This window comes from Pelobates fuscus, chromosome 11, assembly GCF_036172605.1.
Source record: "Pelobates fuscus isolate aPelFus1 chromosome 11, aPelFus1.pri, whole genome shotgun sequence".
NCBI classification, from domain to species: Eukaryota; Metazoa; Chordata; class Amphibia; order Anura; family Pelobatidae; genus Pelobates; species Pelobates fuscus.
Window position 1 is genome coordinate 82,794,563 of NC_086327.1, and position 67,364 is coordinate 82,861,926.

General features: G+C 42.1%; 1 protein-coding gene across 1 annotated transcript; it reads right to left on the reverse strand.

The window, feature by feature from the left end:
• Nucleotides 1-15,509: 15,509 nt before the first annotated feature.
• Nucleotides 15,510-43,600, reverse strand: LOC134577811 (sacsin-like). The gene is given in 7 exon segments (XM_063436710.1): nucleotides 15,510-26,457; nucleotides 32,002-32,090; nucleotides 35,956-37,360; nucleotides 39,831-39,977; nucleotides 41,625-41,736; nucleotides 42,663-42,745; nucleotides 43,555-43,600. Coding segments are annotated over 7 exon segments (12,714 nt in total). The 5' UTR covers nucleotides 43,583-43,600; the 3' UTR covers nucleotides 15,510-15,607.
• Nucleotides 43,601-67,364: the final 23,764 nt, after the last annotated feature.

Sequence of the window (67,364 nt, forward strand, 5' to 3'; positions counted from 1 at the left end):
TATAGTCACCTGAACAACTTTAGCTTAATGAAGCAGTTTTGGTGTATAGAACATGCCCCTGCAGCCTCACTGCTCAATCCTCTGCCATTTAGGAGTTAAATCTTTGAGTTAAACCTTTGTTTATGAACCCTAGTCACACCTCCCTGCATGTGACTTGCACAGCCTTCCATAAACACTTCCTGTAAAGAGCCCTATTTAGGCTTTCTTTATTGCAAGTTCTGTTTAATTAAGATTTTCTTATCCCCTGCTATGTTAATAGCTTGCTAGACCCTGCAAGAGCCTCCTGTATGTGATTAAAGTTCAATTTAGAGATTGAGATACAATTATTTAAGGTAAATTACATCTGTTTGAAAGTGAAACCAGTTTTTTTTTTTTTCATGCAGGCTCTGTCAATCATAGCCAGGGGAGGTGTGGCTAGGGCTGCATAAACAGAAACAAAGTGATTTAACTCCTAAATGAAAGTGAAATTGCAGGGGAATGACACTTGTGCTGCAATATTTTTCTATAAAACCTTATGGAAAATAATATATATATATATATATATATATATATATATATATATACCCAGACCACTTCAGCTCATTAGCGTGGTCGGAGTGCACTGTTCCATATCCCTTAACCTTGAAATATATATACTTTAAAAGGTCTTTTTAAATATGTATCAATACATTTTTTTTTTATTCTTAAAATCCGGTGAGCAGCCATCCTTTACTGCTATTTGTGTCTGCTGGAGCTTTGGCGTATGTACCCGGTATTGGAGTCATTTAAAGCGTGAGTGCAGTTTTTTTTTCTATTTTATATATATATATATATTATATATATATATATATATATATATTTAAAAAACACTAGTTTTTAAATATGTATATATAGTCACATAATTCTGTTCCCACCCTGGAGGAATCTGGAACTCTATGGAACTAAAAATGGAACTGGTCCCTTGTCTATCGAGGACAGCGCTCTTGGAGGAGAGGACAGGCAAAGCCAAGAGTACCCAGAACTTAGGGGCTACTCTCAGTAGGGCCCTGGGAGAACTTTAAAGAAGACAGGGACTAAGGAGCCAATCACCTGGAACTCCTCGCCAGATCGGAAAACGGCCACGGTGACGGAGCTCCCTGTACCCTGGCTGGGTACCTCCGCCATGTTCGCTTACTATCTGGCTTTTGCCCCAGTCGCCTTAGCTTGACTGGGGTCCTTCTGGAGCTTTTCCGCCCGACCAGGTTACAGATCTCCTTCCATGTAGGTATCGTCCTATTCCGCTGCAGCCCTTCTTACAGGCAGGCATATTTCTCTCTGTCTATTTCTCTGCAGCTTTCCTTCCAGGCAGGTATCGTCTGCAGCTCTGCTTACAGTGATTGCTATTGCCTTTTCAAAGGCACTTGCGGCTCTCAGGCCTAGCTCTCTTGATTTATCCCAGGGATAGAGGGATCGTGCAGCCAGCCACCAGGTCCGAAGACTCTGTCACTGGGATCCCTAAAAATCTACACAGGACACCCAGTTCCAAATGAAACTAACATACAAAACTTAATTTTTTTCTTGGGACTATACCCTAGGCTCATAACATGTAACTTATGCACAGGCTATGCCGAGAGGGGTGACGACAAAGGCCATGACCAATTACTCACCAAAACTGAGGGTAGGGCATCTCCCCTAGGTACACACAGTCACAGAACAGAAACTACTTCCCACTATTATAGCTTAGAGGGTGGTTATGCCCCGAATCATATATTAATGTGAACAGGTGACTACCTGAGGACTATGTAGCCGATTGCGAAACGCACCCCGAGTGACCCCAGCATCCATGGGCCCTAGAGTTTACCTGACGACACCACTACAGACCTGCGAGTCTGAACCCAACAGAGGCCTGCGAGTCACCTTTCCCGTTGCTGCTTTGACATCCCTAGTAGCGCATTATTGTTTAACTTACATCTTGCATCAAAGCTCGTTGAGAACGGCATGTTTCGATACAAGCTATACTTGTCCTTAGCACATAACCATATCACGTGATACCCTCTGGTCGCTTTCTACATATTATTCTGTGTGATATCACCGTTCCACACTGTTGTGCACCTACGCTACCTATAACGTACGAGCATTATACTTAACTTGCTAAGAGACCTGCGAGTCTCCCTATTGCTGATTCCGCAGAGATTTGCCTATCCCAATGTATAATATGTTCCGTCAAATTTTAGAAACCTGCGAGTTTCACACTGCTTACCAAATACGTGATCTTTATACTTTGAAAACACTTTAATAAAAAGATTTACAAAAAAAAACATGTAACTTATGGTGAATTAGCAATATGCAGAGATTTTTTTTTTTTTTTTAAAGCGTCTTTAAGGGACACTATAGTCACCAGAACAACTACAGCTTATTGAATTTGTTCTGGTGAGTAGAATCATTACCTTCAGGTTTTTTGCTGCAAACACTGTCTTTTCAGAGAAAATGCAGGGGTTACATTACAGCCTAGTGATAACTTCACTGGCCACTCCTCAGATGGCTGTTAGAGATCCTTCCTGGGTCATAGCTGCCTTAAATGCATCCAAACATTCAGTATCTCCTTCCTCTGCATGCAGACACTGAACTTTCCTCATAGAGATTCATTGATTCAATTCATATATATGAGGAGATGCTGATTGGTCAGGGCTGTGTTTGAATTGTGCTGGCTCTGCCCCTGATCTGCCTCCTTGTCAGTCTCAGCCAATCCTATGGGGAAGCATTGTGATTGGATCAGGCCATCACTTCTGATGATGTCAGCGGTCAGAGGAAGTTCACAGGCAGAGGCAGCAGCTTCAGACTTGAATACAAGTAAAATTATACTATCTTAAGGGGTGCAAGGGGGCTAGATAGTGGTTTTAGCACTATAGGGTCAGGAATACATGTTTGTGTTCCTGACCCTATAGTGCTCCTTTAATTATCTCCCCTTTCTGTGATTTTTTTTCTGTGTTTTTTTGGTGAAATTGTAGACCCATATTTGACAAGGGCCATTTCAGTTTTAAATTATTATGGAGGATTTAAAAATTCTTTAGGATCCAATATCTTTTAGTTATACTAGTACTACCTCTGGTGGAATAGTGAACCCTGGTGGTTGATTTTTACAACTGATTGCACCACATCAAAATATTCCATGTGGTGTCTGCAAGAACTAAATAGACTTCCGCTACCCCCTTGTGGTCATTATTCATATTACACTGATTAGTGGATCATTGGATGCTGCTGGGCTGCACCCTAGTGGCAAAATAAGGATGGTAATTAGGCTGGGTGGATTATATTTGAATAAATATCTGGTGTACATTATTACTGCACAAGTGGAACATTTCAAAACCCTTTTTTTATAGGCTGGGTTTACATATAACTAGTGACTTCAAAATAACCATTTGATTTATTATTTTGTCTTTAACTTAATTACTTGTAACCTCCTTTCTATAGGTTGGGTCTTATGAGTTTGGATATAACTAATTTCTATGTGTGTACATATGCTGCTTACTTGTAACCACCTGCAATAGGTTGAGTCTTTCTATTTATAATTACCTCTTAGTAGGTTGGGTCTCATTAGTCTAGTTAGATTTGACTTTTTGTACTTATACACGCAGAGGTTTTCCTTTTGAATTATATTAGGTGGACCTCATCTCTTGTTGTTTGGTTATTTAACCCCTTAAGGACCAAACTTCTGGAATAAAGGGGAATCATGACATGTCACACATGTCATGTGTTCTTAAGGGGTTAAAAACATTCTTTTAACTTATATGATGCCTATCAAATAGGTCAATACCTTTTTAAATATTTGATTGTTAAAGGTTATGTTTTAATATTTACCACATATTCTTTGTATCCTTAAAATAAAAAGTAGGGCTCAAACCCCTCGGTCTGGTGGTGGATCGCATACACTCTTCTTTTTTGACACTATAGGAATGTTAAAAAGTTTTTTAATGACGTCACACGTTTTGAATGCAGAACTAGTGAATCAAATGGAAGACTGAGAATTTAATTTACCACTAATCAGAAGAGGTATAAAACAGCGAATGCTCAGAGGAGTCAATATCTCTTGAGAAAGCTCCCTGTTCGGACAAACCTCAGAGTGAATTTCCAAGTGAATTCCAGGCGAACAAACTCTTTGTTCCGGGACGAAATTCTGGCAAATTACAGCTGATCTAAGCTATTCAGGACATTTTGAATTGCTTCAATAGAGGCCATCTCCTGTGTAAGCGAATTGGGAGGTACCCTGGACCTACAGCCTAGATTATCCCAGAGATAAGTAGCCCCTTTAGGGGCAATGCTCTTTTTGCACAATTTATCTTGTGCAGTGCACTTATGTGTGCCTGTATTATTTATTGGTTTTTTATTTCACATTGCAATAAATACTACACTATAAGTGCCTTTGTATTTGTTTTGTTTTTTCTCTCCATTTCCCTATAGATACGATCTAGGAATGTTTTATCCCTAAAGTTATGATATTTTAAAGGTAAACACATTTCTGTATGCACTTGTACTTTATTGTGTGAGCACCTGTTATATTTACACATATTCTTGCATCAAAGACATTTTTCTTTGTTAAATGTTTGGGACTCCCTGCCTTGACTGTAACCGTTGTAATGATATTATTAAGTGAGAGGTGTGTACCCACCCTAGGACAAGCAGACAATGTAAACTCTTTCCTTTCTTTACATCTTTGCTAGAATTTGAGGTATATCTCCTCAAGTGTCCTTGCAGCTGAGGCTAGTTGGGCAAAACTATCCATGCCTTTAAAGATTGGGTATCACAACATAAAACATCTGTTTGAAATGACACATCAGGTAACCCAAGTACATGACACTTTATGGAGATGCACGATAACACAACCCAATTAAGGTACAAAGTTTTGGAGCATGTCCCCCCCCTACCGAAGGAAGGCAAATGTGAAAAACTCCTTATGCAGAAAGAGACAGATTGCCCCTTTAAATGAGACATGGTAGCGCCATGCGGGTTGAAATAAAAGTTGGAGTGGCATCGGTTTCTTTAAAAAGTTACTTTGCATTATATTTTTTGCATACTTTTTCTTTCTCCCATTGTCACAGGCTGTGCACTCAGAGTCAGGTACTTTGAGTGTTTCATTTTCATTCATTTGCTGATCCTCATAGATTTGCAACATTCTGTCCTACGGTTTGGTCTGTGGCTACTGGTAGTCACAGACATGATATTATTTTAATTTTTGAACTTAATACGGTTGAAAATTAAATGAGCACAATTTGGTCCATATGATTTAGGGTCTGGTTTGAAACGAGATCAGTACTTTTCACATGCAAATACGATATTAAATAATTGGATTCTCATATTAACTAAACATCGAATGTATACCAACGGAATCTTAACGTCAAATCCAGTAAATATATATTCACTTGCATTTTGCACTCAAATCTACAGAAATCCACGCTATTTTCCCACTTGCAGCTCTACCCAGTGGACAAATAGTTAAAACCCCTTAATAGTTCAGGTGTGTGGTGACTGATTTGCAAGCCAGCTATCACAAAAAAAACACAAAAAAAAAACTACAGGAGTCGGTATAACAGTTCTATAACTATAGTAAGAATTTAATCCTTCCTTATGTCCGCACCCAACAAGATGCTGATGTGTGCATATCTATTAAATGTTGTCCAGCCAGGGCAGTGGGATTGGGTATTAATGTAATGGGTTTAAGTGGGGACCTGTCTTATTCCCCTCCACTGCCCTGAAGTTTGCTTTCATGTTGCTGCATGTATTACTTAATTGCTTGCTCTGTTATTAAGGATGACAGCCTTAAAAACAGAGCAAGTGTTCCATCTGGTAGCTTCAAAGAACTAGAACTAATTTGCCTCTCATGCATACTTTCTGAAAAAGCAGGTCAGCAACATACTTTCCTGGGGTGGGGAAGGTCGCTGTCCACCGCGGGTGATAGACGGCAGGAGGGTGTACAAGCAACCCCTCTTGCCAGAGCTGGCACCTGCCTACTGGCTGTAGAGTTGCAAGGCAAGTGCCTGTTCTACCTATTAAACTGAGCAGCGAGCTCAAATCACCCTAATCAAAGCCGACGGTATCCACAAGCATATGGGACGAAAGAACAAAAAAACCGAGGCTGGACCGGCCCGGGTTCTCAGCTGACATTAGCGAGCTCTTTAGAAGGCCGCATGGAGTGAGCGGGTCAGACATGGCGGACGTGCTGGATGACTTCTCCGACGTCTCGGATAAGGTCACCCTGCATAACACTGACCTAGGCTTCCACCTCCAAAGGCAGCAAACAGCTCAACCCCAATTTCCATGGCCATCCTCACCAACCTACTGGCCGAACTCCAAAAGAGCCTCTCTGCAGACATATCCCAAGTCCAGGAGGATGTCAGGGGGTTCACTGCCCGCTTAACCAAAGTGGTACAAATGGTGGAAGAGCATACCCCCCAAATCTCAGACCTGCAGAAGCAGGTGAGGGACCTCACCACAGCTCAGATGAACTTTGACAGCCAGCTAGCAGCTCTGGAGGATAAGAGGAGGTAGAAACACCTGAAGATCAGAGGTATATCTGACTCCAGCACCATGCCACCACCTCCACCACTGACTCCACCACACACTTCCTACGCAGGTTGTTTATGGCATTATTACCCCCTAAAATAGCAAAAGGTATACAGCTGGATGGCATGTTTCACCTACCCAAGCCTCAGTCCAATACTGCCCCAGCTACCAGTGACCTCTTGGTTAAATTTCAAAACGGGCAAGACAGAGCAGCCATGTTACAAGCCACTAGGGGGAAGACCTCATACCACTTCGAAGAAATGGATTTCACGTTCCATGCCGACCTTTCTCGCTCAACACTACAGTGAAGGAAGTCACTGAGACCCCTGACATCCACGCTCACATCCCAAGGCCTGAAGTATCGATGGGGCACACCACGTACACTGCTATTCCAACACAATGGTGCAGAACACAGAATCACAGAAGCATCTGAAATGGACGCTATCCTGTCCTCCTTGGGACCTGGTCGTATCGCTCGACCCACTACCACCACCTGGAATCCCGCTACCGCGGTCCCATTCATGCCTGCATCCCGAGGAGCAACTGGCTCCACCTGAAAACAGCAATATTGGTGCTGGGACTTGTCCTCTCTCTCCTCCTTTTAAGTTGTTTTTGATCATGCCTTAGTTCTGTTTAAAAGTTGTACTACACATAGGGCTCACTGTCCCTTTACTGCCCACGACAGAACGCCCACACTGGTTAAGACTGGGCAAGATAAGACCCAATTGCCTCCCTTGAATACGACCACCCCCCCAGATCCGATCTATTTGACCCACGTATATAACACATAACAGTGGATGGAGCTGCCCCATTTACCATCTTGAGACGCCATAACAAGTTATCCAATTTTGTTAATTGTCTCTCAAGGTTCATCTGTCCTATAACCATCCTGCACCACAGTTGTCACACTCATGAACCCTCGCCTTAAGTTACCCTGGGCTCACTACCTAGACACCACAGAGGTCCACAACTCGGTAGGGAGCAGGTATACTAATACGATTTTCACATGGTTTCTGTTATTAGTTTCACACCAACACCATCTACCTGCAGCTCACGCTCTTAAGTCACGCCTACAACTAATGCAAAGGACTTACATGCCATTAGACCACACAGAATTCATAATATAATCAGTAACATGTTAACTGTTTTCAAAAGAAGTGCCAATATCTAAACTGCCACACTATTGTTTATCAATGCAGTATCATGTTGATGCCTGTCGTTGCTGTCGTGGCAAGACAAGCTTGTGTTATTACCGGTGCACGACAAAAATAAAGAATTAAAAATAAATAAACTGAGCAGCATGCCGAAGAGGCAGACATCACTGGCGGCAGGGGAGTAGCTGACATCGCTCTGTATACTGACTGCACAACTGCCCTGTACTGATGCTAAGAGAAGGATGTAATACCATAGACTGATCCCAGTAGAAAACCACTAAACATGGATAAAAGATCAAAAATCAGATATCTGTCTGAGTCTCTGAATGTGAGTATATCAGTATGTGGGTGTGCGTGGTTGAAGGTCTGTGCATGCATATGAATGTGAGTGTGTGTCTTGGCATCACAAGTCAGCTGTGTGCTCTGTGCATGTACAACCCTCAGTGAAGCCAGCCAAGGTGATTGTCTGGCACCCTGCCTTGCATTCAGGTCATTCTACCATGCCCCTTTAAAAATAAATAAATAATAAGCCTGCTCCATTTTTGACATCACTAGGATGCTCCCTTACGCTTTCTTCCCTATTTCATTTCCAAACGTCCCAGAGTTGTGAGGTATGCACTTACTTGCACTAACTGACACATACTCTACAAACAAAAGCATTCATAAACCCTGACACTATATACAGTTGCAAGAACAAAGTATGTGAACCCTTTGGAATGATATGGATTTCTGCACAAATTGGTCATAAAATGTGATCTGATCATCATCTAAGCCACAACAATAGACAATCACAGTCTGCTTAAACTAATAACACACAAAGAATGAAATGTTGCCATGTTTTTATTGAACACACCATGTAAACATTCACAGTGCAGGTGGAAAAAGTATGTGAACCCCTAGACTAATGACATCTCCAAGAGCTAATTGGAGTGAGATGTCAGCCAACTGGAGTCCAATCAATGAGATGAGATTGGAGGTGTTGGTTACAGCTGCCCTGCCCTATAAAAAACACACACCAGTTCTGGGTTTGCTTTTCACAAGAAGCATTGCCTGATGTGAATGATGCCTCGCACAAAAGAACTCTCAGAAGACCTACGATTAAGAATTGTTGACTTGCGTAAAGCTGGAAAGGGTTATAAAAGTATCTCCAAAAGCCTTGCTGTTCATCAGTCCACGGTAAGACAAATTGTCTATAAATGGAGAAAGTTCAGCACTGCTGCTACTCTCCCTAGGAGTGGCCGTCCTGTAAAGATGACTGCAAGAGCACAGCACAGACTGCTCAATAAGGTGAAGAAGAATCCTAGAGTGTCAGCTAAAGACTTACAAAAGTCACTGGCAAATGCTAACATCCCTGTTAGCGAATCTACAATACGTAAAACACTAAACAAGAATGGATTTCATGGGAGGATACCACAGAGGAAGCCACTGCTGTCCAAACAAAATATTGCTGCACGTTTTCAGTTTGCACAAGAGCACCTGGATGTTCCACAGCAGTACTGGCAAAATATTCTGTGGACAGATGAAACCAAAGGTGAGTTGTTTGGAAGAAACTCACAACACTATGTGTGGTGAAAAAGAGGCACAGCACACCAACATCAAAACTCATCCCAACTGTGAAGTATGGTGGTGGGGGCATCATGGTTTGGGGCTGCTTTGCTGCATCAGGGCCTGGACGGATTGCTATCATCGAAGGAAAAATGAATTCCCAAGTTTATCAAGACATTTTGCAGGAGAACTTAAGGCCATCTGTCTACCAGCTGAAGCTCAACAGAAGATGGGTGTTGCAACAGAACAATGACCCAAAGCATAGAAGTAAATCAACAACAGAATGGCTTAAACAGAAGAAAATACGCCTTCTGAAGTGGCCCAGTCAGAGTCCAGACCTCAACCCGATTGAGATGCTGTGGCATGACCTCAAGAAAGTGATTCACACCAGACATCCCAAGAATATTGCTGAACTGAAACAGTTCTGTAAAGAGGAATGGTCAAGAATTACTCCTGACCGTTGTGCTGTCAGGATATTTATATCGGCAGACATTTTGTGCTATGACAGAAATTAAAAGTGTATATTGCCGGGGGGCGGGGCCTGACAGCCAAGATGGCCGGACGTGCTCTCTGAGAGCTCTGGCCACGGCGGGCAAACAACCGACAATCCTGACTGATCCACCCGTGCAAGCAACACACGGGGCCTAAAATCCGATGCAGGACCACACGGGGATTCGAACGATGCCCGCCGTGCACCACTATGCACTACGGGCACACAACCCGACCATGCGGCCTACATTGGCACGGAGCCTGGGGACTGGGGGAGACGGCCTACATCACAAGCGAGCGTTGAATACAGCCCTGCTACCCCCCCCCCCTGGACCGGCGGGGGTCATCCCGGTCCTCGCTGGGGACGATAACCCCCGTAAAGCGACCTATACAAGCGACTAATCCCACATCCCCACGGGTCAATGGGGACCCAATCAAGATGGCGGCACCACAGCGCCCTGCGCCAAGAAGCACCCTCGCTAAGCCGCCCAAGCACACCCTGGAGTTCTTCACCAAGCTACGCATCAGCGTGTGGACAAAACGCCATATTAAAGGCTGGTCCCTCCACCTAATTATGAGGTCAATGGCGGCATGGATCCAACCGGCAACCCGGCGCCACCTGGGCAGCTACTTACCACGAGCCCACAGGATGGCTTTCAGTCGGAGACTTAGTCGGAGAGCACACGGGCGGGAAACGGCGACATCCCACTCGGACACTGGCACTTGGCCTTACACCTCTCGGAGCGAGACCACTGAACACATGAGACCCACTAAGTGCTCAGCGACATGGAGAAACACCACGAAGTCTCCGCACGAGGCACAACCTCACGCCCTACCGAAAAGCACCACATCACAAGTCTGCGGCAAAGCGACTACACCCCTCTCCATAGACTGGGCATCGGATGAGCAGGTGAAAAGACCTGGACCGCCTGCCAGCCAGCTCCGGTAATGTCGCCGACATAGACGACCGTGCAGTACACACTTAACCTGGCGGACACGTAAAATGAGCTGACATCCCTAGACACAAATAGCATACTCTGCCCCTGCATTGAAATCAGCACCCAACCTCTGAACCCCAATGTTTTTACTGGATGCAATCCTAAAGACACCTAACACACGGGACTCACACCTCCCAGCCTTGGGAATAGGCTGAACCCAGACTTGCCAATCTGTCCAAAAAAGGACCCGAACCTGGGGGACCCCAGGGGACATTATAGTACTGCATAGGTTTCTCATTTTGCCTCCATGCCTGACACCTCACACTTATTGTTATAGGCGCTCAACTTGTTCCTGATCTTTTTTGTGTATGTTTTTTTCTGATGTTTTAGACTACCCCTACCACATAATATGGTACTGCAAGCTATGGATAGTGCACTGGGGCCCGTCATATACAGTTTAAAGCGAGAGTGCAATGTTGAATGCCGTATAAATAAAGCAGCCTGAAATATCTAGCACAACTAAGTAGGCATAGCCTATTACACATTGTGAGCCTAACCTGTTATTAGCCAATGACATACCAATGTTTAGTAAATTGCTAGTGTAGAGTGAACCGCCTGTTAACTCACTGCTTTGTCTTTCCTGCAGTCGTGTACGTAACACAACGTTAGTAACCCTATGCTATGATGTCCACAAATGCAGTGCTCCTACTCTGTGTCTCTCCTCTGTCTTTTCTTACCTGCCAGGCTCCTCTGGATCCATAACTATAGAGAGATTCTAAACAGTCGTAAATCTGGTATAAGAGTAAACGTTTAACCTCCTCAGAAATGCGATACCATAGACATGACATACCATTTAACATAATCCTGAACGTGACTAAACCATTTCTAAGTTTGTCTAGCCTAGCGTGTTTAACTCTCCCTATTATTGTTATAAAGCCAGTTATTCTCATGTTAAAACAAAACAAAAATGTGCAAACCTCTCATGCCACTGTTAATCCTATGCTTAACTATTCAAACACGCTGTTGTGGCGTATGTTTATGCTTTGTAATCACCTGCACGACAAAAATAAAGAATTAAAAAAAAAAAAAGTGTATATTGCCAGAGTCACTCAGAACAGAGCAGACTCCATTTTGCTATCTTCAAGCAAGCTAACAAAGACACGACATTTCTATCCTTTCTGTAACACTAACCACATAGCCTGAGCTAAGGAATGCTTTGTATAAACAAACCAAGTGATAAGAAATGAGACAGGGGGATGGATGCTCTGCCGAGATGTTAATGGAATAGAAATAATTCTAAACCCAGACATTAGTGACAGAAAAGATTAAATAATTTAATTTTACTTTCTAAATTTTACAAGGTCACATTGTAAGTTAGGGGTCAAATTTAGTTTCTGTCATTTTAGAAATTACAACAGAAATTGTCGACGCACTGTCTGGAAAAAACCCAAAGAAACGCTTTGAACTGACAAGTAAATTTAAGTTATGGTAGCCATATAGATAAGCCAAAGACGTCAAAATAGCCATCGGGGGGGGGGGGGGGGGGGCGGAGCTAGCGGCACAGCGGGAAGGGCGCCATTTCCAGCAGCTCTGACATCTAGGAGCGGAAAAACGGCTAAAAGGCTTAAAAATAAACCTCACCGGGAAAAGAGAGCGGTGGGCACATACTCCCGACAACCGGCTGATTCCACAGATGCTGTTTGTGCAGAAATTGGGCACGAAACGCCGAGCCAAAGGTACTGGGGCCTACTATACACGTGAGCAGACCCTTAACAGGGAATCAACATCGTGGCTCGTGGCGAGCTTATACTCTGCCGACGCAGACTTTTACTACCAGGAAGAAATGGGACGGAGGTCCCAAAAACCAGCCCAGAACAACTCCTTACCGCACAGGGACATAAGCAGCATGCTGCAGACTCCCACGCACCAGCGGACTCGAACCGCCACAGCAGTCTCACCCGAGCGGTCAGAGAATGGAGACTCTACACACAGTGCAGCCCAGGCCGCCAGTGACAGCCCGAACATGCAACCCGCCGAAGAGTTAACTCCGGCCACAAAACAAGACATTCAGATTATGCTGACTGGCCTCCAGCGAAATCTCCAGCTTATGTGGCAGGCTGACTTAAAAGGACTAGCAACTGAAGTACAAGCGGTATCGGCCCGCACCCACGCTGCAGAACAAGAGGTACGAGATTTGCGCCAAGACCTCACATCCCTAAAAGACACAGTCACTCAGCTGCAAAAGGCACAAGCAAATGTCAATAGACAAATAAATGTACTGGAGGACAGGGGCAGGAGAAAGAACATAAAAATACGAGGTGTACCAGAAGAGGTACCACTGGACAAATTGCCCCACTACATAAGGCGCTTGGTGGCCTCCCTCCTCCCAAATAAGCAAACAAAACACTTCACATTTGATGGCGTATATCGCATCGCCAAACCTCGACTAGCACCACAAGCAGCCTCACGAGACGTCATCCTGAGATGCCAGTCCCTCACGGACAAAATTGCTCTGATGACAGCAGTCAAAGGGAAATCACCGCATGACTTCAAGACACACCAGCTTACATTTTTCCAGGACTTAAGCAGAGATACCTTATTGTGGCGAAAGAGCCTGCAGCCAGTCACATCCATCCTACAAACAGCTGGCATTGCATACCGATGGGCGACTCCAAGAACGCTATGGGTGACCAAAGGCGACAACCACTATAAGATTTCCTCCTCGGGGGACGCTCCAGCCCTAATGGCCACACTGGGGCTACCCAATGTCGCCACGGACATTCCTGCTGAACACCCTGAGACTGTACCTTGAAACCGGTAGCGACTATAAGCCCAGATTTAAGTTAACGTGTTATTAGTTGAGATTGCACTCCTGTTGTTATACCAGTTATTTTATATTATTTTATAATATTTACAGCCTAGACCTCACCTTACCGGTCGGCCAAGGCCAACACGCCCCGAACAGACGAGGCGAATGCCCCGTACATAGATTATAGACCTCTCCCCCCCCCTGGGGTTAAAGGGCATAGTAACTAACGCAGCACATACTCTACTTACAAGGCGTAGTAACAACCCCTATCAGCAGACAATATAAGCTAAGACCTGGGGACACACAGACAACCAACCTCCGATATAAGACTCGATCACACAACGACGAACCACGGACACCCAGCCCATACACCGACGCCAAATCTAACATACCTAATACCACGTAAAGGGCCGGGAGCCCATAAGCTAATCTTCTATGCCTGTATTAACCTTCTGTTAAAAAGCGGGCTTGCAAGCCCTTTTAAAGGCAGAATTACATCATTATAAAAATCAAGATATGAGCAAGAAAACATTGTCAATTGGCTAAAGGTGTAAAGTGGTTAGTCAAATACCCTCCTTGTTGGGTGTTACGTCTTATGTCATAACTGACGTCATAAAGTTCTCCTCCAGATTTCAGCGCCATCTTGCTAGCACGAGGAGTTCACTCGATGGGAGGGGGGCTTTGGCAGCTATCCATAAGGAGTAGCTGGTACCTTAGTCTTTCAAGGTTAGCATCTCAAGGCCTCTTTAGCAATTATACATTCTATCAAGACTATCTGCTACAGTGTTTCATTTAATCAGAAGATTCTAGCATTTTCTGCTGACATGCTGTTTCTACGAACAAAGGAATCTTGTAAAGCTTAAACTATGAGGCCTGAGAGCTGAATATGAGAATATAGTATTAAAGGGGCCCAGTAAGGATTATATAGTTTATAAGGGGCCTAATAATGGTTATAGGTTATAAGGGGTCTAATAATTCTACAACACCGACACTACTCCATCCAGTGAGCACCCCTACATAAAGATGACCCGCCGAGGCAAGGCGTACCCACACAGCTGCCCACGATTAGGCACCAACAGACACAGGGATACAACTCTAGGCATTCGCATTTACGCAAATTTTGCGTTACCGTTGAACTTACGATTGTATGAGTTCATGACCTGACTTTATATTTTTGACTTTATGATTTTATGTTGATATGTTATATGTTAAACGAAAAATTGACATTGTTTGGCTAGACAAATGTAACATTGTAAGCAACAGCTCTGTATTATATCTGAAATGCGCACAATTAACGCAAGTACCAACCTAACCAACTTACATGCCACAGTAAACTGATACGCTGTAACATATGTCAAACCGAAAATAAAGAATTAAAAAAAAAAAGGGTTTTGTTTTGTTTTTATGAAACCAATAAGGTAAAATTTAGTCACGGAAACAAATTTTATTGGAATGTATTTTGTATACTGAAAACAGCATTTGAATAACAAAATAAAACAAAAATCAAACGGTTACATTTTTCAAAAACATAATTGAACTACAAACCTATAAAACGTTTGCATTCTAAAATACACACACACATATATATATATATATATATATATATATATATATATAAACTACATACACAGACGTTAAACTTAAAATTAGTTTGAATCAGAATATGAAATTATTTTAATAATTAATCTTCAGAAGTTAACACTAAGGTCTATGGGAATATTAGTAGATAAATAATTTAAAAAAATAAAATCTAACAAAATTGAGTCACTTCTGATTCTTATTCAAATTAATTAAATCTAGGCCATTTATTCATGCATATCACCAAGTCATTAAGTGAAGCAATAAAGAAAATGTAACCAACTATCAAAAAATATATATATATATTTTTTTTTTTAATAATAATTACAACGTCCAAAAATGTTTTTATTATATTAATTACACTTATTAATTGCTTAGTTTTGGTCTTCTGTAATGCAAAGTATTTTGCTTTAGGTTATTAATAATGAGAGATACACACAAACATACACAGCTACCATATATGCATATCTTCATCTGCAGGACATTTTAATGATTGTAAAATAGAAAAACCAAAGAGTTTAACTTTTTTTTAACCTATGTTAAAGTGAATAATGAAGAGAAAGCTGATGTGCTTCTTATCAATACACATATGTCTTTATTTTCTGGAGAACATTTTCAGCCAATTGAATGACTTCATGTTCTTTGTCTGATGGCATACTATTGTTTGGGATGTCAGGTGGATTACAGAAATTAGGATACTGTGTTTTTAATTTGTCCACTCCATATCTTTCCATCTGTAACACAGATTTGTTAATGTCATGCAGACTGCTACAGTATGTAGAGACATTTTTTGCCAAATTTACAATGTCAATGTTTTCATTGTTGTCAGTTTTCCCTTTATGGATGTACTGAGCTGCAAATAAAGCCTTTTTTACAGCTTGGTGTACTTTGAAAAACACCCATTCAGTATGGTGGAAACCAACTTCATGTTCTGCAGCTCTTAGATCGCACTCTGCTTGCCTAAACCACCTACTTGCTTCTGTAGGATTTGGTTTGGTAGCTTTGTTGTGGTAGCCCCAGAAATCATACTGACATTTTGTCCTCTTTGAAAAGGTTTCATGACTTCTTCTGTGATGTGAAGCTTCTCTATCCCATCTTTCCCAGCATTTGTAAAAAGGTTTAGAAGGATTAGAATAATACGTCGATGAAGCTGCGCCATTCGCTTTTGTACCTGATTCTAGCTCTCGGATTCTCTGATGGAGAGACTTGCAAATTTCTGTTGAAAGTTCTTCTTTCCCAATGTTCTTATCTGGATGGTACTTAAGGTAAAGACGTCTGATTGCTTTTTCTCTTTCATTCTTGGGCAAATTCCAGATTTGTTTTAGACATCCATCAAGCTCTTTTTTTATGTGTTCCATAGATGCTTCATGCCACTTATCGCGAATATGTTCTTGCTGACTTGTATTCTCAACCAATACCAATGCTTTACAGTCTTCAGTAATGATTCTTTTAAACTGATACAAATCAAGTGCACTAACTTCAGCAAATTCATCTTTACCAAGGCAGATTCGGTACATCTTTATTTCACCATTAGATAATATGGTATCCAGTTCCTCTACTATTGTTGCATAACGGTAGGAGCCTTCTTCTGAGGGATCCATGTATCCAACATAGTCATTTACTTTAAAACTATTCAAAATACTCATATCTAAAGCATCATGCCACTCAGCAGGAATGGGTTCTCCTGGATTTGGAAACCTGTAAATACTGTAGGCACTCTTATTTTTCATTAAGTTATTAGTCTTAAGCACATAAAGTATACCATCGGGATTTTCACAACTTAACATTTGTATAAGAATTGGCATGGATTGACTATTGAATTCATGTTCCATTAGACTGTTAATTTCTGTAGCAAGCACAGTAATTATGATAACATATGAACTAATGCAGACTGATTCAGTGTGCTTTAGGTAAATTGTACATTGATCTTCACGTTTTTTGTTCACAAAAACAGTTTGAGTCATATGTGTTCCTTCCAAAGGCTTGCCGTCATATATAAGAGATGTCTTTAAATTAGAGCAGCATATTACGTCTAGTTTTCCAGAAACAACTCTACACATTTTGGAAGCCTCTTCTTCACCAAGTTTTCCATTGTTCTGACTCCTTAAAAGACAAACAAGACCTTCGTGAAGGACTGGAGAGGCTAGAAGTTCCTGGAAGCGTTTTTTTAGTGGACATTGATCTCCATATTTACAAATCTTTAGTGATTCTTTGTCAACTGTTTGTTCGGTTATCTGTGTAAGCATTTTAGGACGCATTTGTTCAGGTAAGCATTTGACAAGCTGTTCCTGTTTGCATAGGTCATCACTTAAATAATCAATTGCTAGAAACATAAGTACATTACTTTGTCGAGATAATGCCATAGAAGTACACCTATTGTTGAGAACAAGGCTGCATGAATCATAGAGCTTTCCATTAGTGGCTGGAAGATAAAGTGTTTTAATATCTGGCAGTTCTGTTGGCTTTTCTTTTTCTAGAAGTTTAAAAAGCTGTTCAGTGACAGTCAGAACAGTCCTTTTTAGGTTTGGATGCATTTCTTCTTTATAAAGAGTTTCTTTATAAATCGTTGAAAGCACCTTTGCATAATGAAAGGTGGAAGGTTCCAGGGCCACCCCAATCTTTTGAAAGAATGGACTGTAGCATGCAAGAAGTGGAGGCAACTTGAATAGATAAGGTGAGAAATGGTCTTTATTGTAAAGATTAAAAACTACATTTCCTGGCTCAGTTACATTGTTATCTTCTAATAAAATTAATTGAATGTCTGCAAAGGTGTGAGGGCCAAAAGTGTTTTTGTTCTGAAGGAAATCATAAGATAATTTAAGAACTTGACTCCTAGTGGTCTTTAATGTTTTATTGTCACATGAAGCACTACAAATATTTTTTAGATTGTTCACCACATGACAAATTGGTGGCTCAAGCAGAACACCACACTTAGCTAAAATGCTCAGCTTTTTCTTGTCTATGTAGGTCAGATTTTTGATCAAGTCCATTGAAGTCCAAGTTAATGATTCATATTCCTCATATTTCTTTAGCAGGGACCCTTTAAGTGCGATTGTAGTGTTCTCTGAATGTGAAGGAAAGAGGGATTTTAAGTCTTTGTGTACATCTAAAGGAAAGAGGAACTTAATGTTTCCCAGTTTAGTTATAAAATCATTACTGAGTTTTTTTTCATCCATGGACAGTAAGTAGTTGAACAGTGCTTTAGCCTTTGGCTTAAGGGATTTTGATCTGTCATTATCTTTTGCATGCCTTTCAATATTGGTTGCAAACCTAATAAAGTCATTTTCTGAAAGTGCATTTTTCATACCAAGGTCCAGTAGTAGAGTATTGAAACGATTTCCATATTTTTTAAATGGTTTCATGAAGTCGTCCGGGATAAACATTGATTGTAACTCGAAAATTTTAAAAATGGGTATTTCATGATTGTAAAAGTATGATACCTGCTGAAGTGCTCCATTTTTGTCTCTGATTAACTTCATTGGTTTCAAGGTGGAGATAACAGTATCTTTGTTATTTTGGTATTCAGGCAGATCACTTATTTCCAAAATCAGTTTAAGAATATGTAAGAATTCCTCTTCATGTACAGATGCCAAGTTATGAAGGAGAAATTCTACTAGAAAATCTACTTCTTTGATTATTTGAATGCTTATATGTTTACATAAATTTCTATTAGTCGCATTATTTTTCAAGAAAATGGTTTGTGGGTCCAGCTCGTAAAGTTTTATAAACTCCAACTCGCGATTAGTGTCTAATATGTACATTTTTTTATAAATGTTCAAACACTTTCGCATTCCTTTGTGGTTCTCAAATAAGGGTAAAGATTGAAGTTGGTCTATTAAGGTTTTACTCTTGCTTTTATTTTGTAAACCATGTAAAAAGAAATTCAGAAGTAGGTCAATAGAGATCACCTCAAGTTCATTCCATTGAAGATGACTTTTAGAACATAATTGTTGCAGCACTATACTGGCATCTTTTGTATCCATAAGAGCAGGAGAAATGTATTCAACATATAGGTCTAAAGGCAGTAATGAAGACTTCACACGGGAGAATCCCAGCTCAAAAAGAATTTTGTTCACTTCACCATCAAGAGATTTTAGAGTGTTCTTGACCTTGGCAAGTGGAATTAGAACGTTTTTCTCAGAATGTTTTCCATAGCACACTGGTAGTATAGCCCACTCATTGAACAAGGATAAAATGTCCTTAAATAGTTGCATTCTCTCTTCCTTTCTCTTGCTATGTAGCTCACTTTGAAAGAAGCACCATAGATGTTTTAACCAAGGTTCATTGTTGATTTCACGTACAAACTGACCTGCACAATCCTCTCTGGGAGAAATATTGAATGACTCACCTAGATGTGCTTTTATAAAAAAAGCTGCATTTTGGATAGTTAAAGGTTTCAAGAAGCAATGCTTCACTAGTGTTTCAATGCATGCGCCCTCGCACTTTGTAAATAGGTGTTTGTAAGCTGGGAATAGGTTACCAAATTTTGAATAATATTTAGGATTTTCTCTGTCAAATGATTGAAGCATGTCATCTTCAGTCACCAAAAGAGGAACACCTTGCAGATCTACATTTTCACTTTGTTTACCATTTTGCCAAATGAAACAGTATTTTAAAAGTAACTTGCAATTTTCTTTTTTTTAAAGAAAAGTTTCAGAAACTTTCACGGGTTGGCTCTTCTCTTGTGAATGAAGTGAGACATTTCTTAGAAAGTTGCATAATGTTTTAGGACTTAATTCCAGGACTTCAACACCTGCTGCTTTGAACTCTTCACATATAGAATGCAGAGAGTTGTCATAAGCTAGTTTCATGTTGACTGCATGTAGAACAGGAACCAGAGGGTTGTCTCTTTGGAGAAAATATGGTGCTTCAATTAAGAGACTGTGATCAATTTTTGTCCACCTAATTTCCACAAATACTCTCTCAAGATATTTTTCTTGTTTTGATTGTGTTTTATAAACTGGGACCAATTTAACTTGTTTTTCAAATATAGTACGATAGACTTGGTTAACCATTGTCTTCCAAAGATGGGACAGGCCAGCAATGCTTTTAGGAAAATGGCTTAAAAAGTTATCAAGGGGGTCCCTACAGGAATTCCAACTTTGAAACCTAATTGTTTCTCTACCTGCCGTTATTTCTTTCTTAAGGCTCTTAAGAAGCTTGACATACAATGGTGCTATGACATTTGAAAGTATAAATGAATTCCATTCAGTTTTCAGACTTCTGCCATCTTCTTCGCAGATGTCCCTGCGTGCAGCATCCACTACAAATGTTCCACTGATATGTACAGGAAGTCCAGTCTCTGCAGGAAGTGGCAAAGTGCAGAAGGCCCGTCCTTTAACACGTTGATCAAGACATGTAGCTATAGCTCCATGGGGAGCAATAGTCTTCTGCAAACGCTTAGAAATCGTATGAAACTCAGCCAGTGCTCCATCACCTTCAATACCAACCTGTTTATCAATAAGCCAATATGTTGGTTTCTTGGAATTGCATTTTATTACCATTTTGTAAGATACACTTAATGGTTCAGTGCCAATTTCACATTTGTCATCCTTTGCAAGTTGGGATATTTTATGTTGAAAAGCAGACCTTCTGTTTTCATCTGATGGCTCCATTTCTGTTGTAATGGACAGCAACATTTTATTGTCACCGGTGCAAGAGATTTCAGAGAATGTTATCTTTTTAATGTGGTTTAAAAACAATATCATGCTGTCTGCATCCTCTTCCAATTCCTTGCACATTATTCGGATATCTTCCAAAGAGACAGTTTGGTTGCAAATCTTAGACTTTTGTACTGTGTTTGCCATCCTTAAAGGTAAACGGAAAAGTGTACCCTCTTGAAGGTTAAACAACTCAGGGAGGTAAGTATGATATACATCTTCAAAGGTGTTCTTGAATTCTTGATCTAGCTTGAACATTCCTCCTGGGCTGCTGGTTTCAGATGTTGGTAAAAAAGCTAGATTAGGATCAAAAACACAGAGAAAAAAATCTTCAGTAACAAATGAAGGGCAATCAGTTATATGGTAAACTGTATTAAACCCCAGTCCAAATTTCCCAGTTTTGTCAACACGGTCTCCTTTACCACCTATACCTAGCATTTGAATGCCTTCAATGTCTTTAGAGTCGAATGTCTTGTTGTTGTAGATACACAGAGATGGTCCCTGCAATGGTTCCCAACTTTCCCCAAAAATCCTCATAGTTTTGTGTGTTCTGTTGTCCAACACAAAGTGAATTTCTGTAGCCTCTGAGTCATCAGCATTCTGAATGAGTTCTTTCAAGATATCCTTCTTAGAGGAATATTCACTTATAATGTTTTTGATGCGTGTAGTTATATCTTCTTTGGCACCAAAATGTAAGACCCAATGAGAGAGGTTAGAAACTTTCATTTTTTGCAATGTATGGTGAATTTTTGTTTTAATCCCCAATTTCAGAGCCACAAAGCGTGGAATTAAATCGTGGCAGAAACGCAAGCTTTTGTCAGAAAGCAGCCATGGAGTATCATTGAAATAAATCTTATCTCTGTGACACATTATACATTGTTGGTCAGGTATAAAAATTTGCTGGGCACAAAGGTTAAGTGAATGAATGGAATCCTCCTCATAGATTGCACAATAATGTATTATCTGTATAGCCAATGAGGTTTCCTTTTGCGGGAGGGGGCTATCTTTATATTTCATGGCCATGTTTTCAAAGACAGTGGTATAATGTTTGATTGTGAATTTTTTACGTAGTCCAACACAATCCCACAGATTATGAAACACCTTGTACTCATTTGGCAATTTATACAGATAAGGTGAAGCATCAAAAGGCATTTCAAATGCAAGAGAGTCCAGTTGCACAAATTCTCTATTAACATAAACAAAAGGAATGCCTACAGTTCTTTCTTGAATGCTATTGGCTTGGCTTGGCTCTTTTTGTATTAACTTATTTAAAAAGCTATAGCAGCTCCTGACCATTTGAGACATTTCTTCTGTTTTTAACAAATTGGATATTTTGTGGATTTCTGTCAGTTGTGAAATCACCAGTTCCCAGTTAGGAGGCTGATCAAGGCCTAAAAAAGACAGAGTTGATTGAGAAAATGTAAATAATTCTCCCAGATCATCTTCCCAAAGAACTGGTTTGATCATGCAAACAAGGTCCTTGTATTTGGAATGAAAGATATCTGTGGATTTCATTAAAGCAGTTTTTATTGTCCCATCAAATATGCTTTTAGGTGATAATGCTGGAAGAAAGGCAATGCTCCTGAATTCTCTCTGGGATATGTTATCCTTTGACTGGTGACACAAATCATTTATCAGCTCCAACACGCAGGAAATCTTTTGTAATCCTGCGTTTCTATCCTGTTTCCAAACTTCATTTATTTTTGCTGCCCTTTCCATTAGTTCTTTCATTGGAATTTTATCTTTGACCATGCCAAGAAACTGTAAGCGTGCTAATCTGTCGGTTTTCAAGAAATCTGCACCTTGAGGAAAACACTCATCCTCCTGGTTATACAATGTTGACACTAAACCTTCAGGATGCACCAGCTTTGTAATAAATTGTAGCTTTCCGTAGGGAGATGTTGGGATGCAAGGTTTTGATAACAGCAGCTCATCTAGCTGTTTGTTTTGCATGTCAATGGCATTAAGTATGAGAGCATTTCTGTCTTCTGTATCTAGAGAGTCAAGATTTTCAAATACAATATCTCTGTAAAAACGTTCACAATTGAAATAATTGTTATGAAGCTCAGTGAAGCAGTTGCTGTTAATGAAGCTGGTTTTAACCCATTCTGGAATGGACACTGCAAGATAAGGTTCTGGTAGGAACTGTGAAAACACTTTTGTAGCAAGTTTTTGAAAAGTTTCTGAATTTGAACCATTTGAACTGGTATTCTCTAGCTGCAAAAAACAAGCATGTTTTATTGTACAGCTTTCTTGTCCATTGCTAAAGAGAGCTGGGAGGTAGTCTGCAAATCCAAATGCCATGGCTTGGTAAAAAGCTTTCACTGCCTCTGTGAACTGTGACTTAACTTTTGTAATATCAGGCCAGAATGTATGGTATTGATAGTTTTCTAATGCCCCATTCAGACTTTGTTCTTGTAACTGTAACAGGGCTGTTATCAGTGCAACCAAGACCGCATCGCAACATAAACGTTTGTTCCATTCACCTTTTTCTGTTGTATCCCACAAGCTTTTCCTATTGGACATAACCGAGAATGATCCATTTAAATGAAAAGGGAGCCCCGAGAAAATAGGGAGTGGTAAAAAACAGAAAGCCACCCCTTTAAAGTCCAACAAATCAGGGCTCCATCTACCCGTTTCGTGATTTTTGTTAAGTGGTAGAGCAACTCCAGCAATAGGAAGGGAAAACTTTGTTTTAGGATTCTCAGTGAACATTTGCAATGACCCTTTGATTCCGAGACTAGATTGCACCAAATAATGCTGTTCCTTAGTTGCCTCTAATTGTTGCACTGTAAGTTTGATTATGTTTGACCCAGTGACATCATATTCCTCTGTACTAACTCCAAGTATGTTAGAAGCAGTTATCTGTTTTTGCTGTGGAAATACACTTTCAGGCACCTCCAATCTTTTTATTCTGTCTCTGTGTAAATCCATTCGTGTAGTCTTCTTCTCAGGGTGAAGATCTTTGGGAAGAAAATTCAGTGTCACCCTTTCAACATTTTTTAGAAAAATTAGCAGAATGTCTGCACTGCTTTCAAAACTGTTTAAAAAGATATTAATGTTTTCTTCATTGTAAACATGTTCACATATTTGAGATATCTTAGCTTCTGTTTCTGTCCGAAAAGGCAAGCGAATTAAAGTCCCATCAAAATTAAATGGACTCTTAAGATCACAGCTAAATACTTTTGAAAATGGTTGGAATTGATCGGCAAATATCTTGAGAGTTTCAGGATGTTTCTGCAGGTTTAGTTTTATTCCTGGGTTGCTTCCATTAGGAATGTGTTTCTTCATGTGGTTGATGTTTGGATCAAATATTAAAAGCTTTGATCCACTCATAATTGAAGGTACATCTGTTATGTGATAGACCGTATTGAAACCCAAACCAAATTTCCCAATTTTATTCAACTGTGTTTCTTTAGTGGCTCCTCCAACACGGGTGATGTTGACAAAATCATTTTCGGTGAACTTACTATTGTTGTAGCACCATAGTGCAGGTCCATGACACATGGCCATATCAGCATCTATCAGACTTTGTCGCGATTCTGAGTTTTGCCTCATATCCACTAAAAATTCACATACTGTGGAGTTTGCATCATCTGCATTCTGTATAATCTCTTTAAAGAGTTCAACATGTTCACTGTACTCTCTCAGTATATTCTTAATTCTGAGAGTAATTGGTTCAGAGGGCCCAGCTAGTTCAAAATATTCTGGTTGTAATAGTTTGGTGCTCAAAAGGGGGATGTTTAAAAATCTGACTGTTGCTGGAGACACTTCTTCATGGACAATATAATAATTTGTGCCCTCAGGACAAAGGCCATTAATGCGGAGTTTATCTATATCGCAAAATAAAGTTGTAGATAAAGGTTTCAGGCAAAATCCACATTTGCCAGTTTGCACTGGGATAGGAAGATCATCCGATCCATGAACATCATTTGTTTTTATCCAGTCAAGAATGGAAACTGTCAATCTCAGTTCTTTATCATCACCAGATGGTGGAATTCTAGTCTCTATGCTGTGGTTTAGAACATGAAGTATATTAATCACCTTATCCTCTGGAAGAGAACTGTGCACACCACACTGAATAAAAAGAGATTTGTAAATTAGAAAATCAGATGGGACTTTTTTTACATAGGTGGACAGATCCAAACCGTCAGGATAGGACAACACAATATTTTGGGGGTAAGAAAAACCTTCCCCATTCCAAATCAGCACATGGTGAAGGTCATCATAAAACTGCTCAACATGGTCTTTTATGTATTTGTAAATGTCATGAAGTTTCCTATAAAAGGAGAATTGGTCTATTTGATGGATATTTTGGCTGAAAGACTTGAGATTTTCAAGTACTTTGCCAGGAGGTGGTAGGTCACTTAGGCCTAGAATGCTACTTGCCTGTTTGTTAAAATCATTTGTTAGAGGCATTGAGAATTCTACTACGTTGCTATACATCATATCTCTCAACTGTTTTGGCTCACTGAACACATCTGTGAACTTGTTCACATCAACTGGAACCCATGAGGTGCCGCAGAGGGTCTTTAAATCAGGTTTGTTAAGTTTAGATAAAATATTAGACGTGTTGCAAACTTTAATGAGAGCTTCTGCTTTCTTCTTAGCGGTCGTATGACATTTTAGTTGACTTATTGTTTTGGCAATCTGAAGGACATCATCTGGTTTAATGTTGTCTAATGAATCTTTCAAACCTAAAGTCCTCAGTGACTTTAAGATTGAATCTTCATTATATGTTGGTGGTGGAAAATTCTCTGGTTCAAATAGTTCTTGAAATATTTGCACCTTTGGGTCAAAAAGAAGAGATGCTTGTGTAACTTTACCATTCTGAGGGATAAAATTAAGACTTGCACACATGCGTCTGAGTACATCATTCTGAGTGAAAACTATGTGTCCATTCCTCAAAATCCATAGCATTGCATCCTGAGCCTTGTTCTGATAGTGAGCATAAGAACCACTCTGAATGGCTTGAACAAATACTAAAGCCACATCAGATGCATTTAGTAAACGAATTTTCATCAACTGTAAAAGCCTGTGATCTGCTCCACCTCTGCACCTTATGAAAACATCTGGGAATACAAGGTCTTCAGGTACAGTGGGGGTAGTGGTTTTGTCCACTGCTCTTAAATGACCAGCATTTACTAGTCTAGAGTCAGAGAAATGTATATTGTTGGTACTGCAAAAGATAGGCAGCTGGTACAAAATCTTCAGTTCAGAGGCAGTAAAAGAACGTGCTTGAGAAATATAGTCACAGAACATTTTAGCATCTTCTCTAGACGAATTCAAAAATAGTCGTACAAGATCTTTTAAATTCAGATGGGAAAATATCTCTAAAATGTTATTTGGAGAGGGTACCAGGATATATTTTTGGATATTTTTGTGCCATAACCAAGAGTTCTCTTGCTGTATCACACTGCAGCCTGCCCGCTCTAGCATTGCAGTAAGGCAGTCATTCAAGATGTAGCCATCTTTATTTTGAAAAACTAAAGTAGTATTTTTTTTCAATGGAGCAAGCTTAATGTCGTTGGTGTTTTGTGTAATAAAATTTAGTGGCACAAGTGGTTGATCTTCAAGCGATTCTAAAATGTAGTCATATCTTTGTAGGAAAGCCCAGAATGCAGGAAGCCAGTTCAATGGTGGATTGTTTGGTTCTCCTGGGCACCATGTGACAATGTCTTGACGTTTGAGCCATGTTTTTGGAAGTGCTTCACTCAAACTCTTGCATACAACAACTTCATCAAGACACAGAAGGTTTTTGTAAATTCCTGAAAAAAATATATATATATTTATTACCTATAAAGTGGCTATAGATTATGAATGTTCATTACATATTTAATGGTGTTATTATTTAGCTAGTTACAAAATCTTGGCCTGAGAAGGCATTGTCCCTAATTCAGGATTGCACAATTGCGGACTGTTATTTTGGGTATTTGTGCTGAGTGGATTGTTCATGGGGTTTGGCTGCATGTGAATGTAAAGTGATTGGCCCTGCTTGGGGTCACTTCTCTAGCATCAGCATGGGGATTGCAATGCTAACATACTGGCCTCAGTGCATCCCATACTCTCCAAGCAAGCACCTGCTAGGAGAGTAACAGTGATAGGTAAGCATGCTCTTTAGTAATGTCATACCCCTTCATCACTGCAGTGCATGCGAGGCTTAAGTGCTGGATGAGTACACAGATCAGAGCTCCCTCACGGACACAATATATTTCAGCAGAGTAGGCAACTGTCATTAGGGATGCACCAAAATGAAAATTCTGGGCCGAAACCGAAAATTCAGGATGCCCTTGGCCAAAAACCAAAACTTACTTTTTTCCCCAAAATGATTTTAAAATGATTTTTTCATTATTAGACTTTTTAATTGTCAGTAACTTACAGTGAATTTCATATTTTAGGCTATAATAACTAAACTAGGGGAAAAAAAAAAAAACACAATTGTTTTCATTTTGGCTAATTTGGCCTAAAATAAGCAATGGGCACATTTAGCCCATTTTCGGCCAAAATGGGATAGGCCCATTGTCGGCCAAAAATGTTGGCAGACAAAATTTCGGTGCTTCCCTAACTGACATCCTGGTAAGCAGGTGTCTACTCTGCATCACCACATAGCCGCCCACCTAATGTGTGCCCTAACAGGGCCAGTCGGCAAGCTCATGGACCCCCGTGTCAGGTGGAATACATAGGGCTCAGTCGAACTAGCGACCTTGGCAACCCTTAGTGTTCCGCCTATGTACTGAACCCTGATATAACCAGAAAGGACAAATTAGTGTTTGTTTGTTTTTTATGAAATAATGAATACAGCAAGTATCCCTATAATCCCCTAGTTATTCTACAGGGGCCAGAGAAGTTCACCCCAAAATATATTTAGGAGAGGCCATCAAAACCCGTAGAGGATGGTGGGATAAGGCAGTGTCAAAACTAGACATTCTTTCACCCGAGACAAAAGCTCAGTTGAGTGTTACTGCCTTTCAAGTGCAGGCAGCCAGGTTTTGATACCCTCGGATAAATATTAAAAAAAAATAAAAAAATTGGGGGGGAGGGGGTGGGAGATTTAGTTAATGATTTTATTATGCATCTAACCACTAGTTTTTCTAGGTGCCTCAGTGGCTTCTATGGCCATTATGTTTTGCGTAAGGAGGGCTGCATGCGGTCTTTGTGTGTTGTGTTTATGGTGAGGCTGTGTTTTATGTGTGGGAGGGGACTGTGTATGATGGTGACTATCGCCAGGGGGTGAATGTGATAAGGTGAGTAGGGTTGGGACTGTGGCAGGGTGAGGGGGGTAAATATGACAAGATGAGGGGTGTGAGTGTGACAGAAAATTGGGGTTAGGTGTGACAAGGTGAGGGTGGGTGAATGTGACAGAGTTAGAGGTTTGAGTGTGACAGGATTAGGTAGGAGAGTTAGGGTGTGGGTAAATGTTACAGGGTGAGAGAGGTGAGTGTGACAGGGTGGTGAGTGTCACAAGTGGGGGAGAGTGACAGTATGTAGGGAGTGTTAAGCACAGTCCCCGCACACAGATCTAGAATATAGTAATTATATATAACATTCCCCCCTTTTTGCTTACCTCCTTGGCACAAAAGGGGCAGTGATATTTCTACTGATGGTCCACTAGTCTGCAGGCTTTCTAGTCTGACACAGGGCCGGCGCCACCTGTAAGGCGACCTAGGCAGCCGCCTAGGGCGCAACTTAGCAGGGGGGCGCCGGATCCCTGTGCCCGGTGTGGCTCCTCATGCTGCGCCGCCTGAGCGCTTTTACAAGCCTCAGGCGGCGCAGCACTGCTGCATGGAGGGCGGCCGGGTTTGAGTGACCGGCAGGAGGGAAGCGCAGAGCGCTCCCTCCTGCCGGTCTCTCCATGTAGCGTGGCCGGGCGGCGCGGAACCTCTGTTACCTGTACCCGGCCGCCGGCGGAATGACAGGAATTGCTCACTCAGTGAGCGCTTCCGGTCATTCCGCCGGCGGCCGGGTACAGGAAACAGAGGTTCCTGTCCCGAGTTCCGCGCCGCCCGGCCACGCTACATGGGCAGGAAGGGAGGGTAAGGACCACTATGGGAGGGAGGGGGGGGGGATAAGGACCACTAGGGGAGGGAGGGGGGGATAAGGACCACTAGGGGAGGGAGGGGGGGGGAGGGATAAGGACCACTAGGGAAGGGAGGGGGGGATAAGGACCACTAGGGGAGGGAGGGGGGGGATAAGGACCACTAGGGGAGGGAGGGGGGGATAAGGACCACTAGGGGAGGGAGGGGGGGATAAGGACCACTAGGGGGGATAAGGACCACTAGGGGAGGGAGGGGGGGGATAAGGACCACTAGGGGAGGGATAAGGACCACTAGGGGAGGGATAAGGACCACTAGGGGAGGGATAAGGACCACTAGGGGAGGGATAAGGACCACTAGGGGAGGGATAAGGACCACTAGGGGAGGGGGATAAGGACCACTAGGGAGGGGGGATAAGGACCACTAGGGAGGGGGGATAAGGACCACTAGGGAGGGGGGATAAGGACCACTAGGGAGGGGGGATAAGGACCACTAGGGAGGGGGGATAAGGACCACTAGGGAGGGGGGATAAGGACCACTAGGGGTGGGTAAGGACCAGGGGGGTAAGGACCACTGGGGGGGGTAAGGACCACGAGGGGTGGTAAGGACCACGAGGGGAGGGGAGGGTAAGGACCACTAGGGGAGGGGAGGGTAAGGACCACTAGGGGCGGGAGGGGAGGGGGGATAAGGACCACTAGGGGAGGGAGGGGATAAGGACCACTAGGGGGGGATAAGAACCACTGGGGTGGGTAAGGACCACTGGGGGGGGGGGTAAGGACCACGAGGGGTGGTAAGGACCACTAGGGGAGGGGATGGGGGGGATAAGGACCACTAGGGGAGGGAGGGAGAGGGGGGGATAAGGACCACTAGGGGAGGGAGGGAGGGGGGGGATAAGGACCACTAGGGGAGGGAGGGAGAGGGGGGATAAGGACCACTAGGGGAGGGAGGGAGAGGGGGGATAAGGACCACTAGGGGAGGGAGAGGGGGGGATAAGGACCACTAGGGGAGGGAGAGGGGGGGATAAGGACCACTAGGGGAGGCAGAGGGGGGGGATAAAGACCACTGGGGGTGGGTAAGGACCAGGGGGGTGGGTAAGGACTCAGTGAGCGCTTCCTGTCATTCCGCCGGCGGCCGGGTACAGGAAACAGAGGTTCCTGTCCCGAGTTCCGCGCCACCCGGCCACGCTACATGGGCAGGAAGGGAGGGTAAGGACCACTATGGGAGGGAGGGGGGGAGGGATAAGGACCACTAGGGGAGGGAGGGGGGATAAGGACCACTAGGGGAGGGATAAGGACCACTAGGGAGGGGGGATAAGGACCACTAGGGGTGGGTAAGGACCAGGGGGGTAAAGACACTGTGAAGACTGACGTTGGCCCATATGGCAGAGCATATGGGCGGGGCATTGTGATGTCACATGGTGGGCAGGACATATGGGGGGGGCGGCAAATTTTTTTTTGCCTACGGCGGCAAAAATCCTTGCACCGGCCCTGGTCTGACAATATGTGAGGAAGTCAAAGCAGGATCGGAAACCAAGCATTTGCGCTCTGTCTGCCTCACAGAGCGCTGGGACCGAGGACCACCAAGGAACGATTTCTAAAGCACCATGCAGGGAAATAATTTGATCTCCCTGCCAGCTCAAGGGGGGGGAAGGCCAATCAGAGACGGAGTTTATCGTTATCTGGCGGTGGTCCCCTCTTCATCTGGCACCCAGTGCACTTGCAACCACAGCCGCGATCCACCCTCCCAGTTTCATTGCAGTGTGAGGGATTAATACCCAACTGTGAACCACCACAACATTCATTTTCCATGGTGTAATTGACAACATACAAACAATCCTGTTCCTAATTTGGACTACATATACAATTATTCAATGAATGGTTGTGTTTGATGGGAATTGAAATCCACCCTACACATTGATCATAATCACTGATGTTCCTCAACGGACTTCCTCTTTGGAATACTTTTATGTGAATTCAAAACTTCTAATTCATCTGTTTAAAAGTAAACATGTCACCTCTGGAGGCGTTATACTGGTAAATCAAGTGCAGCAAAATGGTAAGCCTTTTTTACTTCAATTATTTAAAGGGACACTATAGTCACTAAAACAACTTTAGCTTACTGAAGCAGTTTTGGTTTGTCTCACTCTCAATTCTCTGCCATTTAGGAGTTAAATCCCTTTGTTTATGAACCCTAGTCACACCTCCCTGCATGTGACTTGCACAGCCTTCATAAACACTTCCTGTAACGAGTCATCCAAGTTCTGTTTAAGTTAGATCTTCTTATCCCCTGGTATGTTAATTGCATGCTAGACCCTGCAAGAGCCTCCTGTTTGTGATTAAAGAGCCACTATAGTGCCAGGAAAAGAAATTTGTTTTCACTGTATAGTCCTATGGTCCCCCCCACAGTCAGGGCCCCCCTCCCACTGGCCTGAAATGGTTAAAACCCTTTCAGCCACTTATCTTAATGCAGCGCCGGGCTCACTCGGCGCTGGTGATCTCTCCTCCCCCTCCAATGTCAGCTCCCGAGTGGAGCCGAATGCGCATGCACGGCCAGAGCCGCGTGCACATTCAAACCACCCATAAGAAAGCATTACTCAACGCTTTCCTATGGACGTTCTACGTGCTCAATGCAATTTTCGCATTGAGCGTTGCGTAAGCGCCTCAGGAAGACAGCCACTAGAGGCTGGATTAACCCTGCAATTTGTCTGAAACTGCTATGTTTACAGCTGCAAGGTTAAAACCTAGGGGATCTGGAACCTAGACCACTTCATTGAGCTAAAGTGGTCTGGGTGACTATAGTGGTCCTTTAAAGTTCAATTTACAGAGAAAGAGATACATGTGTTTAAGATAAATTACATCTGATTGGAAGTGAAACCAGTTTTCTTTTCATGGAGGCTGTGTCAGAGTCAGGGGAGGTGTGACAAGAGCTGTATGAACAGAAAAAGTGATTTAACGCCTAAATGGCAGTGAATTGAGCAGTAAAACCTGAGAAGCAAGATCTATACACTAAAACTGCTTCATTAAGCTAAAGTTGTGTAGGTGACTATAGTGTTCCTTTAATAATAACTGTTAACCTAATTGTTAAGAAGTTCTTTATCTTAAATATAAATACTTTTTTTATGTCTCCTGACTGAAAGCCCTTTAACCCCTTAAGGACCAAACTTCTGGAATAAAAGGGAATCATGACATGTCACACACGTCATGTGTCCTTAAGGGGTTAAAGTAACAGATCCATCAACAAGATTATCCTTTGGAATAGAATGGAGTTAAAGCTACTTACTTTTTAAACCAATGTTCCTTAGATGAGAAAGAAGATCACTGGGTAGATCCTCTGGTATAAATCTTTTCACAAGTCCAGGCAATAAAGTCCTAGTTAATTAATACAAAAAGTTACCATCATAGAAATATTACTTACTTTTTATTAAACTGATCTGGAATAATTACTACAGCAACACAGCAATACTCTCCACACCAAGCATGTCAAACTCGCGGCCCATGGGCCGCATGCGGCCCACAAGGACCATGTTTGCGGCCCGGCGAGCCGCGAGTGCATGCTCAGTGTTATAACAGAGTAGGCACCTGCTTTCCCCATATTGCAGGTGCCTACTATGCTAACACTTATCCGGCCAGGGAGGAGGGCCAGCGACGTCATATTCCGGCACCAGGCATCACTAAACCGTGCGGGAGCAGTGAGGAGCAGGAAGGACCCCAGGGAGATGCCCCACATCGGCTCCATAAGATAGGGAGCAATAAAGAAAAGTAAGTGTGTGAGTGCAGGGCTGGCCTTAGGACTGTGAGAGCTGTGCGGCCACACAGGGCACCATGGAACAGGGGGCGCCCTGGGGCCCGACACAGCTCACACACCGGCTACCTGTGTGGAGGATTTAATTGTTCTCAACCCGGGATAAAAAAAAAAAACAAAAAAAAAAAATTGCGGCGGGGCTTAGCGTCAGCAGGGGCGGGGCTAAATAACAGTGGGGGCGGGACTAGAAGTGCCAGATAATTGCTGCATGGGAAGCAGGAAGGAGTCCCTGCTTCCACAACAACCAGAATCCAGGAGCTGCAGTGCCTCCACTCCACCTGTGTCTGTCTGTCTGTTTGTGTGTGTGTGTGACTGTCTGCCTGTGTCTGTGACTGTCTGCCTGTGTCTGTGTGTGTGTGACTGTCTGCCTGCCTGTGTGTGACTGTTTTCCTCGGTGTGTGTGACTGCTTGTGTGTGTGAGACTGTCTGCCTCTGTGTGCGTGTGTGTGTGTGTGTGTGTGTGTGTGTCTGTGTGTGAGTGTGTGTGGCTGTCTGCCTGTGTGTGTGCGTGTGTGTGGCTGTCTGCCTTTGTGTGTGTGTGTGTGTGGCTGTCTGCCTGTGTGTGTGTGTGAGTGTGTGTGGCTGTCTGCCTGTGTGTGTGTGAGTGTGTGTGGCTGTCTGCCTGTGTGTGTGTGTGAGTGTGTGTGGCTGTCTGCCTGTGTGTGTGTGTGTGTGGCTGTCTGTGGATGTCTGCATGTAACGTTGTGTGTGTGACACTGTATATGTGGCTGTATGTACGTGACTGTCCATCTGTACCTGTGTGTGTTTGTAATGGTCTGCCTGTAACTGTGTGTGTGTGTGTGTGTGTGTAATGAATATTTATTTTTAAATCAGTATTAATTTAATAAATCCCCTATACAATCACTACACTTCACATGGATGACAGGGGAGAGGGGGGCGCTGCAAAGATGTCTCGCACAGGGCACCTAAAGGCCTAAAGCCGGCCCTGTGTCAGTGTGTGTGCCTGTCTGTGTCAGTATGTGTGTGCGTGTCTGTCAGTGAGTATGTGTGTGTCTGTGTGCATCTGCCAGTGTGTGTCAGTGTGTCTGTATGTGTGTGTCTATCTGTGAGTATGTGTGTGTCTGTATGTATGTGTGTGTGTGTGTCTGTGAGTATGTGTGTGTCTTTCTGTGAGTATGTGTGTGTGTGTCTGTATGTGTGTGTGTGTGTCTGTCAGTGTGTGTGCCCCACATAAACATAAACCTTGTTTATGTGGCTCGTGCCACACTTTGAGTTTGACATGCTTGCTTTACACAATGTAGTGTAAAAATATCACAAAGTAGCTACAGTTTCAAAGTGGCATTCCCAAAATTGAAAGAAATCTATTGAAAACATTGTCTCTCTATAGGAGGGATTATATTGGCTTGGTTTTAAATATCACATAGACATTGTACAAAAAAAAATAAAAATGGGCAATTCTTACCATGTAAAAAAAAGTGAAAGAAACAGAGATTAAAAAGGTATCCGCTAATCAAATTACAATTATTTTCTAGGTGAAGAATTGCTAGAACTAGAAGTCTAAGGAACACTCTAAACACCAAAACATCTTTAGCTTAAAGGGACACTATAGTCACCTGAACAACTTTAGCTTAATGAAGCAGTTTTGGTGTATATAACATGCCCCTGCAGCCTCACTGCTCAATCCTCTGCCATTTAGGAGTTAAATCCCTTTGTTTATGAACCCTAGTCACACCTCCCTGCATGTGACTTGCACAGCCTTCCATAAACACTTCCTGTAAAGAGAGCCCTATTTAAGTTCTGTTTAATTAATATTTTCTTATCTCCTGCTATGTTCATAGCTTGCTAGACCCTGCAAGAGCCTTCTGTATGTGATTAAAGTTCAATTTAGAGATTGAGTTACAATTATTTAAGGTAAATTACATCTGTTTGAAAGTGAAACCATTTTTTTTTTCATGCAGGCTCTGTCAATCATAGCCAGGGGAGGTGTGGCTAGGGCTGCATAAACAGAAACAAAGTGATTTAACTCCTAAATGACAGTGAATTGAGCAGTAAAATTGCAAGGGAATGGTCTATACACTAAAACTGCTTTATTTAGCTAAATTAATTTAGGTGACTATAGTGTTCCTTTAATTGTCTTTGGTTGAGGATCATGTCCCTCCAGTCTCACTGCTCAGTTCTCTACCAAGTAGCAGTTAAATCAATATGTTTATGCATCCCTAGCAACACCTCCCTTGGTTTAGACTCAGAAAAGCCCCTCTACAACCTTACGGGGAAAAGAAAATATGTTTTTAGCTTTATTTATTGCACAGTTTGTTTAATTTAAAATGTCTTATCTCCTGCTCGGTTCAGAGCTCGCAACAGCCTCATGTGTGTTATTAAAGTTCAATTAACATAGCCAGAGATAAAAGCTTCCAAAGAAACATACTGTGCTGTAAGATCTGATTGAAATTTAAACAATTTTCTTTTCATGGCCACTGCTATGGGAGGTGTGGCTAGGACTACATAAACAGACACAAATATGATTCTACTACTAAATGGCAAAACATTGAGTAGTGAGACTGCAGGGGCATGATCTATACACCTACTACTTCATTAAACTAAAGTTGTTTTGGTGCTAAAGAGTATTTCTTTAAAGGGTAAGTGTTAGCATAGTAGGCACCTGCAATATGGGGAAAGCAGGTGCCTACTCTGCTATAACACTGAGCAGGCACCCAGACCACTTCTGCCCATTGGAGTCTGGGTGCCAACTCCCACTACTCTTAACCCTGCAACTGTAATTATTGCATTTTTTTATAAACTGCAATAATTACCTTTCAGGGTTAACTCCACCTCTAGTGGCTGTCTACACTAGAGTGACAGCCACTAGAGGGCACTTCCTGGATCATAGCACAGGAAACCTGTGCTAGAGCGTCGCTGGACGTCTTCACACTGTGTGAGGACCTCCAGTGTCGCTCATTTCCCCATAGGAAAGCATTGAAATGCATTTTCAATGCTTTCCTATGGGGAGCGCTAGTGCGCATGCACGGCATTGCCGCGCATGCGCATTAGGTCTCCCCGGCCGGTGGGCAGGATCAGTCTCGCCCACCGGCCGACGCAATCATGACGAGGAGTGGCGGCGGAGGAAGAAGAAGCGACGTGGGACATCGTCGCTGCCTCTGGTAAGTAACTGAAGGGGTTTTCACCCCTTCAGCAACCGGGGATTGGGGGGTGGGAGGGAGAGGGGACCTGCAGTGCCAGGAAAACGGATTGTTTTCCTGGCACTGGAGTTTCCCTTTAAATCCCGGTTTATACAGCCTTAGCCTCCTCTGGCTGTGACTCACACATGCAAAAATTTCTAATTTTTCATTTCTAACAGTGTCTTTCATTTACAATTATTTCTTGCCTTCTGCTCAGTTAATTGAGTATCCACTTGAAGTCCCTATATCTACCATATTCAATGATGCTGACGTTTTGTTTTGTTCTTTGTGTTACCTTGGAAAGTTTGGGCTATCAATGTATGCCATCCCAGTCGAAACATTGTTCTGAAAGCTTATGAATGTCCCATCAGACAGCGGAAGGAGTTGAAGATTTAACAAATCATTAAACTGCCCATCACTGATAACATAAGTCAGAAGTAGCATTTTCTTTTCATTTGGAAAGGCACTCCAGTTACTGTTGTGCATGACAGTCCGAATAAACAAGGGAGATACAATATTCAGCTTTGCATGACTGTTCTCAGATAATGTAAGCGTTCGGTAAACATGTCCTGGAATTTTAACAAGAGGTTTTTTCAGTAACAAAAGAAGATCCTCTAGACATTTTCGCATGCCGTCATTATCACTGAACATAAATATGGCTTCATTTGTGGCTACCCAACATGATTTGTCAGCAGTTTGTAGAAGTCTCTCATTAATCAATAATTTGGCCAGTTCTTTAGTAAGATTATGCCATTTTCCTTTATGTTGTATCTTAACTGGGTCTGGCCAAATACCGTAAGCCTCCTCAACTGTAATCTTTGAGGTCTTCGCTAAAGAAACCGCGTGCATTATTGCACATTTGTAGACAAGAGGCAGGAGCCTTTCTACCAGAATATGGTTCCATTTAGCAGCATCATCATGCTGTTGGTCAACTTCAATCCACTTTATGCTTCTTCGATCATCAGTTAGATCAAAACAACCATTGATGATCAGTGGGAGTCCTGTTCTATTTTCCTCCTTGTCAGGAAGTGGCAGTACACAGCTTAGACGGCCACCAAACAAGTCAATGCCTCCTTTGGTTAAAGGGAAAGCCAGATCAAGGGCAATATTGTTGTACAACTTCTTACTGAGCTCCTCAAGGTCTGCAAACAGATACCCATGAACCAAACAAGTTGTCATCAGCCATTTAAACTCTTCCTTTTCTATGTCAAATTGCTTTACAGTGGTGATTTTTACATGTGTTCCAGTCCTGAGTTCAGGAGTCTCCGTTTCATCCGAAGTCTCAGAAGATGCATTGACGGTAAGAAGGTTTGTCAACACTCCATCACTCCCAATTCTCTTCAGAGATACACTTGTCACATGGCGCAGGAAAAGAAGGCTGATGCAAGCATCCCTAATGAAAGATTCAAAGAGCTCTTGAACTCTCTCTGAGCTGTAAACATTTTCAGAAATTTCAGAAGGAGCGAGTCTAAAAGGAAACCGAAAAAGTGTCCCCTTGAAACAGCCAGATTTAAGAATTTCACTCCAGGAACCTCGATCGATGGCTTCCAAGACTGTCTGAAAAGGGTGAAATTGGTCAGCTAACTCCTCAATAGACTCCTTATTTTGCCCCAGGTTCCAGGAGCAGCCTCCTCTGTGGAACACAGTTTCACAAGGGTCCAGAATTCCAATATTTTTTCCACTAAATATGGCAGGATAGTCTGTAAATTAGAGAGAAACAAAGTAAAAAAGACAAACTTACCACTGTATGGATTGGTTTTCTAAGCACATATTCATAATAACTGTACATATGTTTACCCTTTTTTACGGATGTGCATGGGAAAAAAAATTTGGTTCGGATATTCGGTTAAAGGAGCACTATAGGGTCAGGAACACAAACATGTATTCCTGACCCTATAGTGTTAAAACCACTATCTAGCCCCCTTTGCCACCCTAAAGATAGTAAAATCTTACTTGTATTCAAGTCTGAAGCTGCTGCCTCTGCATGTGAACTTCCTCTGACATCAGCAGAAGTGGTAGCCTGATCCAATCACAATGCTTCCCCGTAGGATTAGCTGAGACTGACAAAGAGGCAGATCATTGGCAGAGCCAGCATGATTCAAACACAGCCCTGGCCAATCAGCATCTCCTCATAGAGATGAATTGAATCAATGAATCAATATGAGGAAAGTTCAGTGTCTGCATGCAAAGGGAAGAGATACTGAATGTTTGGATGCATTTTAGGCAGCAATGACCCAGTCAGGATCTCAAACAGCCATCTGAGGAGTGGCCAGTGAAGTTATCACTAGGCTGTAATGTAAACACTGCATTTTCTCTGAAAAGACAGTGTTTACAGCAAAAAGCCTGAAGGTAATGATTCTACTTACCAGAACAAATTCAATAAGCTGTAGTTGTACTGGTGACTATAGTGTCCCTTTAAGTAAAATAAATTTGGCACTTCGGGACTTCGGCAGGGCTCTCTAACCCTAACCCCTAACTCTACCCCTGTCATCATTCACATAGTTTTCCCTCCCTCTCTTCTTTTGCCACTTTTACGAAATCCGAAGCACTTCGGCACTTCCAAAATTCGGCAATCCAGACATTAGATTGTCTGAATTGCCTTAAATTCGTCCAACTTCACATTCGGAACGAAACTAATTGCACATGTCTACCCTTTTTCAATATCTTCCATATGAAACAAACATTTTAAAAAACATTCATATACTTGCATTAATCAGGTGACTTTCATCTGTTAGCTTTAGGTTTTAAAAAAGAGTGCAAATTGCAGGGGCGGAGCCATGCATTGAAAGGGGCAGAGCCAAGAATTAAAAGCAGACGGACGCACAAGTAAAGGGCTCCATGCTAAACAGTGATTATAACGCATCAATAGCCAGATATACAGCCTGGAATTACCTAATACTGCAGGTCTGCTCACCATGGGTCGTAAAACCAAGAAGCAAAAACCCAACAAGCCCAGATCGGGCATGAACATAGAGGATTTATGTGATCAAGATGGCCTCCGACCTCGACACATACTCTGACTCCTCACGGTAGACAGAGGTAGCGCTGCCTTACTCACCCCAACAATCTCTCAGGCGGTCCCACGAGGTGCAGACTTGGCTCCGGCGGCAACACTGAAAGGCATGTTAATAGAGCTACAGAAAACCATTCAAGCAGATGTGGCTTCACTTAGAGCAGACCTCACAGGCCTGGTGGGCAGGCTGGGAGCTGTGAAGACTTCCACAGAGTTGCAAGCTCGGAAAACCATAACCCTTGAACAACATTTAGTCTATAAGCAACGCTTTGCCACGTTGGAAGACATGAGGCGCCGCAACAACCTCAAGATTAGAGGTGTACCAGAGGACATACTGGCAGAGGAGCTTCTGCACATTGTGCGAAGATTGATGGTGGCCTTACTACTCCCAAAGCAGGCCAAGAATGTTAACCTTGATGGCATTTTCCGAATACAAAATTAGTTTTCCCCTTATACAATCAGAAGAAAAAGAATGTTGTTTTGGCCGAACCTAATTTTTGGCCAGTATTTCATTTGGTTTGACCAAAATGAAGGTAAAAATATGCACACAGCTAAGCCACTGACACCACAGAATGATCTGAACTACAAAGTAACCTGCATTAGAAAGAGTGAACACCAAGGGGGACATATGGTAAGGGTGCCACTACCAGTTTGCTTTTTCTCTAACCTTCTGAAGCCAGCTTGTGCTGTCGGGGCTGAGCTGTGTGTCTACCTTTGATATGGAAGTCTTTCTGGCATAAGGGTGTGTGTAGCTATGGAGGGAGGCTTACGGTGCAGTATTGTGCAAAACATTTTTGTGTGTGCAAAAACTATAAATTTTTAGGCATGCAAAAAATACAGCATATTAATGAGGACAACATTAATCAAAAGCATTCACGTTGTATTAATGCCTGGAGTGTCCCTTTAACTATGAGTGTAAGGGACGTCAAAGAAAAAAAAAATTGTTTCAATTCTCCACAATTCCTGGTTAAGTGAATAGACACATATTGACCAAATTTAGCCTTGTAAGAAAACACAATAGTAGCTTCACTTTTTGGTTCTGAGTGCGGTTATCATAATTCATGCTTTTGACATACAATCACAACTCTTGCTGTCTTTACACTTTACATGTGAATCCCTGATCAAATCCCTGTTCAGTAACTGACAATTACACGTACCGGTGATGTGATATACAGAGTTGAAGCCTAATCCAAATCTCCCAACTGTATTGGGATCTTTGCGTTTGAGACTGTTTCCTGGTTTCTGGATTCCCTCCCAATCACCATCTGTAAACATCTCATTGTTGTATGCCAAAAGAGCAGGACCTAGTTAAAGAAACAGTTAGTAGTGATATTGTAAAATAATGGCTGGAATTGGTAGGCATTGCAGTTTTATTTCTTGATTATATATCTGGATCCACACGGTAGTATTATTTTAATATATAAACATTTCTTGAGGACCTTTTAGGTGTCCCAAAAACACTAATAGAACAAATAGTTGTTGTTTTTTCTCAAGCATGCATTACATACAAAAAAAAAAAAAAAAGCACGCACACACAAAAGAGGATACAATAATAATGTAGACAAAGCAAGGATATTAATGTGACAGCAGCATATATTTAAACTGCAAACATTCAGGGTTATTCACTCAATTGTGAATTATTTAGATTATCTAAATATTTAGATTATCTAAATATTTCAAATAGCAGGCTAAAAAACGGTCAAATTTAGTGTTAGTTTGAGCACAGTGCTTAAAGGAACCCAAACATGTATTCCTGACCCTATAATGTTAAAAACACTATCTAGCCCCCGGTCACCCTTGTAAAATCTAACCTTTTTTCCAGTATGCTGGTGCTGGCTCTCTTGATGATCTCAGCCAGTCACAATGTTTTCCCATAGGAAAGCATTGGATTGACTAAGATTGTCAATTCTAATGATCTCAGGCCAAGTAGGCAGGCCGGGGGCATAGCCAAACAAAGCCCTGGCCAATCAGCATCTCCTGATATAGATGCATTGAATCAGTGCATCTCTATGAGGAAAGTTCAGTGTCTCAATGCAGAGGGTGGAGACACTGAATGTCAGTGCTGCACACTGTGCAGCACTAACTCAGGAAGCACTTCTAGCAGCCATACTGGAGGTGTCCCTAGGCTGTAATGTAAACACTGCCTTTTCTCTGGGGGAAAAAAACTGTTTACCTCAAAAAGCTGTCAGGGACTGACTATTCTCACCAGAACAACTACATTAAGCTGTAGTTGTTCTGGTGACTATAGTGCCCCTTTAATTCTCTGTGTTTGTATTTGCTTCTGTATTGCACAGTCAAATTAGGGCTACCACCCACCCCTTGTGTGCCTTATTAAGAATGCATAAGTGTGTAGGGGGATCATAAAAATATTACTTTCTGTTTTAATTAGACATTTTGCCATTTAACAGAAAGCAGCAAGGTGAATTGTTAGTGTAGGACTCACCTAAGAGGTTGGCATTAATGAAGTAGGTGCACTTTACTAGACATTGGCGTGGTACTAAAAAACGGTTATTTAAAATGTGCACAGGCATATGGGATAGTGTGCAGGTAACTTTTGGGGGGTTTATTACTATGTATTTAAGCTTATAAGTACTGTAGCCATTGCTGTCACCCAAGAGATGTGGCACAGAGCTTAATCTTATGTGTAAAAATAGACAAATAACCAGCTCTGCTATGTTGGTCTACAATTTTAAATTACGGTAACAGAAAGTTCCCTGCAAATCACACTTTTACAAAAACCTCTGTTACCATATATAAAGTACATTGACTAAAATAGGTTTTTCAGTTACATAAAGGACTGTCAGGTGTTCATGAAGCCAATGTAAATATCTTGGGATTGACCTCTCTTTACAAATCCATCCACAACCCAAAACAAACCATTAAAATTGTTAGAAGGCATGCAAGAAAAATGCTAGAATAAAACTAAATTACTGGTTGCATTTAGGTTTTACCTTGGATGCTATGGAGATCTTTTGAATAAAGGGACTCAAAACCATATTGTCTTTCATCGTAAATGAAAATTACTTCACTGGCTCTGGCATCATCTGCATTCTGGATTAATTCCTACAAATCAATGGAAACATTTTTATCAAATCATATCAAATATTGTGTGCTCCATATGGGTTCTCACTAGTCACCCTCTACCTCACTAGTCACCCGCTCCCTCCCTCTGTCACTATTCACCCCCTTCCTCACTCTGTCACCAGTCATCCCCTCCCTCCCTCATCACCCCTCCCTCACTCTGCCACTAGTCAACCCCTCCCTCTCTCTGTCACTAGTCACCCCCCTCACTGTGTCTCACCCTCACTGCCACCACTCACCCCCTACCTCTCTCACTCTGCCACACGTCCCCACCTCCCACACTCTTCCACCTGTCACCCTCTCCCTCATGTAGATTTAAAAAAATATATATATATTCCACACCCCTGCATATGCAGACACACACTAATGCTCAATACACATATGCATTCACACAGACACTATATACAAAAAAGCACATGATGTCATCCAGACATGCACAAGTGCATTCACACAGACACAAATACAAACATGCATTGATACGCAGGTCTTCACAATATACACATCCAAAGCAATGCTGTATTATATAAGAGTTATATTTAACATTTATTTATTGCACATATTTTTGGCCTTCAAAGGGCCTGGGATCTAATTTTGCCCGGGTGCTCTCAGTTTTGCTCTCAATATTGCATTTTTATTCCCACTTATTTAGAATATTTTTTTTCCTGAGTATCATTCTAAATACAGTAGATTTGTTTTCAGTAAGGGGACTTGGAAATACATTTCAGTTAAACCAGTGACTATTAAATATGCTAATCTGGTTGTGTAGCATGTGAATTGTGTCTGTTTTTGCAGTCTTCTTACTCTTATTGTAATTATCTACATTCAAAAACTTTTTTTTTTATATTGAATGAAAAAGAAACAAGTCATCAATAAAATATTTTGAAACCATTAATACTTATCTGACTTACTTTCAGAATCTGTCCCCCATCAGGATATTTTCGTAATATATTCTGCAACTGGACCAAGAATGGCGGGGCCCTTTGGAAAAAATCTGTACGCACAATTATTTTTTATTAGGAATCTGAGTATAATCGCATGGATCGATTAAATGCAGCACTAGTTAAACATATTTTGAAAGATGCATTTAAAGCTAAGGTTAGAATTAGGAAGGGCTTAGCCTTAGGGTTGTTTACAAAACGGAGAATTTAAAGTGAATATAAAATTTAAGGCCAAAGAAGCTTAGAAAATGCTTACAGTTTGGCTATTTCCACCTAGATTTTAAAATTCAATGTAAATGTGAGATCTGCTATTTCATGCCTCTCACACCTGAGAACCCCTTTAAAACCAGAGTCTGGTGGTGAGATGCGTCAGAATTCTTGCCTCGTGGAGCAAGACCATGCGCTAGGGCTGAATTTTTCTCTAGTGTGTGGATCAATAGTTTCAAGACCATGCTACAAAGCCGCTCTGTTGGGTGATCAGGAGAAAAGTTTTTATAGTTTGTGAATGTGACACGAGTGATATATTTAGATATATAAATTATTATTGGTATTTTCAATATTACGAAAGAGGGAAATTTAACAATAAATAAGACAATTACAAAATGGTACAGGAACAATAGTTAGATGAGGACCCTGCTCAGACCAGCTTACAGTCTAGAAATATATATATATATATATATATATATATATATATATAACTCAATGGATTTGTATTTGTCAACTCCAAGCTAAAGTGCAATCTCTGACTTTCTATGATGACTTGAGCAGCTGCCAATAGGACACTGTGATGGCTTGATGCAGATAACTTTGCTGTATGCACACAGCCATACTGCTGAACAATGGCTGCATTAGTGCCACTTACCCATAACGTTGTTCTTTTCTTTACTCATTTCTTAGTGGATTCTGAAAATACAAATAAAAACTAGAAATATTTCATTTAAGTGAAAATTCAGAGTGAATTTCAGATTTAAAACCAAAGGAGCCAAAATGGATTTTTATTTTTATTTTAATTTATTCAACTAAAATGTTATTAAGAAAGGAAGGTCACTCTAACCTAGAGGTAAACATCTTTCAGCATAAGAACATGGAAATGTGAGAAAAATTCTCCACATTAATTATTTCACCGTGATATTTCAAATTGACCATGTATATATTAGGGATGTGCATGGGCAAAAAATTCGGTTCGGTACTTCCGAAATTCTGGACTTCTGCAATTAGATTCCCTTAATTTTCCCTCCCTCTTCTGTTTTGCCACTTTTCAGAAATCAGAAAGCACTTTGAGACTTTGGCAATTCGGACATTCGGAAGCATCCAAATGTCCTAATTGCCAAAATTGCAAAACGAATTGCACGTGTCTAGTATGTATGTAGTTAGCTCAGTGGAAGGAATAGACGGGTGCCTGGTGTACTCCCAGTAAGTTGACAAACAGTTCTTAAGTGTTACTTGATCTAGGAGTGGTTATTATGCTTGGAGTGTTAATTCAAAGGGACACTTAAGTCACTAGAACAACTACAGCTTATTGTATTTGTTCTGGTGAGTATAATCATTCCCTTTAGGCTTTTGCACTGTTTTGTTTTTTTCCCCAGGGATAAGGCAGTGTTTACATTGCAGCCTAGGGATACCTTCACTGGCCACTCTTCATATGGCTATGAGAGCGGATTCCTGTGGCAATGCTGCATAGTATGCAGCACTGACATTCAATGCCTCCACCCTCTGCATGGAGACACTGAACTTTCCTCATAGAGATGCATTGATTCAAAGACAATGACAAGCTCAGCCAATCCTGTGGAAAAGCAAGCATTGTGATTGGTTTAGAGAATCACATCTGATGATGTCAGTCAAGCAGGCAGATCAGTGACAGAGCCAGCAGCAAGAGACTTGAATACAAGTAATATTTTACTATATTTAGGGGGGGGGGGAGAGGGGGGGTGCTAGATGGTGATTTAAATATTATAGGGTCAGGAATACATGTTTGTGTTTCTGACCCTATAGTGTTCCTTTAACTCACCAAAATAGCCCTGAAATTAGACCGAACTTCTCATATATTGCTCAGACACTGAGCATTGAGGTATTCCAAAATGAGCCCTGATTCAAAGGAATACAATGTTCCATATGGTTATGCAAGCAAATAGTGCTTAATTATTATAAATACATAAAAACAGGTAGCTTTTTTTTTTTTTTTAATTCTTTATTTTTGTGTGCATAGATTATACAGATAACATTTTTCTGGCCATGCCACAATAGCTATTGCCAGGAATTTAGTTGACAGGTAAATACAATGTAATGGCATGAGTAACTGTGCACATTTTTTAAGGTGTAATACCAAACATCAAACAGATAGTACTAGTAGAGTGTTGTTTGTCAGTAGTTGAGAAAATCTCCATAGCTTAGCAGGTTATCTATACTGACGTGTGTGTGCCCTGGGCACTGAGTGATTGGCTCTAGTGTGAACGTGTTAGCAGATTATTGGAATGCCTCAAATTCAATGTTTTATACGTTTGTACATTAGGGTTAAGTTTGGTGACGCTTGTCATGAGTCAAAGTGGGTGCCTGAGCCCTAATGTTTGCTAGTGTGGCATTCTAGATTGTTTTCCTCGCTTAATATAGTGTGTCAAGCATGCTTTGTGGGTGTAATGCAGTGCGTCTGGCTGAGCACAGTTGAAGTTAGTAATACTATGAGTGAGCATAGTTCAATGTCCCTGGGTTCGAGCAAAGTTGCATGAGTCCACTTAAGTTGAGCAGGGTTTGTGGGGTCGTCTGTGCTTGCGTCGGCACCGAGGCTGGCCAGCGGGAGGGTCTCCTGTGGCTCTTGCTGCTCTGCGTTTGCCTGGTGAGTGCTGCTTGTGACCTGGTGGTGCAGTTGTTAGTTGTCCTGCGCTGTTCGTTGGCTTGTAGCGGTAGTCGTGGTTTCGTGGGACAGGGCAGGTAGGGTGAATCATGTCTAGCAGGATGCAGGGTGGGTGTCTCGCTGTTCCCTCTGACTTGTCTTGTCAGGTTTGGCAGTGCTAGGGTCTAGGGACCTCTGTGGATCTGCTGTATAGGGGCGGTTCAATAGGGTCCCGTTTTGTGGATTCCCCTTAATACTTGCTCACAGCCTGTACCTTAGTCTTGCCAGCTTAGTTCTGCAGCAGAGGCCTGGGTTAAGCTATCCTGGTGGTCTGGTGATGGTTTCCCCCCACTCAGCTTGATCGGTCCAGCAGCTCTCGCACATGGCTGGTGTGCGGCGGCCATTTTGTTGATTGTCGCCGGTGAACATTTCTCGCCAGGGCGGGTGATTAGGCCCCGAGGTGACCCACTGCTTGATGCCCTTGCAGACCGGGATGACCCCCCCGGTCCAGAGGGGGGGGGGGAAGCACGACCCCGGCCGGAGACCCGAGAGAGCGGCCGTCTCAACCCGGCTCAAGCTCCATCCAGCTCCGGGCCCCAGTCGGGTTACTGTCGGCACCTGGGTAATCAGTTTCCCCGATTTGCCCCAGCTCCTGGGGGCCAGTGCGGATTTGGCGTGGCTTGGTGGTCCCAGTTTGCCTCCAATTTGCGCCGTCTGTTGGGCCCTGGAGCGGGAGCTCAGACGAAGCGCGTCTGATCCCGCCGGCGGTCAGGCCCCGCCCCCAAAAACAGGTAGCTTTTAAATGAAACAGTGACCTCCCCAGTCCCCAGACTTGCCCCATTCTGATAAACCTTGGGTAGCAGTGAGAATGATACAAAACCTCCCAATGGGCTCTTGATGCCGGGACATAATTACCGTCTGTGTTGAGACACCAGGACAGCTCTTCTAATAGGAACAATCCTGGTCAAACCAGGATGTCTGGTAACCCTATACAAAACGTTTATTTTCAACTGTTGTTTCAAATGTATATAAACAGTGCAATTTCCTTGTCAATCAGTTTTAAACTATTCCCAATCTCGCTGTATCCCTTAACTCCACCGGGGGAAGGAATAAAGGAAATCCTAGGATATAAAGACAATCCTAACACTTCATGTCACAAAGGGGTTAATACACTCACATTTGTTCAAAAATTTCAACATTTCAAACAATTTTGGCTGGAACCTTCTTGCAGAAAATTGAAGGGACACTATAGTCACCTGAACAACTTTAGCTTAATGAAGCAGTTTTGGTGTATAGAACATGCCCCATGCAGCCTCACTGCTCAATCCTCTGCCATTTAGGAGTTAAATCCCTTTGTTTATGAACCCTAGTCACACTTCCCTGCATGCGACTTGCACAGCCTTTCATAAACACTTCCTGTAAAGAGAGCCCTATTTAGGCTTTCTTTATTGCAAGTTCTGTTTAATGAAGATTTTCTTATCCCCTGCTATGTTAATAGCTTGCTAGACCCTGCAAGAGCCTCCTGTATGTGATTAAATTTCAATTTAGAGATTGAGATACAATTATTTAAAGGACCACTCTAGTGCCAGGAAAACATACTCGTTTTCCTGGCACTAGAGTGCCCTGAGGGTGCCCCCACCCTCAGGGTCCCCCTCCCGCCCGGCTCTGGAAAGGGGAAAAGGGGTAAAACTTACCTTTTTCCAGCGCTGGGCAGGGAGCTCTCCTCCTCCTCTCCGCCTCGCCGGCTGAATGCGCACGCGCGGCAAGAGCTGCGCGCGCATTCAGCCGGTCGCATAGGAAAGCATTTACAATGCTTTCCTATGGACGCTTGCGTGCTCTCACTGTGATTTTCACAGTGAGAATCACGCAAGCGCCTCTAGCGGCTGTCAATGAGACAGCCACTAGAGGATTAGGGGGAAGGCTTAACCAATTTATAAACATAGCAGTTTCTCTGAAACTGCTATGTTTATAAAAAATTGGGTTAACCCTAGCTGGACCTGGCACCCAGACCACTTCATTAAGCTGAAGTGGTCTGGGTGCCTAGAGTGGTCCTTTAAGGTTAATTACATCTGTTTGAAAGTGAAACCAGGTTTTTTTTTTCATGCAGGCTCTGTCAATCATAGCCAGGGGAGGTGTGGCTAGGGCTGCATAAACAGAAACAAAGTGATTTAACCCCTTAACGCCGTTACGGCGTTCTATGCCGTCGCGGCTTTAAAGGGCTTTAAAGCCGTTGCGGCGGCATAGAACGCCGTAACGGCTTGCAGCCCTGGAGGTCCGGCGGTACTCACCTCCGCCGCGATCCTCTTCTGGGGGGCTGCCTCAGAGCCCAGGCAGCCCCCCCACGGCAAATCAGGCCCCCGGGGGCCATGTGATCGCTCTCGAAGAGCGATCACATGGCCCCCTATAGCTGGCTATGGATCTGCCAGCAGGGGGACTGTCTAAAATATTAGACAGTCCCCCTGCTGGTAGGTAGTGTAAAAAAAATAATAATTAAGATGTTATAAAATAAATTAAATATGTCTGTTTATATATATATAATATATATATATATATATATACATATTATATATATGTAACGTCATACGTAATGTATTTTAATACTAATATAAGTATATATATTAATATTAAAATACACTTAGAATGACGTTACATATATATATAAAATATGTTTATATATTATATATAATAGATCTACATATATATTATATATATACGTATAATTACAATAATAAATAAATAAAATTAAATAAATAAAATATTGAAACAAAATTTAAAATAAATTATATATTCATATGTAATTTCATTCTAACTGTATTTTGTTATTAATATATATATATTGGAAACAGAATACACTTAGAATGACATTCTATATATAGCTATCTATATATAAAATACAAATAACCGCAAATATATATATATATATATATATATATATATATATATATATAGAGATAAATACATATAATTACATAAAAGATTACATTAGTATACACGTAGAATTTAAATACCTATAAATGCATATATATTAAAATTCTACGTGTATATTTAAGTAATTTTTTAACATAATTATGTCATTTGATTAATTAAAATTTGATTGACATGCCTGACAACACAGGGAGAAAGTGCATAGAATTTAATTCACAAGCACTATATTTGACCCTGTAACTCTCCAAGACACCCTAAAACCTGTACATAGGGGGTACTGTTTTACTCGGGAGACTTTGCTGAACTCAAATATTAGTGTTTAAAACTGGTAAATTGTGGGGGCGGAGCCTGACCGCCTGGCTGTAAAGACGTGGATACCACAAGCTCCTGCCTGACGGGCAGAAATCGGGGTCACAGCGATGGCTACAAAGCCCAAGAACCCACCAGGGTGCACCACCCACAATGGGGGTGCACCACTGAATCGAATGAACCGACTCCGAAACCCGTCGGGGCCGGGTGAGTGGAACGCCAAGTGCGGCCTACCAGGGCTGGAGACGGGAAGAGGCGGCCGCTCTCCCCGACACTTGAGCCCCCAAACGAATAAGCTGGTCTCCGATCCCCCCCCCCCTTTGGACCGGTGGGGGATATCCCGGTCCCAAACGGAGGAACTGACCAGATCTGGGGACGGACTAACAGGCTACACCGTCTGCAGAGGAGCTGAACAGCAAAGCGAGGTCAAGATGGCCCCTCAGCGAAGGCCCAAGACGCAGAGCCCAACACATCCCCTGGAGGTTTTTGATCGGACCTGCAGGGGCTTTTGGACAGCACTTTGCGGACGTGGACTGGCCTACCATTTAGCGGTAAAAACGGTGGCTACATGGCTACGCCCCACAACTCGCCGCCGCCTATATGACTTCCTACCTCTAGCCTCCAGAGCAGCCATCCGGCTGCGTAGACGCCTAAACTCTTCATGGCGGGAAACAGCGCCAAGACACTCGGGCGCACCCACTCGATTCCACACGCGCAGGAGCCGGTTCCTCGAGCAAGCACTGAAAACAAGCAACTCACCTGTTCCAAAAGTCTACGATCGACGAAGCAACACCCTACCGACCCGAATCCAAGCCGCAGGCCGCGATGCTACCTACAGGCACCCCTGGCGGTTCACTGCCGGAACGACATCGCAGCCTTGGATCAGCAATGAAGGGGCCTCCAACAACATTACCCGAGACATCCCTGCACTTGGTATAGGCTGAGGCGCCCACTGCTGTGCCTACAAGCGGACATGCCTTACTGAGCAACCTGGGGGCATGATGCTTCTGCTGTTGACCTGACTGTATATTACAAGTGATTAATGTTTGACCGTATATTTAGCCTGGAGCAAACCTCCATTTGGCAGTTTAAAGATTGCACATGCAACTAGCCCTAAGCACTGCTGCAGTTCCTAACCGTTCTATGTCAGTTTGCTTTTGTTGCCGCTAACTTCCAATGTTTCTGCATCTTGTTGGCAATTGATAATGCACATGAATCTATATGCTTACTCAAACTTGCGAAGATAACATGCTGTATATCTATGCTCCCTTAGCTTGTAGACCTCCACGGCTACTGGAATAGCCGGTAATCCTATTACTACATGCAGAACACATAGGCTTGTTGTTTAGCCATGTTTTTTCACTGTTAACATACAAGGGTGTATATTCATGCCACATCACACTTATTATACCTGCTATCATAGATCAGCATTCCTACACCATTATATCTTTTACCTGCAAAGCCCAGAATGGCGTAACCGTCACCTACTCCCAGACCTAAGCTAGACCTGGCATGACATACTAGGCTCTAACGTTGCTATAAATATACATCCCTCACTTAAGCATAAGTTAAGCGACACTACATCAAGGGTCCGAAACTAAAGCGACGACGTATACTTTAATTCTTAACCTCAAGCTACTGTTACTAAACGTTAGAATAATTCATTAGAACTAACCAGCATGTACCTAGCCTGTTTCAAATACCAGAGCTTGCATTACTACATTTATTACTCAAAGTGTTATAAAATCTATGCTGAAGCCTGTTTCTTTAACTTTAAAAAAAAAAGTGCAATTGTCCCTCATGCCATAACACTGTACACAAATGTTTGACCACATTAACCCCTTAAGGACCGCTGACGGTTCAGGACCGTCAGCGGTAAAACGTGCGTTTGGACCGCTGACGGTCCTGAACCGTCATAACGGTTTTGGGCAACTTACCTGATCGCCGTCGGTCCCACGGCGGCGATCAGCTCTCCTCCCGGTCCAGGGGGACTGCCTGTCTGCCCGGGCAGTCCCCCCTCGGCAGATCAGGACCCCACGGCCATGTGATCACTCGATCACATGACCGCAATAGGGGTCCATGTGTCTGCCTGCAGGGGGACTGTCTGTGCTGACAGGCAGTCTCCCAGCAAGTGAAAAATCATAAAATAAAGTTAAAAATAAAAACAATCAGTGTAAAAAAAATATATAATATGTATATATATATATATATATATATATATATATATATATATATGATATATATACATGTATTATATCTATATATACCTATATATAATATATGTATATATATATAATGTCATACTAAGTGTATTTTTATATTTATATATACGTATATTAATATAAAAATACACTTATATTTAAATTACACACGAATATATACAATATATATAATAACTATATATATGGTATATATATATATTATAAAATACAAATAATATGTTAATAAAAATAAATAACAAAAAATAAAAATAATTTTTAATAATTAAAAAAAATTATATATATATATGCAATTTTGTTCTAACAGTATTTTGATATTGATATATATATATATATATATATCAAAATACACTTAGAATGTAATGATATATATATCTATGTATAAATAAATAAATAAAAATAATACGAAATATACATATGTCCACATACATAATTACATAAATAATTTCATAAATATACACGTAGACGTCAAATATATAAATATGTATATATATTAAAATTATACGTGCATATTTATGTAATATTTTTACCTAATTAAGTAATTTTAATGATTGCAATTCGAGGGACCTGCCTGCCAACCCAGGCCGAAAGTCCAGATAATTTAATTTGCTAGCACTGTGTTTAACCCTGTAACTTTCTATGACACCCTAAATCCTGTACATGGGGGTACTGTTTTACTCGGGAGACTTCGCTGAACACAAATATTAGTGTTTCAAAACAGTAAAACATATCACAGCGATGATATTGTCAGTGAAAGTGAAGTTTTTTGCATTTTTCACACACAAACAGCTCTTTCACTGAGGATATTATTGCTGTGATATATTTTACTGTTCTGATACACTCATATTTGTGTTCAGCGAAGTCTCCTGAGTATAACAGTACCCCAGATGTAGATGTTTTATAGTGTTTGTGAAAGTTACAGGGTCAAATATAAGGCTTGATTTTACTTTTTTTTTTATTGAAATTCGTCAGATTGGTTAGGTTGCCTTTGAGAGCGTATGGTAGCCAAGGAATGAGAATTATCCCCATGATGGCATACCATTTGCAAAAGAAGACAACCCAAGGTATTGCAAATGGGGTATGTTCAGCCTTTTTTAGTAGCCACCTAGTCACAAACACTGGCCAAAGTTAGCGTTTTTTGCATTTTTAACACACAAACAAATATAAATGCTAACTTTGGCCAGTGTTTGTGACTAGGTGGCTACTAAAAAAGACTGGACATACCCCATTTTGAATACCCTGGGTTGTCTACTTTAAAAAAATATGTACATGTTAGGTGTGTTTCGGGCATTTATGACAGATAACGGTGTTACAATGTCACTATTGATACATTTAAAATATATATATATTGAAACAGAAATTTCCTACTTGTATTTATAGGCCTATAACTTGCAAAAAAAAAGCAATAAAGCATGTAAACACTGGGTGTTTTTAAACTCGGGACAAAATTTTGAATCAATTTAGCAGTTTTTTTCATTAGCTTTTGTAGATAAGTAAAAGATTTTTCAAGTAAAAGTCCAAAAACATGTTTTTTTTTTAATTTTTCACCATATTTTTTTTTAATACAATATATGACATAATACAAATAATGGTATGTAAAGAAAGCCCTTCTCGTCGTGAAAAAAACAATATATAACTTGTATGGGAACCGTAAATGAGAGAGCGGAAAATTACAGCTAAACACAAACACCACAAAAGTGTTAAAACTGCTCTGGTCCTTAACGTACAAACATCGCAAAAACAGGCCAGTCCTTAAGGGGTTAAGCTTGTAGATGCTGTTGTGGCACTACCAGCCTGTATGTTATTACTTTCTTGCACATCAAAATAAAGAATTTAAAAAAAACAAACAAAAAAAAAAACTGGTAAATTGTATTACAACGATGATATTTTAAGTAAAAGTGAAGTTTTTTGCATTTTTTACAAACAAACGGCACTTTTATGGACTATATTATTGTTGTAATATGTTTTACTGTTTTTAAACACTAATATTTGTGTTTAGTGAAATCTCCCAAGAATAACAGTACCCCCCATGTACAGGTTTTATGGTGTTTTGGAAAGTGAGAGAGTCACATATAAGGCTTGCATTTAATTTTTTTGTCATTGAAATTTGCCAGATTAGTTATGTTGCCTTTGAGACCGTATGGTAGCCCAGGAATAATAATTACCCCCATGATGGCACACCATTTGCAAAAGTAGACAACCCAAGGTATTGCAAATGGGGTATGTCCAGTAATTTTTAGTAGCCACTTAGTCACAAACATTGGCCAAATATTAGTTTTTTGCTTTTTTCACACAAAAACAAATATGAACGCTAACTTTGGCCAGTGTTTGTGACTAAGTGACTACTAAAAAAGGCTAAACATACCCCACGTTCAATACCTTGGCTTGTCTACTTTTTCAAATGGTATGCCATTATGGGGGTAATCCTCATTGCTGGGCTACCACACCGTCTCAAAGGTAACATTACTAATCTGGCAAATTTCAATTTGAAAATGGAACGTTCTATATTTGACCCTGTAACTTTCCAAAACACCATAAAACCTGTTAATGGGGGGTACTGTTCTACTCGTGAGACATCGCTGATTACAAATATGTGCATTTTTTTGCAGTAAAACCTAACAGTATTATGACATTTACAGCTAAAATGTGAAGCGGAACTACAAATTTAAAAAAAAAAAAAAATTCTCAGTTTTTTAAATTTTATTCCTAATAAATTATCTTTCATATATGAATATTTTATATGAAATTAAAGCCCTGTTTCTCCTGAACAAAATGATATATAATAAGTGTGGGTGCATATAATATGAAAGAGGGGAACTACGGGTGAACAGACATATAGCGCAAATTCCAGTTTTTGTTTACGTTTTGTTTTGATCAGAACGTGTACTATTGACTCCGTCCTGAAGGGGTTAACTCCTGAATGACAGTGAATTGAGCAGTGAAATTATCTATACACTAAAACTGTTTTATTTAGCTAAAGTAATTTAGGTGACTATTGTGTTCCTTTAAATCACTATAGGTTATTGCAATACTTGTGAGTGGAGTATACTTAAAACAAACATCCCAAAGTAAGATAAAACTAAAATTATTTTAAAACAAATATATTAAATCAGAGGTGCATAACAACAAACTTCATAAAAATAGCTTAATGTTTTAATATGAGGTCAAATAACATATTTCAAATAATTACATTTCTTGCACAGGTTATCAACACTTGAAACGATCGATAGTATATAAATGTTATCCAACAAAGTCTTAAAAAAAGAGCTGAATTGTTTTATTCAAATATCTTCATATCATTATATAAATATTGTAGTCGTTTCTTACCAGGATCTGGAAAGGTTACTAGTGATGCATGTCTTCGTTGTTCATAGCAACATTCTCTGCCTCTGAACTGACTCAGCAACCCATTTTATACCGTGCTGCTTATCGAGTGAATGGAGAAAAAAAACTGAACAACACTCCCTCCCAAGTTTCGTTTCCTAAAATGTTATCGCACTGAAATAGTTTCGTTTCATCATTTTTTCACAATGAACAGGCATGCCTCGAAACAAAAAGCAGAACTGTGGATAGAATTTAAAGGGATATAGGCAACAAAACAACTTTAGCTTAATGAAGCATTTTTGGGGTTTAGATGGTGCCCCTGCAGTCTCACTATTATTCAATTATCTATCTTTTAGGAGATAAATCACTTTATTTATGCCTTCTCTTGACTGTGAGTTACATAGCCTTTCTAAACGTTTCCTGTAAAGAGAGATCATTCTACAGGGTTATTTTCTAAAGTGAGAATTCAAAATAAATTTTTCATAACAGAGTTTGAGAATTTTTCCTGTGCAACTAGTTAGACCTTAAATTTAAAATTAACTTTGAATTCTCACTTTAGTCAATAACCCTGCTAATTTTTAAACTTGCTTTATTGCACAGTCTACTTGAAGTAGATTTTCTTATCTCCTGCGCTGCTAATAGTGATACCGGAGAAACTGACGGAAGCCAAGCACAGAGAGATGGACACAGGTTTCTTCAGGAAGGAAGAGATTCTTTATTGGATCACCGATCGGGACTCAGAGGGACTAGCGTCACCAAAATACAGCAAAGTCTGAGTACTGAATACATAGAGTACATTCCTTATATAGCACTGTAGCTCCTCCCACAATTAACTACACCCACACATACCCTTAACCTATTTAATGAATAGAGTCTAAATTCATCCATCCGGTCTAACCACGTGGCTCATCTGATACAAAGGAGAGGGACGCGTAATTCCAGTTCTTACATTCCTGCACCTGGTCAGTACAGTGATGACAGTATCTTAGCTACGTGTAATTAACCAACTGATACTACAAACACATATACATACATATGCCTTGTGGCAATCTTAGCCTGCTAAACTTGTATTTTACTGGAATTACATCACATTCCCCCCTTTGATGCCTCTGATATTTCACAATTACTTGAGGCATCACTTAACCTTGGTTTGCATATACCTCAGGTTACCATGAACCAGACCAGACTTATCTTATGATGTGAATCTTCAACATTCATCTTCTTGCATTGGTTCTCCCTGATCTAGAGCCTTATACTTATATATCGCCATTATCTGTGCAGCAGCCTTCCTCTCTGCTATACTTCCTATCAGGCTTTGCACAGACCTAACTACTAAGGGTATAAGACACGGTAGGAGTAGACACAACAGTAAAATCAGTAGGACTCCACCTACCACTGCCTTAAGCCCTCCAAACCACTCATACCAGCTACCAAACCAACTACTTGGATTGTACCCTTTCCATACCTGAGTAGGCACATGCGCTAGTTTAACCATATGGCTAGTAAGCTCAGCTATTGCTTGCCCTTCGTCATCTATTTGAAGACAGCAATTACTTAGGTTAAACTTCCCACATACACCTCCCTCTACTGCCAAAAGGTAATCCAAGGCTAATCTATTTTGGTAGACTGCTGTCCTCATCCTGGTGTTATGCTTCGCTAGAAGATTGAGCGCTTGTGATGTCTCATTTGTGATAATCTCAACCACCGCCTGTAATCTTATAATACGGTTGAGCATATAAATAGGGGTTCTATAACCAAAGGTACCATCCTCAGCCCACGTGGCTGGCCCATAGTAATCTATAATACGCTGGGGAGGCCATTCATCATCTTCCCAGGCGCCTATCTCTATGGGTCCCCTTTTCTTCCTATGATTCACATCATACACTTTAACACCTAAAGTCTCACCTGTTTCAATCGGTAACAAGAAGAAGGATGGTTTGAGCATACCCAACACACATGCCCCTTCCCAGTCCTGTGGCAGCTCCGAATAGGCTTTCTTACCACAGATCCAGTACAAATTTGCTGGGGCTCTCCAAATAGATGTGATGGATAGATCAAACCACACATCCTTTAAATTGGCATATCTAGCAAACGGGTTAGATGGTTCTGAGACATTTGAAGCCGACCACCAAGTTGTATTCTTTGTATCATCATCATAAGCTTTTTGCCCTAGACAAGTTAATTCTCCTACAGAAGTATTATACATTATTCCTTTCCTTGCTATGCAAACATAACCTATGATGGAGGTCTTTAATCTCCACTCAGATTTACCTCTAACACTCATATGATAATCGGCTTGTGTAGATATTAATTGGTCAACTGCCTCAGAACCGGACATTACCTCCTTTGCTTCCCAAGGCCATTGGTCTCCCATGTTAGTACCTCCACACACATAGCAGTTGGTAACATTAAGACTACCGGCAATACTTTCAGCTAAATCGATGAACAGGTTTTTAGCATTATGGGGGATCTTATTATCTATACTCATCTCTTCGTAAAAGGAATGGTATACTTGATGAGTCTGGGAGGATACCGTATCAGTCTCTATCCCTATAAATAATATTGTCCCAGGGTCTAAACCCGTCCCGTATATTTGAAACCCAAATAAATTTCCATACTTATCTAAGAACTTGTCGGGGTTATTAATGAGTATATGGACTGGGTTGCATTCCATAGACTTACAATAAGGGCTAGTCGGCAACTTAGTCACTATCATGTCTTTGTCTACTGTCTGTCCCCAAGTTGCCCACCCCACACAAGACCAATATGGGCAAAAGTTATAATCTCTATTTGGGCATCTAGGACTTACATATTTATTTTTGCTACTGGGACAAATATATTTATCGTTAGACCCATACGTCCTCTCCCATCTAAGATCCCCACATACATTCCACGGCTTTCTACCACTCGATATCGCTTTACACGCATCAAATAGCAGAACACCCGAAGAATGTACGGATTCTAACACCGTTTTATTAATTAGGGTCCCCTGAGGATCTCCATTCCTGAGAGTCAACCAAATTGTACGAGGCTGATACTCCGGACTGAAGCACTTAGGTTCTCCTACTCCTAAATGGCACACACTATAATCTATATTTAAGTATCTACATCTCGATACATCTCCTTTACATTCGTATTGTGAATGCCAAATTAGGGTTTGGGAAATATGGTTACCTGTTCTCGTAGTCTTAATGCATACCTCACAGCTAGGAGTGTCGGTACCTCTACCTTCCTGAATATAAAAACACATATAAATAAACACTATCAAAAGCACATCTTTCGCCGTCATCCTCAGTCTTCGTCCGTGCGATGGCGCCTCAGCTTCCAGGATGTGAGGGGCTGCAGGGAATGGAGTTCTGCTCATCTTCACAGGTGTCCCTTCGAGACTTTCCTGGCTTATACACTATGTGATGGTAAGCGGACAGGCTTTATTATGGCCTTCTCACTCACACCTGTAACAATAAAATTTGTAATCCACAATAATTCCTCGTTACTCCGACTGAGTAGTGCATTTTAACCGGATCTTGCAGGGATTCTCTGGATCTGCTGTAACTTGCCAAGAATCGACTGCTGCTGGTTTAACCCTGGAGTGATGTATCCACGGAGTCACTTCTGCTACTTTTATTGCTGTAGGGGTAGACAAAAGAACAACATAAGGACCTCTCCACTTGGGCCCTAACGGTACATTATTCCACTCTTTAATCCACACTTGATCTCCTGGATGATAACTATGAACAGGGGGATAAATATTCACAGGTAATCTATCTTGTACCCATTTCTGTACCTCCTCCATAGTCTTACCCAACTCTACAACCTGCTGCCGGGTAATTCCTTCTCCCAACTGACTCAAGTCCCCCCTTAAGTTACCAAGTACGGGAGGTGGTCGCCCATACATGATTTCAAAAGGAGAGAGGCCCATCCTTCTGGTAGGGGTACTGCGGATTCGCAATAAAGCTATGGGTAAGAGAACGTTCCACTTAAGTTGGGTTTCCTGACACATTTTAGCCAACTGGTTCTTTATAGTTCTATTCATTCTCTCTACCTTACCAGAACTCTGGGGTCTATATGCAGTATGAAGCCTCCACTTTATACCAAGCATATGAGTCAGTTGTTGTAGGCACTGGTGAACAAAAGCTGGACCATTGTCCGATCCTATAGAACAGGGTAGTCCATATCGGGGTATTATTTCTCGTAGCAGGAATCTCACAACTTCTCCTGCTTTCTCTGTACGAGTAGGACATGCTTCTACCCAGCCTGAATAGGTGCACACAATTACCAGCAGGTAACGATGTCCACCCGATTTAGGCATCACTGTAAAGTCTATTTGTAGATCGGACATGGGGAGTCCCCCCATAAACTGAACTCCTGGTGGCTTTACTGGTCCTTGTCTTGCATTATTCTTAGCACACGTTACACATCTGCGTACAATGGCCTGAGTCAAGTTGGACAATCTTGGTATGTAGAAATGTTTTCTAAGAGATTCTTCAGTACGGTCTCTCCCAGAATGTGTCCCGTTGTGATAATTTTGGACAATTTCTACCGCTAGCGATGCTGGTATAACTATTCTTCCATCTTCTAGCTGATACCACTTGTTCTCCAGATACTTTCCCGGTTCAGTCTTTAACCACTCCTCTTCTTGAGCTGTATAAACTGGAGTCCATTGGGACAGTGGAGTTGGTATAAGAGCAGCTATATGCCCTACATACTCCTGTCTTCCTGATTCAGCAGCACGCTTAGCTGCACTATCTGCCATCCGATTTCCCTTGGTTACATCACCATCTCCTCTCAGATGCGCTCGACAATGTATGATACCGACTTCTTTCGGCTCCCACACTGCTTCCAATAGTTGTAGGATTTCAGCTGCGTACTTGATTTCTTTGCCTTCTGAATTCAGTAGTCCTCTTTCTTTATACAAAGCTCCGTGGGCATGAGTGGTTAAAAACGCATACTTAGAGTCCGTATAGATATTTACTCTTAAACCTTCAGCCAATTGTAACGCTCGTGTTAGTGCTATTAATTCTGCCTTTTGTGCTGATGTTCCTTTCGCCAGTGGCCGAGCTTCTATCACCTTGTCTATTGTTGTCACTGCATATCCTGCATAGCGGATCCCTTCTTTCACATAACTACTGCCGTCGGTGTAATATTGAACATCGGGGTTCTGGATGGGAAAATCACGAAGATCTGGTCTACTTGAGAATACTTCATCCATTACTTCCAAACAATCATGTTGACTTTCAGTAGGTTGTGGCAAAAGGGTAGCTGGATTTAAGGTGTTTACAGTCTCTAAATGCACTCTTGGGTTTTCACACAACATTGCTTGATACTTGGTCATACGGCTATTACTAAACCAATGATTTCCTTTGTAATCCAACAACGTCTGTACTGCATGTGGGACTCGTACATAAAGTTCTTGACCCAGAGTGAGTTTATCGGCTTCAGCTACTAGCAGGGCGGCTGCAGCTACGGCTCTTAGACAAGGTGGAAGTCCGCTGGCCACTGCATCCAGTTGCTTAGACATGTAGGCAACAGGTCTTTGCCATGATCCCAAGTACTGTGTCAATACTCCCACAGCCATTCTTCTTTGCTCGTGTACATATAAGTAGAATGGTCGTGTGTGATCAGGTAGACCTAATGCTGGGGCACTCATCAAAGCCTTCTTCACATCTTCAAATGCCGTTTGCTGTTCTTGGGTCCATAAGAAGGGGTCGTGCTCTGTACCTTTGATAGCTGCGTACAGAGGTTTTGCTAGTATCGCATAACTGGGAATCCATATCCTACAGAAGCCTGCTGCCCCCAAGAATTCTCGCACTTGTCTTCTATTCTTGGGTATTGGTATTTGGCAGACAGCTTCTTTTCTCTCTGGCCCCATAATTCTTTGACCTTCAGAGATATGGAATCCTAGATACTTGACAGTTGGCAAACACAACTGAGCCTTCTTTCTAGACACCTTGTATCCTGCCTTCCAGAGAATGTGTAGTAGATCGTGCGTTGCTTGCTGACAGATTTCTTTTGTAACTGCTGCTATCAACAAGTCATCTACATATTGTAACAATACACACTCTCCTGGGATGGACTCGAAATCCAATAGATCTTGACTTAGGGCTGAACCAAATAGGGTAGGTGAATTTTTAAACCCTTGGGGCAGTCTTGTCCAAGTCATTTGGCGTTTTGAGCCCGTTACAGCGTTCTCCCACTGGAAAGCGAAAATACATTGACTTTCTGCGGCAATTCGGAGGCAAAAGAAGGCATCTTTGAGATCTAAGACTGTGAAGTAAGTAGCCCCGCCCGGAATTAAAGCAAGCAGGTTATATGGATTGGGTACAACTGGATGTATACTAACAACCGCATCATTGACTGCTCTTAAGTCCTGCACAGGTCGATACTCATCTGTGCCGGGCTTTTGAACAGGCAGCAATGGGGTGTTCCAGGGGGAAGTACAGAATTTTAGGATACCATACCGTATGAACTTATCCAGATAGGATTGGATGTTCTTCTTAGCCTTCTGCGGAATGTGATATTGTCTTAGGCTCACTGGATAAACCCCATGTTTCAGTTCAATTTTTATTGGTGGAATATTGCGGGCCAGTCCTGGTGGGTTGTTCTCTGCCCAAACTCCTGGTATGTTAAACAATGTCTCATCACTCCTAGGGTTTTGGCTAGTCAACACTGTATAAAGTCGCCACTCTTCTTCCTTTGGTACGGATAAAGTCATAATACCTGAAGGTCCATTAAACTTTAAAGATGTTGTTCCATCTGGTAGGAACGTAATCTGCGCTTGTAATTTGGATAGCATATCACGTCCCAGCAATTGGACTGGACATTCAGGCATATAAAGGAATTGGTGTTTTACTACGTGGCCTCCCAATGTACAGAGTCGACTTTTAAGAACCGGTCTTTCAGCACTTCTTCCAGTTGCTCCTATCACAGTAATAGTCCTTCCAGATGGAGGAGCAACTAGATTAGTCACCACTGAATGTTCAGCACCAGTGTCGATCATGAACGCACTCCTTTTCCCCCCTATTGATACATCGACCATAGGCTCCGCTCGACCAAGGGGGATGGAGCCCGGTCGGTATCAATAGTCCTCCATGACCGTGTCAGCCAATCCTACAAAGTCCCTACCTTCTCTATCGCGAGACCTTTGCGCTGCTGGAATATACCTGTCTTCCCTAACACTTCCTCTGTTCCCATTACTCCCTCTATAACCATTACTCCCTCCGGGACCTCCTCTACCTCTCGCTCTGCCTCTAAAGTTTCCGTAGCCTGCCCTGGGTTGGTCTCTCTCGTACTGCTCTCTTTGCGGACATTCGTTCCTCCAATGCCCTTCTTCCTTGCAATACGCACACTGATCCCTACTCAAAGGCTCCCTACTCCATCTATTATTGCCTCTATCTGGGCCCCGTTTATCTACGCCTGCGATCGCTACCGCTAGCATATCAGCCTTTTTACGCATCTTGCGCTCCTCCTCTTTCTTGCTTTCTGTTTCCCTATTCATATAGACCTTATTAGCTACCTCCATTAGTTGGGAGATTGACATACCTGCAAACCCTTCTAACTTTTGTAGCTTGCGCTTAATATCTCCGTAAGCTTGGCTGACAAAGGCGGAGTTAACCATTCGGGAATTGTCTGCGTCTTCCGGATTAAAGGGGGTGTACAAGCGGTACGCCTCCAATAATCGGTCATAAAAGACACTGGGCGCTTCATCGCTTTTCTGGATCACCTCAACTGTCTTCGACATGTTAATGGCTTTCTTTCCTCCGGCTTTCATGCCAGCAATTATAGCGTCTCTATAGGCTCTGAGTTGAACCATATCAGCACCATTTACGTTCCAATCGGGATCAGTGTTGGGATAATGTGTTGCGGCCCATGCTGCTGGATTAGCTTGGTTCAAAGCACGGGCTCTATCCTCTAATGCTTTAATGGCTGCTTGATTTATTCTTGTCCTTTCCTCATTGTTAAATAAAGTCATTAATAACTGCTGGCAATCAGCCCATGTCGGATTATGTGTCTGTACTATTGAGGTGAACAGATCAGTCATGGCTTGTGGTTTCTCAGTATACGAGGAATTATGGGTCTTCCAGTTTAAAAGGTCGGTAGTGGTGAAAGGGACATATACGAAGACAGGGTCAGCGTGTGCCATTTGACCTGCGGCATCGATATAAGCTGACCCGGGATTTAAGCGAAGAGGCATCTGATAGTGCTTTAATTGTTGGGCACCAGTCAACTGTCGGGTTTGGATGGGGCTACGTAGGGAAGCGTCAGTCATGGGTTCCGGTCGGGGAGATATAGGGTATGGGGATGTGGGAGGTTGGTTTTGGGAAAAGGTAGTGAATAGAACACTTCGGGCCGAGCTAGATGAAGCTTGACCGGAAGTCTGAAGTGGCGCCAAATCAGGATATTCGTTTCTAATGGGGGTGGGTTCTGGTTCCGGAAGGGGAGATTTAGTATGAGGGGGGGTGGATCCTGTACTGGAGGAGGAAGCGGAAGTGGATGAGGGTAATGAGGGAAGGGTTACAGGACTTCCTGTATTTGCGTCACTTCCTCTTACCGGAAAGTAAGGGGGCGGCAAAGGGATCTCGGACTCAGGGGGCGTGTCCAAAATGGGCCTAACACCAGTCCTAGTGGACGAACAAGTCCTAGCTACCATGAGGCGACACTGCTCCTCGTGGCATGTCCGGAGCCATTTTGGCGAGTCATTTACGGCCTGTCTCCAACAATCAATATAAGGAAACTGGCCGTAAAGTTCAGGCCTACCTGATACAGCCACGTGTAAGCGCTGTACCAGAGTTGGATCCAAACTGCCACGTGGCGGCCATGCCGCAACCAAAGTAGGCCACTCCCTAGTGCACAAAGTGACCAAACGTACAGGGGACATCTTAACCCCAAAATCACAAACTTTGAATCCCTTTTTAATATTCTTAACCATACATCCTAAGGGATCCGGAATCGTTGACTGCGACGCACCCATATTTAACAGTGGAACGTCGTCGACAACGATTACTATACACGCGTACTATTCAACAGTCACACCCGTTTCCTCTGGCAACAGCACCACGTGGTATGGTTACCAAGTGAAACGTACACAATAACAATAAACACTCAGGGAATTCCCATACACACACAGCTGCTACACCAGTCACTATATAATCAATATTATGCCCTTTGGCGTAACTACACAGTCACCCACGCTATAATTCTCTATATACGAATTACCCGTCTATAACACACCCCAGTAACATCGTCTTTTACAAATAGCGGTTACAGTACGGTTAGCATAGGTCAAAGCACAAGTTAAGGTCACAATACAATTATTAGTGGTTATGGTGTTAAACATGCAATGGACGACAATGATTAGTACTTATTATATAATGTCAGTAAATATACAGGGTTATGGTACCGTGCACTATAATACAGCAACACACTATTAACACTCTCGCTAGACGGCTGAGCTCGCGCTATCTAACAAGATATACACTTTACTAAAACAATCGTTAACACATTTACAATTCCCAACTAAACTATTGGCCAGTACCTTGAATGGACTACCTAAAACTATATACACCCGTTTTGGTTAGCCACACTGCCCAATCACCACATATACATAGCGAGCTAGAGAACCGAATTTACACAGGCGCCTCTTAGTCGCACTATACAACGAGCTAGAGATCCGAATTTACACAGGCGCCTCTTAGTCGTACTATCAAAAGTCTAGTGGGTTCCAAATTTACACGCCTTCCCACTTAGCCCAGATAGGATGAGAACTAGCGAACCGAATTTACACAGGCGCCGCTTAGTCTCCCGGTCCCTCCGACCTAGCGAACGTAATATACACCCTAGAACGCTAGTCTAGACAAGACACCGGTGTCCGGCTAGGGCTATCTTACACCAGGACCCCGCCTGACTAACCAAATCAAACGGTCTGACTAAAGAGCGTTCGATCGAGCGGTGCGCCTTCGCTCCTTCCCTCCGACAGAGGGGGCAGATACAGATTCAAAAACCCCTTTGGGCCTACCGCACAATCGGTATACCCCTAGCGGGTCCTGCCGTCTAAAACAGCAGTTATCTTACCTCCTCGTTCCTGAACCTGAGTTCACACTCATCGACGGGGACACCCCAGCACTTCTCACGTAGAGGCCGATGATCTCCTGGACAACAGACCAGTGGCGCCGAGACGAAGGGAGGTCCACGCAGAAGTTCAGGGGTGCAGCCGTAGAGAACGTGGGCAAAGATAGACCGTCTCACGCCTCTGCCTCTCAGCTACCGTTGAACGATGAGCTTCCCGGCCAATGCACCAAATGATACCGGAGAAACTGACGGAAGCCAAGCACAGAGAGATGGACACAGGTTTCTTCAGGAAGGAAGAGATTCTTTATTGGATCACCGATCGGGACTCAGAGGGACTAGCGTCACCAAAATACAGCAAAGTCTGAGTACTGAATACATAGAGTACATTCCTTATATAGCACTGTAGCTCCTCCCACAATTAACTACACCCACACATACCCTTAACCTATTTAATGAATAGAGTCTAAATTCATCCATCCGGTCTAACCACGTGGCTCATCTGATACAAAGGAGAGGGACGCGTAATTCCAGTTCTTACATTCCTGCACCTGGTCAGTACAGTGATGACAGTATCTTAGCTACGTGTAATTAACCAACTGATACTACAAACACATATACATACATATGCCTTGTGGCAATCTTAGCCTGCTAAACTTGTATTTTACTGGAATTACATCACAATAGCTTGCAAGATCAGCCTGATTACAGGGACACTCCGCTGCCCAAATGGTAAAAAAATTGTGTGTATTCAGTGGGGTATATTTTAAAAGAACTTGTCTGATTGACAGCCAGGGGGGTGATGTATTAAATATAAAACTGCTGATTTCCCATAGAAATTGGTACTTTTTGGGGACGGAGCTTGACCAGCTAGCTGAGCAGGCGCATGTCGGCTGGGCTCCCACCACTTAAGCTGAAATAATGGGGATACTCGCCAAACTAATGCCTCAGGACAAACCGGAGTGCGCTATCTAAACTGGGGGCGCCCTGGTGAACCTCCTGACACCTAACTCGAAAGCACCCCACAGATTTGGGCACGAGATGGGAAGCCGCGGCCTACAGGTGAAAGGGCTGGGGAGAGGCGGCCGCTCTCCTTGCCGTCACAACGAAAGCATACAGACGCAGATAACCAGTCCTCCCCCCCCTCCAGGACTGGCTGGGGTGATCCCGGTCCACAGACCACAGAAGGAGAAACCAGGCAAGCAAACGGCAGTGGCGGAGCGCTACAGAAGGGCTCGATGTCCTGGATCAACGAGACGCCATATTTACAGCATTCTGGGCAAAACTAGCAAGCAGACAGATGCCCACCTGCTGGATACTTACATAACGTACCGCTCGGACACCAAAGTCATAGACCCGCAGTCCCGCAAGCACAAAAGGCCACAAAATGGCGCCGCCAAAGACGGCGCCCCCCGGCTGCACGCAAAGTCATCGGGCACAGGATTCGGAAATATGCACTCTCCCAGCCGCTGCCAAATCCACGCAAATCCAGCTTGCAGGGAAGCAAACGAGGAAACACCACACTTCAACACAGCGGACCCTGCTTGCCCAGCTACGTGATCAACAAACCCAAAGAGCAGGGACACTCGACCTCCCAACCTCACAAAATGGCGGCTCCAGTACTGGAGCGCACAGGGGGCCATCGGCTACAAAATCTCTGGAGATAAACCCGAGCAACGTCAGCCTACCCTCAAGGTGTCGGAGCACCCAGCAACTTCAAATCAAACTGGGGATCGGGTGAGCAAGCTCTCAGTAGCTGCCCCAAAGACTCCTGTCCCTACTGACTCATCTCTCACATGGTGGACTCATGCATTTTGGTTAATTTTTCCCCTTCTTTCCCTTTTTCTCCCCACCTCTTTGATTTGACTCCACAGGCTTTCAACCATCAATGAATATGTCAGATAAATATGTCTCTCGTAATAATGTTCTCAGGTTATGTGCCTAACTTTAACAATAGGAACATTCACCTACCCATAGACATACCCAGCATAAGTGAGCCTCAGCGGGTTAAAATTGGCCAGTTATAGCCAGATATGTCTAGCCAACATGACACATGTTTTATTCCCTCTATAAGAAGCAAAGCAGACCTAGCAAGTGTTTGATGTATTCATTTATTTATTTATTTATAAAATATTTTACCAGGAAAGATACATTGAGATTTCTCTCGTTTTCAAGTATGTATAATAGCAAAGCGACTTTTGGTGATCCGGCATTTAGTTTTTACTCACACACCGGAGAAAGGCCTTGGGTAAATAAGCCGAAAACCCTAACACATCACACTTAGTAAGCCTATTCACCCGTAATTGCACCTAGCCTGCCTCTCCTCGCAACTACCATGCAGGTCTACCCAGAGTTAACGTACCTGCTATGACGCGGATAGGAACAGAGATGCTGTAGTTTCTCCATAAGTCTAGTGCCCTAGTTCTGTATAGGTCTGAACAAGCTTGCTCTTTAATACGGTTTTTAATCTCGTTTCTACGCTAGCGCATATCACACGAAGTCTTACTCGCTACCTGTCTTATAATCACATCATCTGCTACTCCTGAGAAAGACTCTAAAATATACTATTAACAAAAATGTGCCGCACACTCAAATGCCACACAAATGTTAAGCACTGTTTAATTGCTTATCTGTCACTGTTGTTGGGGCATTGTTTGTAGACCATATGCACGTAAAAATAAAGAATTTTAAAAAACGAAAGAAATTAGTACTTTTATAAAGTGCCTTTAAAATGGGATACCATGGCCCTTTAATGTTCAATAAACAATATAACATATAAAAAAAGTAAAAAAATAAAATAAAAATACATTTAAAATGTTCATTACCACTACACCTGGAACAAACTAGAGAAAAAATGATCCCATGCCAAGGTTCAAAATACGCCTGTTGAATTACCCCAGGGTGTATTCTTTAATAAATAGTATGTGTTTGTGGGGAAAGTTTCAATAACCAACCATCTAAACTACTCCAAAATGGAACATGGACACAGCATAAAACTTAAAAGTA